The sequence below is a fragment of the Xiphophorus maculatus genome, chromosome 5 (assembly GCF_002775205.1).
Source record: "Xiphophorus maculatus strain JP 163 A chromosome 5, X_maculatus-5.0-male, whole genome shotgun sequence".
Classification (NCBI taxonomy): Eukaryota; Metazoa; Chordata; class Actinopteri; order Cyprinodontiformes; family Poeciliidae; genus Xiphophorus; species Xiphophorus maculatus.
Window position 1 is genome coordinate 18,249,283 of NC_036447.1, and position 72,089 is coordinate 18,321,371.

The following is a 72,089-nucleotide window of genomic DNA, read 5'->3' on the forward strand; positions in this document are numbered from 1 at the left end:
AGAGCCATTCTCTTAAGAGAGAAAATGATTTAAGGCCCATACATTCTTACAATCTCTGGTATTTCACTCAGAATGAGTGCTTTATTGTCACCATGGATCAAAATGTAAGAGGAACATTTCAATTCTCTTGTAAGATTTATGTCACTAATAACTCAGGCTATTTTTAAGGCAAAATGGCAAACAACCTGGCATTAGCAAGGTGTACTTGATGAAAGGGTTGGGAAGTTTGTGTGATTTAATTTGATTTCCAGATATATTTTTAAGCCTCGCCCTTTAATGTTTCCATCTGCTCAAAATGATATTTTAAGTGGATAGTGCATAGAGAGAACTATCTATTTAAAGTATTGAAACCCATACTATTGGCTACCTCATTGACAATGCTGAAATTAAAGAATGTAACAGTTAATAATCCCAGTAATTATGAACATTCAAGGATGGTCATTGACTGCTGCTTAAAGTGTGAACTGATTCTGCTCAATTACATAGTTTAGTTATCTGTGTTTTTGTGTTTACGTCTGTCGGGGTGTGTGTGTTGGTGAACATGTTTGTGTGTCTCTCCCGAGGGAAGTCTTGTTGGTTTGCCTGGTTCATATTTTTTTAAAGCAGGCACTGGGTGTCAGGGCAGAAACACCAATTAAGAATGAACACCTTCTGGTGTCTTTTTATCAGCTATGTCTCAACTGTATGTTGATGTCAAAGTTGAATATCAATAAATTATTATTGCCAGGTGAAGGAAATGGACAGTAACAAACAGAAGTCTTGTTTTCCTTTCTAAAAACTTTGTGTGCTTCATGTTGTTTCATGCCCCCTAATGTTCCAATATTATCTCTCACTAAGGGGTATGTTGTAAAATATTGATCAGGGGAGAGATTGAGGAGCTTTTGGAGACACAGACTCGTAGTTTGCAGCCAGCAGAGAAAGGAGCAGCCCTCTATATAGCCGCAGATGTCTGCAATACAACACCATGGCTAATACAGACAGCACTCTCCAAGTCACACAACCACACGGCGTGCTCATGTGCAGCAACACCCTATAAACTGCCTGAGCAATGCTAGTGAATTGGTCTCTTTCACATTAGGCTATAATTGGCAGGAGGCTGGACGAGGCTATCACTTATCTTGTCACAGAGCAATTGTTATGGATAATGGAAGCTCTGTGCATATGTGCTTGTGGGGGTGTGCCTGCGTGTGTGTCAGCATTTCTGCACCACTGTGTGGGTGAGATTATTTGTGTTTTTGTGTTTACGTCTGTCCGTGTGTGTGTTTGTGAACACATGTTTGTGTGTCTCTCCAGGCAGCAGATGGAAGTCCTTGCTAATTGGGTGAAGATCAGTGGGGGAGTTTGGAGCAGACTGACCCGGGGCCAGGCTGCCGCTCCTGGGCTTGGCTTGCTCCCACCCCTGGCACCGTGGCTGGCTTTCTGGCTACTGGCAATAGTCTTTCTTCTATCACTTCATCTTCTGCAGACAACCAGCATGGAAAATGTTGCATCGTCCAATTTCTTTTCCTAAGTGTCTTCTCTTGTCACATACTTTTCCGGGTCCTTCATATTTCCTTTCAATTTGTCCTTTTTCTCACTTTATTAGTGGTAGAGTGAGGCTGAGTGCTATCAACTTGACATAAACAAAAATGGAAAGCTATTTGTCACAAGAAAGAAAATTATAAAGTTAAAAATACTTTCCAACTATCTTTAAACTGCTGTGAATGTGTGACGTGCCAAAATTATTCTGTAGCTAATGTATGTATTTAGCTTGTTTTACTTGCACGTGTCTTTATGTAATCTGGTACTGGAATCTACTATATTAAGTTCCTAGATGTGTGAAGACAAGGACCATCTGTTCAACCACTTATTCTTCTTGCCTTCAATGAAAGTTTATCTATGCTTCTATATTTACTGTTAGCATTGTGCTGTTAGACAATTTGAGCTTCTTCAAGATGTGAAGACACATTTAAAAACAAAGATTAATTGGAATGTGTCTGTGATTAAATTGTAATTACTTTTCTTGTATAAAGTGCCTAGCTATGACATTGTTGTTAAGTCCCGTGATATAAGTAAGCTGACTTACAATGAATTTAGCAAACTGACATGGATGAGGAAAAAATGGATTAAAGCTATAACACAGTTTATGTCTTTTATGTGAGATTAGTTATCCCTCCTGTTATCTTTGTTTCTGAGGTACAGCAATAATGTTCCTGTGTCAATTTGACCCGGGGAGTGTTTAATCATGCAATAGTGTCAGAAACCAAAAATCTCCTCCAAAACATTTTTGTGTCTAATTATTTACTCCAATACGAACCATTTCCATCAATATTTGTGCAACGATATATATCTTTTTATGTCTCACAAATAAAGGCTCAATGACGACAACCTACTCATTTACTCATTTGGACATAAAAAATGGAATTTACATTTTTAATGTCCACTGAAAAAAACCTAGACATAAAAAAACTATAACCTTCTTGAAATTGATCGTTGTTAAATTTTTTTATGTTACACTTTATTTTATTTTTTTCAATGGGTGATCTTTATAATTGAATTTGAGACACATATACTGTTCTGGGTCAAATTGACCCGTTGATTTAAATCAAGAGAAATGAGTCAAATGAGGAATAAAAAAACATCATTGCACAAATATTGATTGAAATGGTTAGCATTGGAGTTAATAATCAAATACAAAAATGTTTTGGAGGAATTTTTTGGTTTCTGACACTATAGCATGATTTAACACTCCCTGGGTCAAATTGACCCACGGACATTTTTGCTGTACCCTAGAAACGAACATAACAGGAGGGATAAGACAAATAGAAAAAGTTTCACGCAAAAAAAATACTTCCAACTATTTAAAAAAAACAACAACTTTAAAACGGGTGAATTTGACCCACAGGAGGGTATTACAAATCAAGCTTCTAAATACAATTTTCCCATTTATCTCCTGAGTGTTAATGAAGATGCTAAAGAAAGATATTTATGGATTCCAGGCCTTGAGTTTGATGCATGTGGTTTAGATCAAATTATATTTCTGTTTCAAAATGGCTCAGTCAAAGTCCAGATTGCAATACTAAAAATTGTCAAGAAGATGGTACTAGCCCAGATTATTTTAGCCCTAAGCTTAGTGCCTGATAATTGCCCCATTAATAACCACTCATAATTATCAGAGTGCTAATCCCAAAATAGTTGCCTTACATTTTTTGTAAAGAATGTCTGCTGTTTTTCTCAACAGACAGAGAAACCACACATAGCGCTGCCTTCAAATTGCAACATTCCTCATTTATTTACAGGAATTACAGTGTATATATAGTGGCACAGATATTTGTCCCTCCCTTTCCCATCTCGCGGAATGGTTTACAACTTAGCAGCACATCACAAACAGTTGTTTCTCTGAAGAAACTCTCCACATATCATCATTTGGGAGAGTCACATTCTATTGATATTCTAACATCAAAGAAATTTGGCTGACAACCTGTGGACTGGAAGACAATGGACATCTGCAGCATTACTATTTGGCTGTGGGGGTAAAGCAGGATGAGCTGAGTGAATACAGCAAGACAACATATACCAGAGATCTGAGAGTCTGTGGCAAGACTTCAAAATTGACAGAGGCTCTCCATCTCATCTAACTAGGCCTGAGCTATTTTCCTAAGCAAAATGGACAAAATCTTCACAATCTGGATGTGCATGCCTGGCTGAAAACGCATACCCCAAATGTGGTTCTGCAAAATCTTGATTCAAGAGGGTTGAAAACAAATGTAACCCCACACCATGCAGATTTTTGAGGAAAAAAAGCGGAAAGATTATTTTCCAACCTCAACAGTTTTCCAGTAATTGGGTAGAACCTACACTCTCAGTAAGCAAAATACTTTGGTACAAATGAAAATAACTATCTTATATTACTTTACCAATTCCATTAATATGGAATTTTTCTTTACCAAATAATATATAATGTAAACAACAAGCTCCATAGTTGATATTTTGATAAAAGCTATTGTAGCTGATGTGTATTTTATTAATTGAGTTATGCAGAGTATTTTCTGTTCTGAGTGCATATAAAATTGCAGCACCTGCATCTTTATTTGTAAGTGTGCCCCCTGCCTCCTCTCCATTCTTCAAGACAAAAATGTTGAGAAAAACATTGATAACAATGATATTTTTAAATGTAAAAATTTATGTGATATATCCTCGTTTTTGCAAGTGTTGAAAAGTTTCCCTTAAACTGATAATGGAACTGATTGTTTTAAAAGTCTGGACTAAATGTTGAAAATTTTAGTTACAGTTCTTTTTGTTAAGGAATTTCACATGGATCCCACACCGCACCTCCTGACCATTATTGAGATTAAGTAATCCTTTGGAAGCAGAATTATTCAACTATGGCATTTTGCACTCCTGGTTGCACTCCCACATGGCAGGAGTTCACAGCTGGAGGCTCTTCTGTGTGTGAATGTACGGGGGTGGGTGGGCGGCTGTGTTCTTGGATATGTCTGAGTACTCTGTTATTATTTGATGGCACCCTGTGTGCACTTATCCATTATTCATGCCATGCCGAAGGGGCAACTTTGGGCCAAGGGTTTGGCAAACTCATGCTTGCACTGCTTATTGTGCAATAGCCTGATTGCGGGCGTGTGTGTGTGCGTGTGTGTGTGTGTGTGTGTGTGGGCGTGCACTTGTGGAGAAGAAAACATGCATACATGCTCATATAAATATGTGTATGTCTTACTCTAGAGCAGGTTAGCTTCCTTATTCTGCCAATATTAAGCTGGTCACAGTGATGCTAGTGGTATCCAAGGGAGCAGCTGGGAAGATGGTGTGCCTAGGTGTGTGTATGAGAATTAGCTGGCGTGTTTAGCATATGATTGGAGGGAAGAGCTGTATACTTTCCTTTTTTCAGTCTGGGAAAGGGGATTTAAAAAGGGACTGACTGCCACAGTCTCAGGTCTTTCCCTTTAGCTCTTAGTCATTACAAAATTGGTATAATAGCAGCAGAATACATTTTATCTGTCATTTTCACTGGGATCCAGATGCCATTTGATATTAGGACAGCTTCCTGTTCTTAAAAGATTATTTCTACATGGAGCACTGCAACACTTAAATCAGTGTATTAGGTTTTTATATGATTTTTTTCACAAAACAGCATAAAGATGGCAAAATATTTCCCTTTGAATTTTCAATCTGACCTGACAACTTGTCTTTAACTCATTTGAGTTTGAACATTCTGTAGTGGTTTCTGATATGGGTGATGTGGGCAGCTGCCCAAGGCTGCTTCTTGTTTCGTGCCTTGTCATGAGTTCCCAGATACGACCCCCACACGGATAATATGCACAGTGCATTAGGCGCTACTTCATAATTCCAACTTGTTGGTCTTCCTTTCCCCTGCTTTGAGGGAGTGTCCCCCATCCAGTCATGACTGGATGGGGGCAAGTGCATTTGCAAATGCTTTTTTCTGCCACTGTTTTTAAATACTTTTTGATTTCCAATAAGGAAACTACAACTACAACTTTTGGAAATTAAAAGCCTATAAAAAAGTTACAAAAATCATGACATACATCCTTTAAATTTCTAGTTTTTATTTAGATAATTATGTTTTCATAATTATGTTGAATTGGGTTTTCTCCCACAGTCCATTTTGATTAAAATATGCATTTCATTTGATAAATTTATATCCAGAAATGTGGTTTTGTTATCAAGTTCCATGATGATAGGATACCAAAAATAAACACTCATTTAGTCCCCTTTTGTCTTCAGCTCTCTTTTTATAAAACTGTTCCCACCCAGCAAAAAAGCCAGTGGATGCTTTTATTGGCAGTTGTCTTTTTTTGCTATATCATTAATTGGTCAGTAAAGCAGCAGAGGCAGTCCATTCTGCAGAGTGGATGGTTTACTGCAGAAGGCTATCTAAGACAACATATGCTTTCAATGCAACTGTGAATCAGTACAGAGAACATAAAAAGACTATGTATGTAACTTAGAGCTTATATTAAATTGCTTAAAGTTGCCACAATTTCTGGTTTATCCTTGTTTTCATTGGCTTATCAAAGGCTCTCAACAACACATTTATTAAAACTAATTACAATCTTGCTAATTTTATCTTCATATCAAAGCATTTTGTCTTTTTTTTTTACTTTAACAACACAGTCAAGTATTTTTTTTAGTCACTTGAACTTATAAATTCATTGACATAAGAACCTTGCTTAATGAGATTATTTTTCAGTCAACTGGAAATTAGAAATGTGTGTTTTAACTTGTGATCACAAGCAATACTGGCAGCTTTTTGGTAACTGAAATCTATTAAACTGTTTCACAGGCCAACATGAAGTGTTATTTTTTGGTGATGGGAGGGGTAAGGGAATGTATTTGTGATGGTGTGATAGATTTGCCACCTAACTTCCCTTCTTTTATCTTTTGTTGCCTTACCTTGCCTAGAGTAAAATATTTTCCTAACTGGTATATTCAGATTTTGCTGAGAGACATGTTTCAAATTTGTACGAATATGAGTCTTGTAATATGGTACACAAAAAAAAAAATCCATTGCAACTCATGTTGAAATTTAAATTACATTATAGGTGGCAGAGTGAAGCAATTGTTTTAATTGTTTCATGTAGTTTGCATGCTCTCCCGATGCATACATTTCTTCTCTCAGGGTACTCCAGCTTCCTTCCACAGCCAAGAATGTCGTTTTAGCTTTTTCTGTCTCATAATTGCCCTTGGATTTGGTTCTGTGTGCACTGTTGTTTGTTGTTTGTCTTTTGTAGCATATTTTAGTGAGAACGTGCCCTCTAGAAGTACTTGGAGATTTTCTGTAAAGGGTTGTGTGACAGAATCAGGAAGAAAGTGGGTGTGAAGTAGTTACTTCGGTTTCTTACAGTTTATTATGTTGAATGCTAAGAAAATAGTAGGGTTTGATATCTGCTTAAAGAGAAAAGTTCAAAAAGTTTATTGCTCATCAGCCTGACTGGATTATTCAATTCATATTCATCTGTGGTAAATGAAGAACAGCATAATCTGAAACAGTGTGAGTTAAACATGAAGTTAATGAAAGTGAATTAGAAGAAACTGGTTTCTTTAACCAGTTTACAGCAACCAGCCGATGATCCAGCTTTGTTGGTACCAATCAAACATGAATCCTTGTATTTTTCTCATTGCGTACCTGCTGATATGTCGAATTGAATTTCATCTATCTGTGAAATTTAAGACCACTTCCTATTGTTCCAGAGTGAACTCAGCCTCTGGTTTCAAATTGCACCTTCAACTCTGTGAAGACAGATGTCTCCCCGCATGCTCTCCATGGTTATCCACTGCACCCTCACCTCTGTTCAGCCTTCACCTGTCTGCATACTCTCAAATAATCTGCCCTCTCTATTCCGAATTAGGATTCACATCCCTCCCTAGATCCTCAGACCTACCCACTTGAATGACAAGGATCTCTCCTACTTTAGTCCCACCCACAGAAACAGGAAGAGTGATACAATATCTATCCACCTTCAGTCAATTTTGTTCTGACTTCATCTGGAATGGGAGGAGATCCTCCCATTCCAGATGCTGTTCTTGTCTGGATCCTCCTGAGCTCATTTTATTCTTTGTAAATAAATACCGTCGTTCATTCATGCCTTGTGTCTGAGATTGATTCTGCATGACGATCTGAAAACTCTCTACAAACATGACAGAAACAAACATTTTTGAAGTATTTTTTTTTCACTATATATAACCAATACTTACAGTAGGTAATGTAAAGCAGCTAGCATTGGAAAGTACTGTAAGTGACAATAATAAATAGTGTGTACTGTATTTTCATCTTATCCTCAAGTCAGGTTTTATTCATCCCATATTTAGTATTGTATACTGTAGAAGACTTTTACAGCACAAAAACTTACTCAGTCTTCTTGGATGTTACTATTTGTGCTCCAGCTCCATCTGTTTACATACCTCTGGGATGTTTTAATTTGGTGTGTGTGCACGTGTCATCTTTTTGTGCTATGGATCTTCCAACAAGCTCATCTGGAGGCAATGTGTCAGTGCCATTGACCCCTGTGTTTCCCATCTGGTTGGTACACACACTCAACCAGCAGTGACAGCTGTTCAATCAGGGTACCATCGTACACAGCAGACACACAAACACACCACCCTCCCCCTGAATCTCACACTCAGCATCCTACACACGACAAGTTTGCACTACATGAAAATGGATTTGGCTGCCCTGGGAAGATTTCCATATTTTAATCATGCTCCTGTGTTTCCTGCAGTCTCTTATTACAGCAAAAGTTTATTTTTATTTTTTAAGTCAAAAGAAACAATTGCATTGGGCAGTGATTTTACTTTCTGGGTACTGCACCATGCACAGATAAGGCTTAGGCCACTGAGCTATCTTAATCTCTGTTGTTGTTTTATCTGTTATTGAGAAGATGAAGGATGACGGAAGGGCAGCAGGAGGTGGGCAGCTGAATGGACCTCTCATAGTTGCATTAATTTTCATTGGAAGAGTTAAATCAGTGTGTCATCCCATGCAGTCAATTAACAAAGAGCCAAGGACCAACATCAGGCACAGAACCCATCTGAGAAGTGTAACAAGCTCAGTCTGTAACACACACATATTTTCCACATCTAACCACCCCTACACCCACCTTATAAAATATACAAAAACCCTCAAGGCAGAAAACATTGAAATATTCACTGCTCTGACAGGAATGTGTCATAATCACTTTGAAGGTTTTTTTGTAGTTCTTTTTCTTGTTGCTGTGTTGTTGTTACTTGATAACATCTTAATCTCCAATTCCATAAAACTCAAAATATAACAGCTGAGTTGTTATCTCCATATAAAATACATTTATTAATACTTATTTTGGTTGAAGAAATTTGAGATATTTTATTTTGTATTTTTGTCTCCTGAAATAACATTTACCCTAAACTGACTATAAACTATCTCTGAAACAAAGCAATTGTCCTATATTATACATGGCATGTGGTTATTAAACATAAACAATCGTGGACTGAATTGCAAATGTGGTACAGTTATGAAATAGCAAAAATATTATAATGCTTATGCAAACATTTCCAGTTCCACGACAGTGAACAGCAACAATGTGTTATTGCTTCCGTGAACTTAGACATTAGACTTTTTAACTTGCTCAACCATTCTAAACCACTGTATTTAAGTCTTGACCATAAGACTTAAATACAAACATATGGTTTGAACTTCTATTGGCTTTGTCCCACTGACTAAGTTGTGGCTCACTTTACCTTTAGTTTTGGGCTTGCTTAATTTGTAATATATTTGGATTGCTTAGTAAAAATGATTACTTATTTAATTCTGTATTACAGAGTCTTCATTTATGCATCTCACAGAGGCATATTATAGACAACCCCTAAAGATATACATCCGAGCCTTACATGCGCAACCAATATTAATTGTTTATGGGTCCTGATAATGAGCCATGATCTCATATGGTCACATTGTGAAACTCCTCATACATAGAAGCTGAATGAAAAAGACTTAATCTAGTGCATTCTGGAAATCAATTTTACCAGTATCTTTTGATTATCTGCAAACATTCAGTCCTTCATGGCTGGACCCAACATAAATATATCTTTCCACTTTAGCATACATAGAAAAATATATTTGTTTAAAAAGTTTTTAAACCTGCTCACCAAACCCATTTTATTTCAGATGACTTGGCAAAAGTTGCAAACCAGTTTTGTTTCACGCACATTTGATAACACATAAGTGCTGATTTGCCATCGATGACATACAATTTTCCTAATGCGACCAATTCCAAAATAGATTTGAAATGTCCTTGAGTTGTTCAACTTACTGCAAAAGTTTAAGACAGAATTTACTCTAATGCAAGTAACACTCAGGCATATAATTATCGTTCTTCAGGAAAAAATACTATTAGGCTGCCTCCAATTGGTTCCTTTAGGCAAAAATAAATAAAAAGAAATGTAAAATGGCAAATTTTCTGGCACACTTCACTCATCAGCTTTTGCACAGTGCATCAAAACAAGGTGATCTACTACACCTTATTTTTTATGCACTAATAACCACGCTGGTTCTCATTTTAGTATTACATTGGTTAGATCTGATGAATTGTCACAGTGGGAACAGTCTACCTGACAACAGTCTATCTCTGCTACCTGACAACAATCTATATGTGAGCTCAGAACAAATCACCGATGGAACACAACAGTGTCAGTATATTGTAACAATGTGTCAGACGAATCAAAAACAGGGCCAGGTTTCAAGTGTAAGTTAAGTGACAATGAAGTATATCTTTCAGATGGCGACATGGAGCATCTGCTGGTGCCCTAATTTTGACATGTTGTTGTCATTTTAGCTTGACCAGTCACAAGCAGTCATGACACTACTGTTGTGACTATTTGGTGACCTTAAAAATACAAAGAAAAAATGTGCTGTACTGTATGTGTGAACAGGCAAGAATGAGAGGTACTAGCACTGAACACAAAAGAGGCACTGGTTGTTTGGAAAGGTTTCCTGCTGAGGTTAAAATTGAGCATTAGATTCATTTAAAACTATCTTCTAAGGAATAGCAAAAACAAAACTAAAAATAGAAAAAAGGAAACAGTAGAAGCATTATTCCTTTTTTCGATCTCTACTTTTTCATCTCAAACTAACTCCCATTTATGGGAGACCTGACTTAGAGCAGAGTGCAATATAAGACATTTTCAGTAAAATATGAATTAATACTTCTCCACTGTAAATATTTAACACCACTTAAACTTACAGCTCCCTGCTGTCTGGAGACTGCCGGAATGGGGGAACCCGAAAGAGGAAGAGGCATGAATTAAGCTTGAATTCAATTAACTTAGAATGCTGGCTCTGTGGTGTCCAGGGAAATCAATTTGATTGAATAAACACATCACGGTGGATGTCTTCATGCGCTGTGGTGTAAATAGTGTGCAGTATGCTGTAAGTGTGCAGTGCAAGGGAAGGAAAAAAAACACTCCCAGGTGAGAGCTAAGACACAAACTGGGAGGATGTGATGTGTGACTTCTAGATGAATGGGCTGCATTCAATCTTTACTCCGCATTGCTTGATAATGATAGTTGTGGAGGAAGACTTTGGACTGTTTATTGTTTTAATTACTCAGAAAGTCCATGCTAGTAGTCAAGAATATGAGAATCTGTATTATAAGGGGGAAAAATGTCTCTGCAGCATAAATGGCTTCACATTTAAATATTACAATTCAGTGTTTAAATATTTAAATCTTTTACATTTTTAAACACTGGAATTTCTAACGACAGAAAACACAAGGAAAACTTTCTCTGTGGAAACTACAACACATCAATAAGTTTGTGTGAACTGTCTTGAAAGTCAAAATTCAAAACTGGATGCCTCATACGCCATGAGACTCATCAAAAAAAGAACCAAATGCATATAAATATAACATGCAAATGTGCAGCCAGAACGACATCAGGTCACATAAAATGATTTGGCTAAAGGAAGCCATATGTTGTCCATGCTTTCAGAAATACTTCACTAATTACTGAGGTTACATTCAGTGTCATCAATGCTCATCTAGATAACAGTCAACCTAGTTTTTCAGTCTTTGCACCTTCCTTCACAGCTTTCCAGGATCCACATCAACAAATATTTTTAGAAACAATTCAAAAATATATCTTAGACTTTTGAAGTATTTCAGATCAAATGCACAATACATAATGTAAGTAAAGGGTAATTCCATTCTATTCAGTTCAGTTGTATTCTATTCTCTTGAACACACAATAGTAGCACGTAGTTTGCTCACTAATGTCCTCTGCTAACAGGAGTATTAGCAAAATGCCCCTGAGGCTATCAAGGGACAGAAGAACTTATCCTTAGATTAAATCATACCATGCAGCTAAGCCATCTCTCTAAATAATTTAAACTAATGAACTAATTATATAGCATCTTCAGCCAGTTTATTGAAACTGGTTTACATTTTGAGGTATCACACTAAGTAGGGCTGAATACAATTTTATGTCACACTTTTCAAAAATAAATGTAAAAATATTTTAAAGTCTATGTATCATTTTCTTTCCTTTTGTGTTGGTATATTGCACAAAATTACAGTAATATACTTGAAAGTTTGTTGCTGTAAAATACCAAGATGCAGTACAGTTAGCATGAATACATTTGCAATGTGATGTATAAAACTATAAGGACCAAACAGAGAATTGTTAGTGTCCTCCACTAAGTGAAGCAGGGAATTCTTGAAATATAACTATGTTTCTAACCTGCCTCGAGACAATAGCACTGATATACTTCGCAAATTCATTCTCCACTTGACTTGTGACCTTGTGTTGTTGTGATCTGAGTCTTCAGATGCACTCTGAAGCAGCACAGTGGGGTTTGCTCTGTTTTCTGGGAGTGCTAGGAGATCCTCTTGGAGAGACAAAAGCAGAATGAATTGTGATGGAGCTGTGCAGAAAGCCGCTGGAAGCCATTCTGCTGGAGTGAAAAAAAAGAGCGATTCCATTATCAAACGCCCAATTCAGCCATTTCAAAGATCTCTGCCCACCTCTGCAACAATCAATACTTTGGTTTTATGGACATCCTGCAGTCAAAGCACCACAAAGACTGGGCTGTGTTTCTCTGTGTGGGTGCAAGAACACAGATGTCTGTGCAAAAGCACCCGCCAGTGGATTGTTGTATTGGTATTATGCTGAATTTTTGAGCGTGTACAACCTTACCTTAAATGTATGGCCATGAGAAAGCTCGTGAAATAATGTAAGATTTTAAGGATAAGTGAATAAACCTGTGCAGAAGCCTCGGGTTGTTTCAAAGAACAAAATATTCTGTGGATGTTTTCTGGCTCAAGCCATCTTTTGCGTGAAGAGGCAGTGTGAAGATTAAAGTCAGTCCCTGAGAGATCAGGCAGGCCTCCAACTGTAGCTGTATCATTCACCTTTTGATGTTTTGATGTTTCAAAAAGCTCAGCTCACAAATGGTATTTACAGTGATTCTGACATTAAACGCACAAGGCATCTGTATTGAATTTGAACTGTTTCTTGGAGGCAATTTGCCTTTATTTATTTATTTTCCTCCCTGCTCTCTTTCATTGAGAGAACTGAAAGCTGTTGCATGCTGCTCTTAAATTCACACTAAAATGAAAAGAAGAATACCAGGTGTAATCTCATTTAAAAACAAATCACCTTTAGAGGATTACACATCATTAATAGGCTTTCTTTCAATTCCATTTCATTAATGAAATGTTCGCCACTGGCCCTCTGCTGCTGGGCTACTACGAATTAACATAAACATCCTTGGACGAGTGCCAGGCTATTCATTCTGACCTCCTCTCTCCATACCTACTCCCTTCTATCAGTCTTAAACAGGCCTGTGAGACTGCTAGTTGAGCTGAAAAAAGTTTCTCCATTGATTAGGTGGGGAGATTAACAAAAGTTCTTACATTTTAGCCTTTTCGGTGGCTTAAGCAAGCAAAAAAGAATAACATACTAACATACTTTAGCAGAACCCTTACAGCAGTGTGAGTTCAGGTACTTTGCAGAGTCAACCAATTCAAGTCGTTTAGTACTTTTATTGGTGTCACTCAATCTTTTATTTAACTTTTTTAAGCTTTTAACCAAATAATAAAAATCTAATTTACAGATGTGTGGTTGTGGATGACGGTAAAAGCACTGTGCATAGCCGTGCCAAGCAGTCTTCTTGCCTTTATAGCTTGTAGTATTTTTCTGCTTCCAGTGACAGCGGAGGCTCTGCCAAAGTCCTATTGCAAACTGGCAAAATTTTTGAATGTCATCCAAGAATAAAGAAGGTGAGCATGCATTCCACATATTGAACATCACTCATATATTGTGTAGACAGGGTTTCCCCAAGTGATTTTTTTTTCTCAAAACTGTACATTTTCATCTGGTCACAGAAAGTAAAATAATATTCCTGAATCAAATTAATCTTTTTATAATATTTAGGTCCCGAGGCTTAAAGGTCTATACTGATAGCAATAATAGCAACTAGGGTTTGTGTGTCTGATGAGCTATCATATTTTATAACAAGGTGGCTATGATGGTTAGGCCTGGATTAAGCATACTTAGACAAAAAAAAACAACAACATAAAAGTAGCAGCAATGTATCAGGTCTTTAAGGGACAAACTGACGTCAACTTTCAAATAATTATAGTGCAAGTCAAAGCAATGCTTTAAGTTTTTAATGACTGAAATGAACATCCTCACAAAGGATGCACATCATCATCCTTAGGCCTAAGTTAGCAATTAAACATTGAACAACTCTTTTCTTAGAGTATTTCATTTAACATCTAAAAAGACTTGAATTATTTTGAAAATTACCAAGACACATAAATGTTTGTAGTTTACCTAACTACAAACATTAATAACTAATAGGTGATCAAAAGGAATCTTACAGAAGCACATGCAAACTTAAGTTTATCCCACTTTTTGAACCAAAGAAAGTCATCCTTACCAAGATTTACAAAAACTCTGCTAATTCTCCTTACACTTTTTTACATAAGATTTAAATATCAAAAATAATTTTCAAAATTTTATCCACACCTTAACTTCATAACAATACCTTTGTCTGACCTTAATCTCTTCATTTGGACAGTTTATAGCCATGGATAGATAAAATAAACTGAAACTCTATCAGTTTTTTACTCACCATTAATCTCTTAAAATACAGTAGAATACTTTTTACCCCATTACAGGTTTTGTCTGCTGGCAACTGACACTCTGAACTAATCTAAATTTAAAGTCAAATTCCTGATTTAATCACATATGAGAATGATTTCATAATTAGGTTGTTATGAACTATTAATAATATCTCAGTCTGCAAATGTTCCTGATTAATAGATCAAACGGACATTTAGCAGGAAATCAGGCACATCTCTGCCTGGGCTTTGTCATATGAATTAGTTACTGTAAATGCTACCTTGACGGTCGCGTTAAAGAGAAAGAGATTAACCTAGACTCTGCCTTGTCTTGTAGCAGATGCATTGAAGCAGACAAAAACAGACTGTAGAAAGTGGTCATTGAAAATTGCCAGGCTCCGACTTTCCGCTTTGGATGACATCTTCAACTCTGGCCTCCTCACCAGAGTGTTGATTTGTGAAGAGCTATTCATGATCAAGACAACATCTACTTGACCTGCTGCTCTCATGGGAAGTGCCACAGGTACATCAGGCCCAGAACTAACAGACTTGACAACAGTTTTATTCCAAGAGTCATAGCCGTGCTGCATGCTAACATTCACTATCCGACATCTGAGGCGATGGTAGCTCAGACAGTAGGAGTTTGTCCTGTAACTTGCGGGTTGTCAGTTCGAACCCCTGCTCTGTTTGTCTTAGTTGTTGTTTCATTGGGCAAGACACTTCATCCTCCTCGCCTGCTAGTGGTGATCAGAGGGCACGACTGTATGGCAGCCTCACTTCTTTCAGTCTGTCACAGGGCAGCTGTGGCTACAATGTGGCATATCAGCATTTGTAAGCATTTGGATGACTGAATATGATTGATTATGTACCTAAAAAATAATAAAATGATTAGATAAAAAGGTTTTAAAAAATCAACAACAACAAAAACAGATGGGTAGTAGGCGAATAAGTTTTACTTGTAGGACTACACCTTACTTTTTACTCTTGAGTAAAAAAAAATCTTACTTGAGTATGTTATTATGAGGAATTGTTGCCCTTCCTTGAGCAAAATGTATGGATACTTGACTGACTGTGGATAATATCACTGAATGAAGAATAAGCATGTTTTGACCAAAAATACACCAAACTCAGACCTGCAGGTAGTGAGTGAGACCTCTTGTTTCCACAACAGTGGATTTGTGTGTGTTATTTGTGAAATTATGTTATGTGTTAGTATGCATTTTTTCCTTTTAGTCTTAGCAATGCCAGAATTTGCACATAATTTCATATTTTTGGTAGTCCAATGACATAATTTTCAAATAATAACTCAGACGTTACTCAAATATGTTTTACTCTTAAATAATTTCTTGGATGGCTGCTTTTTACTTTTACTTCAGTAGAAATATGTAAAGTAGTTCCACATTTACTGGAGTCCAATTTTGGGAACTCTAGCCACCTCTGAAAAAATATAACAAAAGCTATTAGAGTTTGAAATAAAATAATCTATAACATGTTATAGCTATTAGAGTTTGAAATAAAATAATCTATAACATGTTATAGCTATTAGAGTTTGAAATAAAATAATCTATAACATGTTATAGATTATTTTATTTCAAACTCTAATAGCTTTTGTTATATTTTTTTATATATATATAAAAATTTATATATAACAATATATGAATTGAAAAACTGCATCTTTTCTTTGCTTTCAACAGAATCTAAACTCTTAGCTGCCCTCATGTTTCCAGGAAGCTCTAATGGCCTAACAAAAAAGATCTCACTTTGTTTACCATCGTAAAACCTGAGGCACCCAGAATGGCATGCTTACTGTTGGTCATTTTTAGGCTGTAAATGACTGACACTTTTGTTTTGGAGGAGATCAAAAAAATATTTTTCCCACATCATCAGTGTATATACATGCACTACTGGGGAAACAAAATAGGCTCTTGTAACACTGATAACAAAAGCTATTCCTTTTTGTTAGCGTTTGGCTATTAGTTCATAGCTGTGCTTTATGTCATTCACCTCTACATTCTGCCAAAAACAGCATCAACTAAACATCAACACCATCAAGGTGGGCAATCAAGAGCATTTGAATTGAAACTCATCAGTTTAATTCCAGTATGAATTTCATTAAGAACCAGCAACCTTTTTAGAGTAAATACTTTTCTTTTCATTTATCTCTGGGTGTTAAGAATGTCTAAACTCTCAATGCAAAATTGAAAGGCCAGCAGAACCAATCAGACCAGCGTTGATGTTGTCAAGTATTGGACTTCAAATGCCAAGAAGAAAACCAAAGTGCAAGTGTGTTTGATAGTACTGATGTATTTGGAGCCCAAAGCCAGAAGTCTACAGTATTTTATTAGGTTCATTGACAGCATGTCCTAAGAATTTATCTGACGTTAGAATAAATATAGGCTGTCTTGTTAGCATAAAATACGCTCACATGCACACACAAACAGATGGAAATGTTTGGTCAGCCAAGCCTGGTAAACATATTTCCGGTAATACTAATAGCTTAGAGAATAAACACCTAATTTCCGATGAGAAAACCAGGGTGTGAAGGTCTGTAATGATGGGACACAAGAGAGAAAGGACAAGACCAAAAAACACTGATAGTGAAAGCAGGAATGAGCAATAGCAAAATATCAGAAGGGGTGAGGATAACCTAATTGAGGAAATTGAAGTGTAAGTAGGGGATATATGAAAAAGGAAAATAATGAAAAAGGAAGTAGAGTAGGGAAAACTTTCTCAACCAATTTGCAGGTTTGAAAACAAGTCGATGCAACTGCATTTATTTCCCTACTCTACATAACACACATTGTGCAATTTAAAGTTTTACTTTAAACTATCACGAAAGGTGTATAGCTTTGCTGCTAACTATTTTTGTAGCATATGTGGACAGGGTAAACAATACTACTGATATAAAAAAGGAAACTCAATCTCTTGATTATCAATGTTTTCAGACACTGGCCAATCATTATATCCTGTATAGTCTGAGAAGGACAAAGCATGAAAGTATGAATGTGAGATATGTTGATGTTATTGGTGAGTAAAAGAAAAAAGGGGCAGTGCAAGGGAATGAGAGAAAACAAAGCACAGTGAGGAGAGGCATTTGTGTTTTGCAGGTAGCATTGTACACATTGTTCTACCTTGCGGCTTCTGGAGCTAATTAACTGCAAAGCCCTGGCAAAGAAATTCTCCCTGTGATCTTCACATGGCTTGCAGCTCATGTACTGTGTGGCCTAAACATGCATTATGGCGAGGGTTCACTGATGTATATACAACCAGTGATAAACGCACACTGACGGACATAAACAGAAAGTTGCCAAGGCTCCTGCCTGGCAGCTAAAGTTAACTGTGCATCACAGGTGAGAGAGCTCACCTGGCACACAGCCCGGACTAGACACACTGGAGTAAGGCTATTTCTCAGCAGCTTTTTATGTAGGAATGTGCCAACTTGGATCGGCAGTCCACACCACTCTTCTACACCCCCCTGACCACATCAGCCTTTCATAAGACCATGTCAGCTGTGGGTAGATAAGATCATGAACAGTTGTATGTTCCTGTCTGACTGCGTGTTTGCCAGTAACTATCCTTCTAGTTTTATGTAAAGCCAGTAAGAGAAGCTACCCCTCTCAATTCTCAAATCTAGCTACACTTGCTTGGTTTAATTTTAAGAGCAAAAAAAGACTGGTTTCTTAAGCTACAAAATCCTCAGTGTAATTCTCTACAGCTTGCTTATTAATTCACAATACCAATTTATTTCTGAGTTGATGATATAAGGTAGATCACAAAGTGTTTAAGTGCAAGGCACTGAACTCCAAGTTGTCCATTAATACTGCATATAGGTGTACAGATTTGTGAGCATTGTATGTGGAGAAGGCTGGAAGTGACCTAGTATTAGTATAGTGCAAGTAAAGTGCTATATTTGTTGTATAAGCCAATTATCATTTAACTTATTTAACTTCTTTCAGGACGGTGAGGAGCTGATGCCCATCTTCACGAGATTCACCATGGACAGGTGGCCATTTTATCACAGAAATGTGATTTTGGAAAAGTCTTGTATTAAGATTTTCTACCTAGATCCTGGGCAAATAGTCTATCATGGGCTGTTATAAACATCTAAAGCTTTCAATTTTGCCACTTCTCCATTTGGATAATTTTAGGGATTTCCTTGGACTATTGAGTTAGGATAGAGGTCTTCAAATCCAGGCCTTGCAGGCAGGTGTTTTGTAATATTTAGATGTGTCTCTGCTTCAACACAGCTCTGTAAACTAATTAGGTCATGAGCAGTGCTCTGGAGAACTTGATTGCACACGGAGGAGGTAATTCAACCATTTGATTCAAATAAATTGGACTAAGAACAAAGGACTAGAGTTAAAGACCCATGTGGAACAAGGTTTATGACAATATCATAAATCTGGTTTTTGCAGAATACATTTTCTACTTAAGATTTGTTACTTGTCTAGCCAATGGTAATCTATAAATCTTCATAATAATATATATATATAAAAAACGAAACTCAGAAGATTATTTTCTAGTCAGTAACTTCCAGAGTGTTACTAAGTTGGTTTTTACAGTGGAGTTCATGAGTTCATCTCACAAACTCAGCTGTAACATACACCACCTTCTCATAGAGCAACCAATGATGAAAGTACAGTGTGTGGGTGTGTGTGTGTGTGCATGTGTTGTGCTTTTAAAATCACTGTCAGTGTAATCAGATAAATGTAGATGAATACAATTTTTGTCAAATCTGTCACTTCTACCCTTTGTCAGCCTTATTAAACTAAATGCAAACAAACTTCCTTAGCCCTTTTTTACCAATGTGATTGTGTCATATGCTTCAAAGCTAACACTCTGAATGTGCAATTTAATCTTCAATACATCATATAAAAACTGTAGGGATTGAGCAATTTCTTTACCAGTGACAAGGCAGTCTCAGAGAGAGTATGTATCCCTACATCAATCCTGTAATTCATGCTCAGCTGTCACACAGTTGCCTGCATCACTCTGCTTTAGAATGGCCCTGTACATGGCCATTAATAAAGAAATGTCATTGGGATTGTAAATATCTCCCTACAAAAATTACAAGTGGGAAAAAAAAACATTGGAAAGACGTAGCATAACCCCATGTGTGTGCACACATACAATTATTATTTTTTTTATTAAATAGCTTTACAAATCCTCTATTATGCTTTCTTGAACAAGTTAGGATAAGTCTGAGGGGTTTGCCAAACAACCTTACATGTAATACACAAATTCATTCTCAGAAATTCAAATTTCATCCGATCAGTTCTGCCTGTTTTGAGCTAATTTAGGAATGCACTGTTTTAGGGATACGTCACAATTTTACAAACAAACTGCTGCTGGGCACGCCCTCCCAATCCTAAGTTTACATTAACGCCTTAGGCATGTGAAAATGGCTACAAACAGATGCACAGTGGTTCAACCATACATTTTTGACCTTGAAGCAGACCCAGAAGCACAATAATTCAGCACAAAACCCGTTTTTCAACACTTAAAAAAATAATTATTATTTGTGAGGTTAACGAAGAAGCACTTCTCTCAATGTGTAAAAAAATAAAAATGAAAAAATTCAGACAATGTCGGTAATGTCCAAATATCCGATATGTTTTCACAAACACTGCATCTTCTCAATGTAGACTGTTACTTTCGTTTTACTACAATTCCGACAGTAAATGAGGATGTATTGTGGTTAACGTAATGTGTGACGAACAATAGGGACAGAACCTTCCTTCAGTCAAAGTATTTTGCCAAATGCTGCTGTATACTGTTAGTAGTTTTCAAAGGACTTCTTGATTTGCAAAAATTATAACTTTCTTTGGCAATTTTACAGGGACTTTACAGGCAAAAGTAAAAATGAAACCACACAGTTCTGTTCTCTGTGACTCTGTGGAGAAAATATAAATATCTATTTTGCAGCCAACAACAAAACATTTTCCTATTCCAATAGCCATTGTGCAACGGTAAAAGCAGCAGAACAAGCTTAGTGTTGTCTCTGTAATGAAGTGGGTGGAGTTCCTCTTAGGTTGCCAGGGGAGGGGCTGGGCTTGGCTTGGGGTTCGTAGGTAACGAAATTGTGACACAACAATTTAGAGGTTTTTGAAACAGCTTGTTTTTCAGACACCAGCAGAAGACTTATTTATTCCCAAAAAACATTTGGATGTTTTTTTTTTTCTATTGTCCTTGGACTGTTTCAAGAAGCAGGAGAAACCCCAAAGAAAGTACAGAAACATTCAAAAAGTAAATTTTGCAAAACAGTAGACCTTTAATTTATCCAATTGTTGGACTCTGTCAGTGTTTATGGTTTACAATTGCAAGATCACTATACCTTGTAGGGTGGAACTTGTCTTTTTGTGTGCATTTACTTGAGTTTCATGCATGCGGGCGTGCGGTGTATGTGGGCAGGGGTGTGTTTGTGCGTGTGTGGAGACATGCCCGTAAATGCTAAGGCAATTAATCACAATTATCAAGTTGACTAATGCAGGTGCAATATCACATAGAGGAACCATTTAGAAGCTCTGTGGCTCAACATAAAAACTGGGGACAAAGAGGCAAATAACCGAGTTTTAGAGCATGTGTACATAATTTTTGTGCAGCACTTGTACAAGATATAAAATAGAGCATGTTTATTTTATATTTAATATTATGTTTTGATAAAATCTTACAAAAAAAAAATAAAAACATATTTTAATCTCCAAAGTACTCTCACAAAGAGTGGTTTGGAGATGGTTGAACTTTTTTGTTATGATTTTTATGTCCAGTGTCTTCCAGAGTTAGAAGGAATTGTTAGAGGTACCAGTAATTTAATTGCTGGTAATGTAATTCATTTGGGATATCTAATCTAGAATTAATGTACTTGTTGGGCTCAGTTATGTGAGAACAAAATGGATTAAAATACACAGAGAACAAAGGAGACTGGTAAAAACCTTGAAGCCTAAAATGCGCTGCATTAACCCATTTGCATCTATAGTTTCCACAAAGGATTTTCATCTGTGGTGTTACATAATAACAAAACTTTGAATAGCAGTATATTCCCACTGGTCCACAGACTGCATTGGGACACACACACACACAAGCGTGATTGTCTTGGTCCTCACTGGCCGAGTGATAGATTGTATCTTCAAAGAAACTATGGATCCAAAATTTAAATTGGGTGTTTTTAACTTTATCTTCCCCCAATAAAGGCTTGAGCTTGACTTATCTGAGCTTTTGCAGAGAAGAATCTTAAAACATTATAGATTCCCCAAGAAGAGACTTGCTCTTTGAAAACGCCAGTTCGTGACCTCATTCCTTCACGTATTGTTTGATAACACCACATCTCACCAGGTGGTGAGATTACATAAAAATTACATAAATTTGTAAATTACATAAATTAGAAATTTATGCAATTTGTTTCATGAATTACAATTTATGAAAGAATAACAGACTAAAACCTATATGGCAATTATTTCCTGTCAAAAAGATGATGACCAAACTTGACAATTTTTATAAAAATAGCTAACTTTGTTCATAATTGCTTTTGCCACCCATTGTATTCATATCGAAACCGAACGTCTTGTTACACAACATAGCTAGAAAAAGTTTACATTTTAAATTTTTTTAGAGTAAGAGTATGTCACTGCAATAAAATTTTGACTCATCACAAAGTGTTGCACCAAATGTGGTCAGAACTTTACATCTGAAACAATGTACAGAGAGATTATTAACAGGTTTCCTGCTGCCTTGGAATGGCAGATTTTTACATTTTCCTCCTACAAAATGCTGTTAAAGAGCATGCATAAATTTCATTACAAGCAAGCTCAGGTCTTAAGTGCCAAACGGGACCATTTTATTTTTAAGCATAAACAAAATGTATTTAAAATTTTATTCATGACTCCTTGCTATGAATAAAACCAATACAGGGACTACTTCACAAGAGTTGCTTTTTTCCTTGTTCTCTCTTTTGTATTTTTTTAATGGCTGATTCTGGCAGTTTTTCAAGCACAAGCACACACTGGGAGATGTCCCTCCTTCCTCTGTGAGGGAAACAAAGAGCAAATTCATATCAAAGGCAAAAAATAGGATAACTTTGAGGTTAACTTTGAGTTTATCCAATGAACAGATAGCTCTTTCTGCCTTTACTGAGTTGGGAAACAGATGTAGAAGATGGGGGATAGAGGTGTGTAAAAGTAGAAATGGAGGCGTGAGTTTGAGGGCGAAAAAAAAAAAACATAAGCATCTTTTGCTCTTGCTCAGATTCTACTCAGAGGCCAAAATCACTACTGGCTAATTAACTGTGGTACCCTATGACATGAAGGGTAGGAAGAAGGGAGGGAATTGTGAAAGGTGAATGTGAGTACAGGAGGAGGGAGTGATTAGAAACAAGTAAAGGAAAACATGTTTGGGAAAGAGGAGAAGCCTATTACAGTGAGTAGGCGGAAAATAATGGTGAAAAAAAGAGGACAGCAACTGTGAAAGAATGACAGAATAAACAAAACAGATTGAGAAGAAATGGGTCTAAAGATTTTACTGGGTGTTGCTGATGGCAATAGCTTTTTACACAGAAAAAAATGGGGAGTTAATACATACATATATTAACTGAGCAAAATGGTTGCAGATTTGATCTAAAGGGAACATATTTATCTCTTCTGTCTTCTGCATGTCTTAGTAGCTACCTTTTTACATATGAAAATTATTGTTAGACAAAAAACAAACATGGCAAAAAAAAGAGATTTTTTCAGCGTGCCTTTCATTTATATTAAAGCACACATTAAACTTTCAAAACAAGCGCTGTTGCTGTTCATGCAGGCGTACACGTCTGCCTGATGCTAGAGGAGTGTCTTTGGTATTCTGCAGAGCTGCTAGTTCTGTGAGCTTGCTTGTTTTGCTGACAGCTTGACCTTTTGTTATATATTCCCCCAATCATGCCACCCTAAATACTGTATTCATCACACACAACCTGTACTGTATGAAAACACACAATCCACCAACCCACCCTACCCCACCCCCACTCAATGTACAAATATATCCTTGATTGAGCACAGAATGTTCAGTCTTTATCTGTGTGTGTGTTCTCCTGGCAGTTTGAATGGTTAAATATAACCAGGTGGTCAGAAAAATGCCGGCATGTTGACTGCAGAAGAATGTTTTCGTTGATAAAGATATCTGAGGTTCTAGTGGGTCTATTTGTCCGCTTGCCATATATTCTATGTATCTTCCAACCTGTCTTCATTTGTTTGCTTCCCTTTCATTTGGTTTGTCCTTCTTCTTTCTGGTTGTTTCAATTTTGTTTCCTTTTCGCCTTTTTTTTTTTTTTTTTAACAATTTCAGGTTCTTGACCACACTTCTGCACGAGACTGTACAGATAAATGTTTCAGATTATGTCTTTGCAGCAATGTTTCAATAACTTTTTTCTTCTTTTTACTACAACTCAGCGATCTGTTTACCATGGATTATCATATCTAACTGAACATGAGTAAGATCATCCATTACTGTGCCCGAATGGTTCACATCTCACTTGATAGATTGGGTCCCTTTGTAGCATTTGTTAATTATGAATCAAAATGTCTTGTGCGGCACACCAAAGCTCCATCCTCAGGTTACTATTATTTGAAAACAGTGGGAAGTAGTTGCTGTTGGCGTTCTGCTAATGGCAGAAAAAACATTGGATTGGATTGGGGCAGCCATTCTCGTCTCTCAGATAACGGGAGCAACACCAGTTAGGGGAAATGGCACACAAAGGCATTTCTACTCTCAGGATGGTGGAGGTAGTGTCAGTTCTTCTGCAGGATCTCTTTTGGAGTATCTATAGTTGTTTAGATCCTTTTGCAGGATTTGAAATAAACCTGAGCAATTACAGTCAGTCAATGATTACCTAGATACATGGATCCAGGATTACTTTGAAGACACAGTACTTCCCTTCCATCAGCGAAGTGGAGAATCTCATGCGCGTGTGTCTCACCATTGCAGGTCTCTGTGGCAAAGAGGATGACATCCTTCAGGACAGAGTTTTTGTTAAATCATGTCACATGTTCACTCAGTGAAACTCTTCCTTTTCCTCTAGAAACTGAAAGTGGGTTAATGTAAGGCATTCTGGGAGTAATAGTTTTATGCCAGTCTTTTTGTGTATGTAGTTCAGTTTTTCATGACTGGATCCCAACATTAGCTTTTGAATTAATATAAACAAGGAGCTCAGATGAGCTGAAACTGAACTGGAAACATTGCCGTTTACTGCAGCTTTCCATAAAAAATGTTTAACAAGTTTATTATTTATGATGTCCTAATTTTTTATTTGGAATTAAATGCTTCTTCCTGTTTAATTGGTGCTTTTGCTATTGTTGTTTTATTGTAGTTATTGACTTCAATTTAAGTTTCTTTACTTCTGTTCCAGGGCTTCACAGTGGCGTAGTTGGTAGCACTGTTGCCTTGCAGCAAGAAGGTCCTGGGTTCAATTCCTGGCCTGGGGTCTTTCTGCATAGAGTTTGCATGTGGGTTTTCTCCGGTTTCCTCCAACAGTCCTAAAACATGACTGTCAGGTTAATTGGTCTTTCTAAATTCTCCCTAGTGTGTGTGTGCATGGTTGTTTCTGGTTTGCCCTGTGACAGACTGGCGACCTGTTCAGGGTGACCCTGCCTCTTGCCCGGAACGTTAGCTGGAAATAGGCACCAGCAACTCCCGACCCCACTAGGGACAAGGGTGTAAGGAAATTGACGGGTGGACTTCTGTTTCTTTAATTTTGGAAATCACTTTGTATTACCTTCTGTCTCCTCTTGTCCTTTTAGCTGCCAAATTAGCGTTTTTCCATGCTGACATTCTCACTTTGCCTTGATTTTCAAAACCAAAATTAGAGGTAAGTGTAACTGTTGCTGTTTTTACAATTATGTAGTTAGTAAGGCTCTCTGACATAAACTTCACTTTGCATCCTTCTTTTAATGTCTCATTAAGAATGGATGTTATAGGTATTATGAAGAAAAGATACAATAAATATTGTGTAATACGTTTTGTTTATTAAATTTCATAGTACATGTAATTATGACTGTGAGTTTTTTAGCAACTCAATGGACACTAATAACTGCTGAAACCACTGATTGTGGAGTGGCTCTAGATTCTGCCGTTTCATCCCTGCAGTTCTGGAAAGAGTCAAAGGAGGGCGCTGTAATCCAAGAGAAATGTAAAGGCGGCGGGTTGGCTGGCAGTAGAACAAACTGCGGATCTCTCAGAGTGACCCCAGTAATGTTGCAGCTCATACTGTGTTTTTGCTGGATTATGCTGGAGATTGAAATTAACTTCCAAAGAATGGATTTCCTTTTTCCCTTGTAGAACTTCTCCCTCCGTTTCTCCCCGTGTCCATTCATCTATCAGCTCTCTGTTCTGTTATTTAGAGCATGTTAGCACTGACAGAAGTTTGCAACCCATAAGTCAATGCAGGCTCCAGTAAATTGTTGTGATGGAGATGCCAGGCTGCTCCAAGAGAATTATGATCAACAATCAATAGCCACTGACACATACTCTTCTCTCTCTCACACACACACACCCCATGAGACCTACATTCACACAAGGCTTCCATCAATTTGATGTGATTGTCACTGCACCTGTTTTTAATCAACTTTCAAGGCCACACGCACACTTTTCTTCATTCTGTCTTCAACCTCCCTTACTGCACACTTTAAAGAACAGGCTGGGAAAAAAATTGTATAAAGAAGAAAGTTACCAATAAATTATTATTGATCTTCACTGTTGGCTGTTGGGCTTGGGATTTATCTCACTGGTAATTTTCTGAACCTCATCGTTTATCACCCAAACGGTTTGTGTGTGTTTTTCCTGAGGACAGTTTACTGTACTGTACGAGTTCTGTGCATGAGCAATGGTATCTTTTATATCACTACTCAGGGCAGCTTTAGTTTATTTATTTTTTCCAAGTCTGTCCTTGGCTTTTTAAAATTTTACTTGTTTGGTTTTGTTTCTGGAATGTTTAATTAGAATTTGAAAGAAAGGGTTTTGTGAGATTAAAATAAATCAAACCCTACTGATTATCAGGAAAAAAAACACTGTGGTACTAAAACACTAATTAAACATGTTTAAAAGCTATCTTTGCAAAAAAACAAAAAACAAAAAAAAAAAAAACACTCACCCATAAAATAAGCCTGTACACAGTTTCCAGTTTAAATGTACAGCAAATTAAACTCAGAATAGTAGTTTTACTCTGAAATATTTGCATATCTCTCATTTGCACTTTGACTGCAGAGTTTGCAATAAAACATTTTAAAGCTTTTTCAGATAACACAAATATTGAATGCAGATATAAATGAAAATAATGTGAAGAAATCACAAAACAACTGCTGATTTTTTTTTTTCAGCTTCCCAAGGCTAAATATTGATTGCTTCATTTTCAGAAGGTTGGTGCTTAACAGTAGGGATCGTCTTTCATTTTTTCAGCTTGATTTTCATATTCTGTTTCTATGAGAGACAGAACTTTACAAAAATTAATGTCAAAAATTACATGTTTATGGATCCGAAAGAACTACAGACAAAATAAGCTTTGTTAGGTCAGTAAAATATACATGCTTTCCAATTAAGGTTGACTGAAATGTAGGGAAATATAGAAAAAATGTAATTCTATTCATAATGTGAAATAATGTGAAATTATGAATCATCAAAAATACTACATGAAATTTTGAAGAAATGTTTGTGAGTCACAGAATGAAACAGTCAAAGTGACAAGCAAGTCAATCACATTCACAGGTGGTGTGAAGCAGAGCTGCAAATTAAATACAAGGGGTCTCCCAACCGCCAAATATTGAAACCTGGACTCTGGTGCAAAACTAGCAATTGAGGAAGAATTAAAGAAGTTTGTCAGACAGTAGAGGAAATGCTGCCCTTAAACACAGCTGACCCGTCATTTTCATATGAGGTGGTGGGGGCTGTTGTCGGCAGCTGCTGAATGTAACTAATAAGGTAACTTTTAATCTAATTTAGTTACTTTCAAAATAATCAGTAAAGTAACTACGCTACTTTTTCAAGGAGCAATCAGTAATCTGAAATCAAGTTACTGAGTGGATGTAAGTGTTGTACTGCAACTATTTTTGCATATTTTTAATGTCTTGGATTTGAAGTAGACTTAATTCTAAATGAATAATCTTATGTAACAATAGGATAATACATGCAAGTATATTGAGTCATGCTTAACATAAACCCAGTAATGAAGAATTTGACCTTTTTTCCAACAACACCATTTCCAGTAATTTTAAAGTCCCTATTCTGCTTTGTGCTAAGGGCTTCAGTTAACACCATTTTCAATAAGCAGAGTTGGATTATTTTCCAACAATACATTAAAAATTAATAAGAATATCTTATAGACACACAAAGACATGTGTTAATAATTAATTTGTCTCAGCTGTCTTTGAATTAAAAACAGAAGAAATTTGCTTTTTCAGGTTCTTTGGTCTTTCTGAAGCTTTTAGTGAACATGTGCAGCCTGTGAGTCAAAATTTAATGTCTTTAATGCCTTGCTGATGTCACTGACATCTTAACTTTTTTTATAAAAGACAGTATCACAGCATTGTGATATCGAGTGTCACACCACTGAATGCTCACACATTCTACATAAGAAAAAACTCTGGCACTGATGATGGCTGTACATCCATGTTTGTATTTGAAAATGCCACACAATGTGGCTTGCATGAGAGCATGCTTCGATGCTTCTTCTGTTTTTTAATATTTGTTTCAGGGCACCAGAGAGTAAACCTTTCAGTCAGCAGCTCAGGCATAAAACTGGCACCGAAATGAGCCACACAAATGCACTCCCTGTTGGCTTGGTGTGCAAGTGCTGTGTGTACCCACTGTTTTTGCTTAACTCTTTCCAAAGAAGTGTTAAGTAGATTGCTAACTTTTGATTAAAACATTTAGCCTCCGATAATGGTACTAATATGCTGCAATAAAATAATTTCTACACAAATGAAATGACTAAAATAAGGGATTTTATTCTTGATCCATAATTTAAAGGATGCATATACTTGGTAAGGCTAAATCTCTTTAAGATTATCTGACTTCCAGGGTTTCTCCCTGTCTGACTGGGTTGCAGTAAGACTGCAGGAGGTTAAACCCGAACCTGGGTTAATTGACATTTTTGCACTTGCCTTTTTAACAAGGTCTTGATAGCTTTCTGCTTGCTCTAAGTTTTGATGCCAGCTGATTTTGCTCTCAACAAGCATTACCACGCAGTTAAGTAAACCAATATAATACAGATTTTTATTGTTTTTACCATGTACTGTATATTTAGTGTATTCCTACGTGGTGACCATGACACAAATCCAGTATTGCTGCAGTCCAGTGAAAGCCTCTGTGGTCATTCAAAGTGTGATCATAGTCTACCGATGCCTTCCTGGTGATGCTTGGGTAAGGCAAAGGCACTTACCAATACTTGAATTTATAATTTTACTTACTCTTGGGCACTGGTTTGTGCAGTTGGTAGAGTTTGCGCACCATTTAAGGAGCCTCTAGGAGCCTCTATGCGGTTGTCCTGGGTTTGATTCATAGACTTGGGCCATGTGCTGCATGTCTTGCCTTTCTCTTTCCTCCCTGCTTCCTACTTGTCTACTGTTCAAAAAATTCCATCTGTGCAAAAAAGAAGAAAAAAACAATTTACTCTTAAAGCAAGCCTTCTCTATTTAAAAATTATTTACTTTTTATATGGTAGTGTACTGTAAGTAAGTACATCTGCCTCGTTTGTCATTCCCATTAAAATACATAGTTCTCCAAAATGAAAACGTGTCATAAATTAGTTTAAAGAAGCTCACTAAATTTAAATGCCTTGTAATTGTATCACACTTTTATGATGTCAGAAGACTGCAAAGTGCTTTACAATCAGACACTGAATGTGAACGCTGATGCTGATAGTTACATTGTACACAGTGACTACCAGCAGGCGAAGTGGGTAAAATATCTTGCTAAAAGTGACTGAGATGCAGGGCGAATGCCTGCGTTGTGAGCCATTGCCACCCTTATACTGACATATGTGTTAAGCGTTTTACAGGTCGTGGAGGAGGACCTAAAATTAGGAAGGAGGCAGTCTGAATCACAAGTGAAACTATGGTTAGTACAAATTTACACAAGGAATTGAAATTGAAAACACTGGGCAAACTTATGAAGGACAAAATAAGATTCAGAACAACAGCAAGACAGTTAATATTAGGAAAAATGGTCAGGGGTTAAAAAAAAAGTCATTCATAATGGGAGGGGCGGAAACAAATGGTACCGTTCAACTACTTGTGACAGAACCTCTCAAAAAGCATCCAATCAGTCCAATCAGCGATCTCTCAGGTCTCCAACTGGGACATACCCTTTCCGTTTGTTAATGCTGTAGTGTTTTCCTTAATGTTGTAGTGCTTTCATTAATGTTGTAGTGGTTTTGTAATTTGTAATTGTGCTTCGTTAATGTTGTAGTGCTTTCGTTCGTTAATGTTGTAGTGCTTTTGTAATTTGTAATTGTGCTTCGTTAATGTTGTAGTGGTTTGCACCTCAGGGCCACCGTGGGAAATGGACAAAGGGGGAAGACATCAAACCCAGGACAGCCATTTTAGCTTTGCTCCACTGTCAGTCTAACTTTTTGGCTTTTAAGCTTCATTTAAGCTTTCAGTGACATCCATGTGAAGATATAATTGCTTTCTTTTACACACTACCCTTCTTCTTTGGCTTGTTTTTGAACAAACAGTTAAGATATCTTCAGTAAATCCATGCTTTTCCCTAGTCTTTTCACCTAATCATGTTTCCAGCTTGACTCTTCACTTTACTTCAAGTTAAACTGCACCTTTAAGACAATAAAGTCATGCCTTCTATTGTGTTTCCTCATATAGAAAATGCTGCTGGCGAACTTCCTTCCTTTAATATCTGTCAGAGAACCCCAGCAGCCCTCAGGTAACTCGGAGCCAATATGAATGGAGACAGATACAGGGGCATGGTCTGAAATAGTCCACCATGTATTACAGCCCGGAGAGAGGTATGAACCACCCCATCACCAATCTTTCTTACACGGACACACACACACACACACACACACACGTTTGTACTTCTACCTATATTAGGACTTTGTATTGACTTCAGTTCATTTTAATAGCCAAATTTATGCCTGACCCTTAACATTTTCCTTAACTGCAACCATTACTAGTTTATGCGTAACCGTAATCAAAACTTAATTCACACCTGATCGCTAAACCTAACCCGTATCACTAAACAAGAGGTTCAGCTTTTTTCAGAGCGGTCCCCATAAGGAGCAGTGGGTCCTCACAATGTGGTATTTGTTGGAAAAATGGACCTTGTAAGGCAAGAAGTGCTAGGACACACACAGTCATACTCAATGGAATACAAGATTAAAGTTAACACATGCACATACCTGCAAAGACAGGCAGAGGTATTAGAGCCTTAGGAAAGGCCTGCGCTCTCGCTAACCTCATTACTTCTACAGGCCACAGGTGGAGGAAGTGTCTCATATCTACAGGTAGAGAAGGGACTGAAAATAAGTCAGTGTGTGTCTGTTTTGAGGAATGAAAGCTCTATATGCAAGAGGCCATTTAACATATAAATAAATGCCTGAAAATTAAGTGACATAAATCTTATTTACAGCTTGCCAACAGAGACTTTGTAAAAGGATACCATCCTGTGTGATCTTGAAAGCCATTTCTAAAAAGAATACTTGTTTAAAAGGTGTAGTTTAAGATAAACTAACATAACATTACATGCTATTTTTTTAAACTTAAATCCAACTTAATAATCCAGCTGTAGTAGCTATCAGAAAATAATGGTCAGACTTTGGTCATAAAACGATGGAAGAAACAATACCTGGGAAGGATGTACCATGTGAATAATTTTTGTGAATCCCATGAATTCTACAGACACTGATGGTAAATGCCTAATGCTTTATGGATATGTCCAGTATATGTCTTTAGAGACAGTAAGAATGTTAACATCTATGATCATATAAAAAGATTTTTTTTAAATATGACAAATCTTTATTAGCCTAATCTCTCAGTTTTTGTTTTAAATTTATCATACAAATATTTTGGAATGTAAACTGATTCATTGAATTTGGAGAATGTGTATGAATGTGTGTACATTAAATATTAGCTTATTATGACAATTAGTTTAATACCTACATGTAGTTTTGGTTGTGAAGTTAACTGTTTTTCCATTAATCTTTGCTTTTTGTGGTGTACGAAAAGCAATGTTCTGAAATATTTGTTGACGTTAAGAATTTGGCCTCTGTCTCGGTCTTGGTCTCAGAAGAATCAGTCTTGACTCTACCCCTGCTATATGTTTTATGCTACTTACTTTTTGTTTTGACAAAATTTAACTAATGTTTTTGTGATTTGTTGAGTGTTAATTAGCACCAGTTTCATTTTTAAGGGTGCTCATTGGGACCACTCTGCTATTTTGCAGATGATGATCAAAACTCCAATATTTCAATCAAAAGTCACCAACTCTACTCCCGATCCACAGAATCCCGGTGCATATGTGTGGAAAGTCGAATCTCAATGAAACTCAGCATCTTGGCACTTACTTATTTACCCTTTTTGCTTTAACTTCTAAAAGTGGACACTTGTGAGAATCAATTAGTTTGAGCAACTATTCAACTGTAAAGTGGTTGGTCACCAGCTGTTTTTTTAAGGGCAGTTGGTGTTACTAAGTGATTGGGAGACGGACCATTAAATGGCTTGCGACATGCAGTTCAGTGTTCATTGTGTTGCTCGCCTGGCAACAAACTGTTGAGATAAGCAAAGTGCTAATGCTACTGCTACTGAAAAGGCAGAATTCATGCAAATACATTGGCTTAAAAGGGATATGCCCTCATTCCTGTGTGTTGGTTTGGCCGCCTGTCTGTTACCATTTTCTCAGACGTGTGGATCTCGACTAAATATATTGCAGCTGAAATCCATTAAGAGGTTGGACATCAACAAACCAGCAGACACAAGCCGATTCTCCCTTAGTAGGATGAAACTAAGTGACAAAGTCAAAACAGATTTTTAGCAGCCATAGAGGAAGAGTTTGCTGTGCATGTATCCATCTGGATCAAAATATTTTTTGCTTGTTTACTCTCTTTTGGACTTGACTAAAGTGAAGTCTTTGTTACAAACAAGTCCATCAATGCCTCCCTCTCTTTCTTTCCCCCTTTATCACCGATATGGTTCTCTGCTTCCCAATCAGATGCTTACTTCATTAGCCCCTCTTTTTCTTCTCTCCCCACTGGCCCTCAGAAAGAAGGGCAATAACACACAAAGACAATCTGACAGGCACTTACACACTCACACCCTTTCGCTCATTCAAACCCCTGGACACACACAGACAGAGGCAAATACACAAAGTGACTCTGACTTTAAATAATGAGAGAGCTGTCACATCCGATCAGTGCCAGTGCCGCAGCATGGCCTGGTGGTCAGCGGCATGGATGGGAGTAACCACTGCCGGCTGACACCCTCTGGACACACAAGGGAGGAAGAAGAAATGGAAAGGGAGAAAGAAGGGAGGCAGCGGGAATAAGGAGCGGTGATGTCTGCAAAGAAATGGAGATAGACAGAGCTGTGTTCAGCCATCTGCCTTAGCATCCAAAGCCTGGATGGCTAATTAAATGGGAAAAAGACATGTTTGAGAGTAGGAGGCAGTGCAGGGAGGGAAAAATCAAGGATAAAGTGAGAAACAGTGAGCTAAGAAATAAGGAAACTAAACAACAGGAATGAAAAGGAAATGAGAAACACAAGAAATATTTTACAATGAAATAAATGGAAAGGAGGGAAATATGAACTTAAAGAACAAAGCAGAAGTCTGAGAGAGGAAGAAAATAAAGCAAAAAAAGGAAAATTACATGCACAAAACAAAGGCATAAGAACAGGGAAGTTGGGGTTAAAGACCACAAAAGGAGATTTTAAAAAAGACCAAAAGAAAGCAACTGATAAGGAACACAAACAGAAGGAAAGGAGAACCAATGAAGAGGGTTTGAAGAAGAACAAAACAAAGAAAGCAAGGAAACAAGACTTGAGGGGAGGCAAATAGCGGGAAAAAGGGGGTAAAAGCTAATTCCAGCCAAATAATGGTGTGAAGCAATGCCCCCGAGACAATGGAGGGAGAAAGATAAAGGAGAGGGACACAGAGGATTGAAAATCTGGCTGTTTGTCTGGTTGAGGTCAGATATCATTAGTGTCAGTGCAGCCCACGGAGCCCCCGAGTCTCCCTGTCTCTGTCTCCCATCTCACCCTGCTTCCACTTTGGCTTTATTTTTTTTCTTGTGATAAAAAATGAATGAAGTAATAAGTAGGTGAATTAAAAGCTGATTCCAGCAAGAGACAATTATAGATTGCAGATGATCTACTTATGAAATGGTTTATCTCCTCAGTCGAAACAAAGTTTTAAAGAGTCTTTTGAGTTCTAATAACCAAGTTAATTAATTATACTTCTTAACAGACTTTACTACTGCCTGCAGCTCAGAGGTTTGTATACAACCCACTTTTATAATTGTCCCAAGTCAAACCAGTTTCCCACACACCCTGCAATTCAGCACGGCCCATCCTCATCCCACAGCCACCTAGCTAAACCCATCATCTTTATTCAGTATGGCCCCCGGTAAGTATTTTAAGTCGGCTTAGCTTGTCAGAAAGAGTTCAATTTTTTTGGCAGCTATCTCACCCTCTAAGTCTTTTTATCTCTTCATTCAGCAGACACCTTAAAGAGAACATAAAGCTAATGAGTATAAAGTTACTCTTTTGTTATTATTTGCATGATGTCCCTATTTTTAGTGTCAAGTTTAAAATGTCAGCAAAACTAAGGAATTAAACACAATTTTCGCCACACCATCACCTATGGGGCTCTGAGACAGTGTCAATAATGAAAATGGACGATACCGTTTTCTCCAATAAAATCACAAATAAATATATATTCCCAAGACAGTCTGCATGGGCTCAGAGAGAGTTGATCTGTAAAAACTCTGAGTCTTCACAAGAGTGGTGTGCATGTGCATGTAGGGGTGTGTATGTGTGTGTGAATATGACCATAAATACATTTCAGCTTATAGATGGATGGGGGATCTCCATGGTGATTTGTTGGCTTAGATTAAATGTCAGTTTTGGAAATGTGTTGTTATATCTGAACTCCTCTGAGAGCAAGCCAATGGACAGCCTCGCTGGGAGTGTGGGTGTGTAGGGGTGTGTGTGTGTTCTCCGGGATAACAAGCAATCCAAATTCCTATAGTGATATAGCGAGAGATGATAAGGTGCAGACTGTATGAGTTAGTTCCACAATCAGAGGTTTTAGTGCAAATTTATTCATTACTTGCATATTTTGGAAAGGGTTGAGCAAGATTATGGACATATTCTATCAATAACTATACAGTTTAGCATTTATTCAAAATCCAAAATTTAGAATATTATTTGAATCTATTAATCAACATGGAAAATACAATTTACATTAGCAATTAAGGTTTATATTGGTCAAATGAAACGGATATCTTGATCCAATTCCAAGTATTATCTAAGTACTCTTTACAGCAAACGAGACAGTAGCTGTCTTATCTCAACTCCTGCTCTTTGTTGTGGCATTCACATCCAATGCAGTAGTTGAAGACCAGTGGGGTACTAGTCCCGGTGCTGATTGGACCAGGTGATTGGGGGCGATATCTCATGGCGTCCCTCACAAGATTCTGTCCAGGGCGGTTCCCCATGTCGCCCATATCAGAAACCATCATTGCTTATCATACAATTACCACTCAGTTCAGTGCTCCTACAAGCAGTTGTGTTCAGATTGAACACAGCCTGAGATGGTCTCTGTTTTACCTCTTTGATGGTCATCAAGAATTTTCTTGAGTCCAACCAAATGTGCTTCTCCATGGCTTCAGCAAATTCTTCCCTATGTTTGTCCCTTCAACCACAGAAGCCACAGTTCTTTGACTTATTAATACCTATCAGTTGCTTCAGAAGTTGCAGTCAACCAGGACCTGGAGACAGCAAAAGAAGCAAAGAAGCCAGGTAATTACAAAACCCTCTGTGTCCAGGGTGCCAGAAGTGGACAAGAATTCCCCCAATATGCTTAACTCTCTGGACATTTTGGGGCTGTTGTAGTTGCCGCACTCTGTAAATGTGACATGAAAGACTCAAACGACTACATGTGAATGGCAGAACAGGATGGTAGTCCTATTCAGTAAGAAAGCAGACTGAAAAGTGTGCAAAAGAGGCTGCAATTGATTGTCTAACCTCAGAGCCAGGAAGATCAGTCTGGATTCCATCCCACTGATGGAACAGTGAACAGATCTTGAACCTTGCAGAACTGCTGAGGTGATCATGAAGGTTATTCACCCATTCCGTATATGTTTTTTAAAATCTGTAGAAGGCTTATGGCTAGCTCTAGCAAAATAACACAGAAAAGGAAAAAAAAATCAGATATATTTGCCCAGAAAAGTTGTGTTTATAGATTCTATAGAAAAACAGCTGTGAGTACAGCTCTAAGTGGTGCATTGACTTACTGTGAGATGGGTAATTTCACAAACTGTAGCAACATATGGAACAGTTAACTTGTGTAATTTTGACAGTGATCAGAGATTTCAATATTACTCAATCAGTCTTAACAGTTTTTTTATATTTTAAATTTGGAAAGTCTAAAATAAAACTAAACTAATGAGTTTTAATCATGGTGCTCATAATGTTTTGATTGTTTGCTGTTCTTCAAAATCTCACCTCCCAGTGCCTAACAAAAGTGATTCTTTGCGCTGGTCTAGTTCCAAAAGATAGTTTCTTTTTGGAGCCAGTTCTAGAGTTTGCATTGGTGAAAACACAAAGAACTGTTGCTTAGTAAGCACCTAAACCCATAAAGCGCTGAAAACAGTTTGGTTCAAAAAGCCCCTACCAAGTGATCTGGGGGCCTCTTCTTAGGACCTTAACAAGAGGGAATAGGAAGCACACTGAAAAGACAGTGTTTTATAATCCTGGTGGGCCACCAGACTTAACTGGCTCCCCCACCAGACTAAGCATTGTTTGTTTATTTATAGATGATTCATTGAACTATACATAAAGGTTTGTGCACCAATTGAACCATCCTGAACCTGCCTGTTGGCTTCATGTGCTACTATTTCCAAATTATGATGCCTGCTTGTGCACCTCCAAATTTTTGTAACTTATCATTTTCTAATACAAGCACATGTGGAGCGGCCCACTCCACACTGAGTGGACCGCTCAGCTTGGTATACTCCAGAATGAACTGGAGGTCCCTTCTGTACCAATTACTCCAGTGACTTAATCTTGGATAAGCAGAAGACAATGAATTGATTTAATAGCTAGATGTCCTTATCCCTTTGTTAGTATTCTTATCCCTTCTAGTATTGAAGCTACATGTATGATCATCAGGCAAGCTTTGTTATTTCAGAGGCATGAAGCTGAGCTTGTTCTTATACCTTCACATATTGTCCAGTTCTGTGGAGAAATGACCAGAGAGCTGCCTAAGGCTTTTCAGATACAACATATTAACAATTTATCTTCTGACTGTGTTTTATTCTTTTCTTTTTTTAACACCTTCTGCCTGAAATCTTTATAATTGTGTTCTGATTATTGTCCAAGTAGTGATGATCCCTGTTCTCGTATAAATAAATCATTAGATCTGGTTCCCCAGTCAGGTGTGTTAATGAAACAAATATGATTCAACACTGATGTAAAAGGTATGTCAAAGTATGCAAAGGCAGGGTAAAATATAAAAATGAGGATGGATAGAATTTTCAAATCTTATGGTTTCTGGTCTTTAAAATAGTTTTATGTCTAAATATTTATTTATTTTGCAAAATGAATACTAGAAACGGCATGTAGAATGATCACCTAATAATCTGGAATGTTAGACAGGAGAGCTGCTTAAACTGAAGACTGTGGACCAGGGGTGCCCAAAGTCGGTCCTCGAGAGCCAGCATCCTGCTTGTTTTAGTTCTCTCTCTGGTGGTACCAACAACCTTTTCAACATGTCAGTGTTCTTCTTAGGCCTTCTAAGCCATCATTTGATCCAGGTGCGTTAAACCAGGGAGAGAACTAAAACATGCAGGATTCCGGCCCTCGAGGACCGACTTCGGGCACCCCTGCTGTAGACCAAAGAAAAAAGAAAACTAACAGTATGAATGACAGTGTTCTTACATAGTAAAGCAGTTGCATCAGTGATCCTTTACTAGGAAACTTGCACAGCATACCTAGGAACAAGAAAATATGGCAAAATACATCCTATTTCACTTGTCTGCAGAAAGAATCACATTGCACTTCAATTTAAACAAAGCTTTGTTTTTTAGGTTGTCAGTGAGACGTGATGAGACTGCTGCAAATAGAGTTCTAGCTCTAGCTTTCTAGCGAACATTATATCAGATCACAGTGAAACCATTACTCCGCAAACTATTGCTAAGTTCTACATGCCCTGCAGCAAATTTTTCTGTTGAGAAAACCTTTCACAGGTCGCCTTCAAGATGGCTGCTTTAAATTCGAAAGCTTACAGCATTGCAATGCAAAGACAGATCAAATGTCCCATGGTGCAGCCTGCAGGGTGTTGCTTTAAGTAGTCAACCAATGCTAGAATTTGTTTTTATTCAGTAGGATTGCAACCCCCCTTTAGGAGGTTTGTATGGTATATTTTCAGTAAAAGCTGATTTTTTTTTGCGCCCAAGAAGTTAAAACTATGTAGACTTGGAACCAAAGGTAAAGGGCAGTTCAATGCATTTATCAAATGATCTTTTGTTGTTTACCCACAACAGGGGGACAATAAGCTTTACTTGGTACATTAATGATTCAAACTATCTGCATGTACACAAAAAATGTATTCCATAACTTTTGTACTATAGTTCAAGTAGTACATTTTTGAAAGAGTGTTAAGAGTTTAAATGCATTCGACAAAGAAAATAAAGTATAAGGCCTCATCAAAATAAAAAGTTTGGATGCTCGTTTCATATACTAATCGTCCATTTTTAAGGGGTTAAAAAGGCACTAAAGGTTTTAAAATACCAATTAGTATGCACAATTATTTCATTCCATAAAATATTTCTGTTGAAATTCCCATGTCATGAGTTTAGTTAAATGTGATTTAAAACTTATTTCAGTCAAATTATTTCATTTATTTATTGTTAGTCTGTAGTCTGTTGGATGTAATTAAAAATATTTGAGATTTAAGCGTTAAGTACGTGCTGCCCTTTCCAACACTCCCCTTCATCTTGCTCTTGGCCTTTGTCTTGGTCTCGTTTGAGATTCCATCATTTTTGTTAAAATTACAAAAACTTGTCTTACTTTTATCTTCCCCCACAGATGCACAACAAACTGATTGTGATTTATAGCAACATAGGTAATCAGATCACAAATCTTGTTGCATGTAAATGTTTACAACCCAAGATGGCACTTGGTCCTTAGGAGTATTGCTGCATGTTCACATGTGGTCTAGCTTTTGCTGAGCAAACACCTGCAATCTGAGCGCAGAAAATTATTCAGTTTGATTTTTAAAACCACTAAGAATTTTAAGAAAGGGAAAAGAAAAAACAGAGCAACCTGTAAATTTTGTTCACCACCAAGATTAATGATATACAAAGTAAACAGGGTGACATCTAGTTTTAAGAGACCTCTACAGCAGACCCAAGGACAAGTTGGAAACAATGTCAAAACCACGCAAAACCCCAGGTTTCAGCAATTAGCAAACACCTGGTGGAACTGGAGTCTATGGAGCTCATCATACAAACTACTTCTCAGTGCTGATAAAAATCTTTAAGGAACGTTTGATAGAGAAATGTTGTGACAACATGTTGGAAAGAGCAGGAGGTTCTTAAAGAGACAGGACAGAGGCCCACTTTCATCTTTATAACATCTGAAGGTGACACACTTACTTGATTGGGCTGTAAAATGTCACTATGTGCCTGGTATATACATAATGCTGCCCCTTTAAGTTGCTGTAGAACAATGATGTACACACACCTACCCACCAGACCCAGAGGCATTGTAAACATGGCTGTTCTTTTCGTTTATTTTTCACTGTCTAGTTAATTGACAATGTTATGAAAAAGAGTCATGGGACTGATATTACACACCAATAGATAAGTTTGTTAATTATGATTACCTTGATATTATTTTTTAAATTTTGAGGGGAAATAGTCTTTAAAATAAACTTAAATGACTTAAACTTTAACTTCTGTTAAGAAATAGAATTGCTGTCAAGTGCATTTCTATTTTTATTTCACTAACAGGGATATAAACCAGAAATGCTGTAATCTTTTTTCTAACTATCCCAATTATGCCTGCATAGCTTTGACTCTCTTAAGCTGAACCGGGTGGTCACAGTATGCTGCTTCAGTGCACTTGGTAATTGACACAGTATTGCTTGACTGACCGGCCATATTCAGGCAGTACAAGCATTATTGCCAAAAAATACTGAAAAGAGCAGAGTGTAGCATGCCAATTTTGCACCGTAGCTAAAGTCAAAATATGCTTAGACTTTGTGGGGTTGCTTCAATAAAATAAACAATGACATGTCATACATGGATATTAATACATTTACTTTTAATTAGATTACATTAGATTATACACAATTGATAATGATATTTTTTTTTCTTTTATGATGAATAGTTATGGTGGTACCTAATTAAAGGAGAGAACCAGTGAGGCTTATCCTCAGCTAGAGCAGACCACAGCTAGGTGTAACTTAAAATCAACTTTCTCTTTTTCAAATAATGTCCATTCATTTAAGAGATTATTTAAAGATGTGTACAAGAAAAAACAAAAATCAATATTAAGGCATACAGACCCTGAATAATAAGTTTATGATTAAGTCATCTTTCCATGTGACATAATTCACACTAAGTAATAAATCATTATATAAGAGATGATTCAGTTCCCATTAAAAAGGAACATGCTCCAGATCAATTAAAGATTTTTGAGTAAATTAGGTCTAATCAGTATAATCTTTATTTATTTTAATACCAATACAAATGTTCACTAAACAAACCCCAGGGCTTCTCTGGACATTAAAATTTCCAATGAGAATTATTTTGATTTTGATGGATGTTCACCAAAATATGCTCAAAATACAAGTGACTTACAATGCTATAAAACCCAATAAACATATAAAATATATTTTTCAAGATTTCCTGGCATAAATTATAACTTAACATTTACTAGAAAGAAAACAGGCACAGAGAAAGACAGAGAAGCGAGAGATATGCAAAAAAGAGGTTTGGATTCAAACCCTAGATGGATGTGTTATGGACTGATAGCCTCTGTATATTGGGGGGCTGCTCAACCTCCAGACCATGAGCCATTGGGCTTTGAATGTTTTGTGTCTGTTAATTTTTTAATTTATAACCAATACTTCTGGTTATAAATTAGAATAGTGCTAAAACAAGCACTCAGTATTAGAGATTGTCAAGTGACCAAAAACACCAAGATACCAGTAAACTGAGAGAATACTGGTGTGGTTCTAACAAGATCTCCTATCATAAGATCTCATTACAGTAAAATCTCAGTGATGCCATATAAGAGTTATTTATTTCCCTTGTTAAAGCATTGTGATGAGTAAGAAAATCGTGACCCAGATTACAAACTTCATTTTGAAAACCCAAAGTAAACCAAAGTTTAAAAACCTGACATTAAATTATTATTTGTTGTCTCACAGAGAACATGCAGGCATCTTCTTGTTTAGATTTTTCACAGATTACTAAGTAATAAGTAAATGTGAGTTTAAAATTGTCAAAGATGTTACTCTCATCAGCTTGAAGAGCAGATTGTGTTTGAAACGATCTCATGGTAGCAAGCTAGCACATTTAATTTGTGAAAATATCCCTATGGAAAACAGCAACACATATGACAAAGACCTCAGAAAATCTACTTGAACTAAAACCAGTATTGTCTCTCTCCACAAAGGAGAATGGTATCGAGCCTGGCACTGATATTTCGGAAACACTGGTCTCAGGTGCTCCAGCCTCTGCATGATGGATAAAACACAGAGAATCTATTAGAAAAACAGACAAATAATACCCAGACCAGAACAGGCAGCACCCGAGAAACATTACAATGATCCATCCAGAGAAAGCAGGAAAAGACTTCTGTTCCTCACATGACATGTAATATAGGCAAAGCAATTGGGGGAAATGAATGAATAAATAAACAGGTTTGGAGATGAAATGCCTCACACGACATTGCTTTTACTTTTTCAAGAAATGCATTGTTTTGAGCCTAAAAGCAGAGGATAGAGAAACTACATCAAGAGGACAATGATGCTCTATAATGGCTCCCTCCTCAAGTCTGGCTGGTTTTGACACACCATTCATTTGCTTCCTCGTTCCCTCGCTCTGTTGTTCTTTTGCCCACCTTTCCGATTGTCACAGGCGCACAGCTCTAACAATCTATTGTCCATCAAAGCCATCTTTAAATATTTATTTTCAAATAATCATCCCTCTGTGCATGACTGTTATTTTGTTTTTCTGTGTATTTTTCACCCACTTCAATCTTTCTATCAAAACTACTTTTTACTAGGCTCTACAAATCAATTTGACCATCAAAAAAGAAAAGACAAAGACAAAAAACAATAGAATCTGGTGTAGCTCATGTAATTTTCCTGGAGAAATTAGGTCCCAATTGTAGATACATCACTTTTCAGGTGTAGTACCATATTGCTTCGACATTGATGGAATAAAAGGATGCGTGTTTGCTATGGATGTAGCGAAATCTTGTTGCACAAGATCACATAACATAAAAAATGTCACAAAATATATTAAAGTTAAATTTGGTTTGCAAAGCGTTATCCATTTCTCTGTTAACACTTTGTGAGGTAAAGTAGTAAGCTTTTTTTTATAGACCGTAAATAAAATTTTGTGCTTTATACTTTGCCCATTGCTATCTGTTTGAGACTCTTATTTTAAAGAACAGACTAAAATAGCTCTTTATTTACTCTGTTGTTCTAACAGTTACCTAATGATTTATTGGTGGAATGACTTTTCCTTCATTGCTGTTCAAGACTCCTCTTGCTCTTATAAATCAGTAGCAAAATGGCATCTGCTGAAAAAACTAAATGGGCTTTTTGTACAGTTTGTTAACAAGTATGGGCTGCATTTGACTGTGTCTGGGAAAAACCTAAAACACAACTAATCAAAACTTGAACGTGATAAGTATACACTAGAAAAGTCTATGAAATGAAGTGTTTTCTGTACCTTTATCTCGATATAATGCTTTAAAGTTCTCAACATGTTCTCATGAGCCCAAACCTGTGTATTGTCTTTGTCTTGTGAACTACAAGGTGTTTTGCCTTTAACAGGTATCTTTAAGTTGGACAGAATGAGTTTAAATAAGGGTACAGTTACAATATTTATTTTAATGATTAGCTTCTAAAACTGTCAGTGTGAAACAGTAAGATATTAAAATTAACACTGGTCAGTAATAAGTCTGCTAAAATTAGTGATGGTTGTCCTTATCATGTCTTATATTTTTACCATACCTACATCGACAGCTACATGTATTTAATTTGACATTTATCTCTGTAGGTGTTTTTCTGTCTTCATCATGCTAAATGTTAACTTCTGTTGACATGCAGTAGATTTCAAGAGACACCGCTTTTCTTAGGGCTGATTCTGTTTCCTAACCTCCTCCATGTTTTTTTATACATAACCATTATCAAGAAATAAGAATGTGTTTACATAGATATAGCAAAAACGTTTAAACTTCCTAACTTGCAGAATACTTTGCTCGGTTCCACAGATTACCACAAGACTGACACTATAAAGTTAGTGCTTTGTTGTGTGAAACATGAGATACTTACAAAAATCTAAAGATGGTGAAGAGATGAGTTTTGATCCTGTATTGCTTTTCCTCCTTTATTAATATTCAACATCTGTTTGCCAGCTTTCACGTGCAGTATCTGAATTTTGCAAAGTCAGCTTAAGGATTTATGCATACACCAACACAGGTACTGCTAAGACTGCAGGTTGCTGGTTTATTTTGTTTTTGTTTCCAGAATATCTATGGACATCTTAAGATCTTGACGTAGATTTGCTTTATCTTTTGAATCCTCTCATATTAATCAACATAAATACATGATAATTAGCCAAAGTATCATAAACATTGCTCTCAAAAATCCCTTTTTCTGCTTCATTAAGTATAACACCTGACATCTGCTTATATGATAAATGGATCATCTAAGGATGCTGGTGTGCTACTTTATGTCTACTGTCCTTTTTCCTACAAGCATATCCAGTCAGAATATAAACTATCCTATTTGCGCTGACACAATATGCATCTGCTTTCATGCAGGTGTTCAAAGAAAGAGAAAAAACCCAGCAGTCTCTGTCTTCCCTGCCTCAATCTCTTGGCTATTTGTTCCCAATCTCTTTCCCAATGTCTGGTCTGCCCATCCATCACACAGGAAGCCAGATGATTGGCTGCATTGGACTGCTCCTCATAACAACATTCTCTGCATGGTAACTGTTACTGAGGAGAGAAAAAATTACCAAACTCACCGAGATACAATTCTCTAAAAATAGCCGTCATCAAAAATCCCTGCTGCTTGTTACTACCCATCTTTGTGTGTTAGAGGTGCGCAGCGTGCACAAGTGTGTGTGAATATGTTTATGGGGGTATTGAGACAGAATTGTGGAGAAAGACAGAGCGTAAGACTGTGAGAGTGTGGGGGACGATACATGGTGAGAGAGAAAGACTGACTGACAGAACAGCAGCAACTCTAAATGACTGATTGATTGTATGATTGATTTACTTCCCGCCTGCTGCCTTCAATAAGTAAGGAGCAAAAATCGGTTCTGCAGAAAGGTGCATCTCTTTGAAAGGTTCTACCAGGCCTTTGGCTATTTCAGGAGAGATAAAGTTACTAACACCTTAGGAAAGTCCAAATGTGTGATGACAACTCAACTTTAAAAATACATGGATTAAATGCAAAGTGTGTCCAAATGTGTGTATGTGAATGTGTGTGAGGGAATAAGAGAACCCAGGAAGCCAGTGGCCATGGGATCCTTTGAAGTGCTCATATATACAGATTTGACCTATGGGGCTGAAATTGTGTTTTGGTACCTGCATCCATGTCGACCTGGAGGGAATGCTGAAATGTAATATTTCTGTGTGTGTGTGTGTGTGTGTGTGTGTGTGTGTGTGTGTGGATGCTGGTGTGTCTGGCTCCAAATTCAACAGCTAGGCTTTAAGCTTTTTTGCTACAGTAGCTTTCTGCAGCACATACTGTGAGGAATTAATCTCTGAAAACTGGTTTGCTGTTGTAGAAAATAACTGGCAAGCTATGAAGGCCAAAATAAGGAAACATGAGGCATTCACTTTTTGATAAAAACCTTATTTTATAGCGCAATCATACACTGGTTATCATCATTATTGATCGCTATTTGTCACATCTTGCAGAGTGGCCTTGTGAAGGTAAACCAAAAGTTGGCGAAACAAAAGAAAATGAACTAATGTGTGAGTGCAATGTAAGAACAACAAATTATTGCATCAGGTGAAAGATACAATTTTGATTGTTCTCCACTTTTCCACTCTTTTAGACATGTAGGGGACAAATAAATAGGAGAATCATACTACACACCCACAAAACAGATCAAAATAAATGAGAGTTTTACAAGGCAGTGGTTTTTTCTCTTTCTGCTTACTTTTAAGTCCTTGGTGTCCAGTTGTGCTCTTTCACAGATCAAAGAAGCCTTGAAAACTTCATCAACACACACAACAGTGAAATGGGTCTGCTCAAATCAAGTATGTCATTCTAACATTTTCTCACTCCACTTTAGGGAATCATCAGTGCACAAACAAACACACATGAACTCTTTCTGTAAACACAATATCAATACATATTGGCATGCGGCTGCTGTGTCCTGCTATATTCTCCCCCCTCAAAAAAATTAAATAAATAAACAAATAATCTCCGGAAAATTCTGCCAGCTGGAAGCCTCGGTGATTATTTAACTGCTCTGGGCTTAGCTTGGCATCCCTCGTTGGGAGGATGAGGGAGGAGAGGAGACGAAAGGGGGAGGAGAAGAGAGGAATTAACGAGGGATGAGTGTGTGTGTGTTGTGCATTTCTGTGTCTGTAGATGGATGCCTATGCGAGAGTTTGTGCATGTGTGTGCGCACACGTTTGTAGATGCTCTAAAAGCATTAATGTGCAAAGATTCTCTAAGCGCATCCATGAGCCGATTTTAGAGTGTCAGATCTGCTTCCCAACCGTGAGCAAGAGCTCCTTCAATTGAGAAAGTGAATAGTGAATTTGACTCTATAGATCAGGCCCTGACATGCTGGATTTTACTCCACTGCAAACTGCTACACAATATGCAGAGTGCCGAGTTACCAGAGGATAAATATGATACGTAATTGTCATAAAGACAAAGACTTGATGAGTTTGCATACTGTAGAATTACTCCAAAATTAAAATGACACATTTAATCTAACTAATGATTGGTTTCTCTTGCTAATATTTGTTTATTTAATTAGTTACTAGTCAACCATTTATACATAATTTAGGACCAGGGAATTTTGTACCTATTTGGGATTTGTCATGTTTTTTTTTTCCACTGGAAAAACTTTCTAAGAGTTATGGAAGAACAAACTACAAGTAAGAATTAATGCATTTAAAAATAACTACATACAATTAAATGCCTACATAGTTGTAGTTAAGCAACAAGTGTATTCTGATTCAATTTAAATGTTTGATATGCCAGCACACAATTAAGCAAACATAATACTAATTTACATATTTATTATGTATTTTCCAAACCTGCCACAGGGTTCCATTCTTGGTTCCTTCCTTTTTCCTTTATCTGCTGCCACTTGGCACGATCATAATTCAGCATAACCTTCCCTTTAAGTGATATGTAGATGATCTTCAGATCTTTCTTTAAAACTGAGCAATAGTGACATTCAACATTTCCTCCCTGATAATATCTCTGCATTGAAACAGTGGACAAACTAAAATGCGCTTGTTTCTAAATTGACAAAAGACTGAGTACATCTTGCACAATACGAATGGCACCATTGACATCAGTGCTCTGAATTTTCAGTCGAGTGACACGTTAACATATTTTGGGATGATCTTTGATAAAAATATTACATTTAACCAACAAGGTGATACAGTAGTCCAATCAAGCTTTTATTACCTTCATCTTTCAGCTAAGAAAGAGCCTTAAATCGTGTTGTTCGTGAGAAGGCTACACAAGCTTATATTAGCTCCAGAATCAATGGACTACAATTCTGCTTCTCTGAGGATGTATTCTTTTTAGTATTTTTTTTTTTAAGACTGCCCTAACCTTTTAAAAGGGGCACAAACCAATGTGTATATTTTATTATTTTTTGTATGCACAGATGTTTTTCCTGAGTCTCCATGGGATTGAAAGGCAGAAAATAGAACATTTTACCCACTGTGTGAATAGCGTCTTGCTGATTCAGAACCACCGAGTAAAGATGTTGCTGCTTTTGTCTAAGCAGTGCATGTGTATTGGGACCTGCACCATGTGTAAGTATTTGTTCACAACAAACATGGGGTATCTTTGACTGTTAACTCTGCTTACCAAAGCTGTTTCTTTTGTTTTTTGTTTTTTTTAAACATGCAATACATTTTGCACATGTGTGTCCACATGATAGAGCACTAAACACACTGAGCATCCCTTGGTCAAAGATACCCAAGTGTGCTTATGTTTTCAGAATTAATTTTTGCTTCACTGAAGCATTTAATAGACAATACAGAAAAAAATCATTTTGCTAAATCAACAGTTTTAAAAAACAAAAAAAGGTTATTTGAGTCTATTCTTCTTTTTGTACAAACACATGTATTCATAAGTAAACTGACACAGTTACTATTTAGGTTCACTATTTCACAATGTAACAACAGTAGGTCAGTAGTTACATTATGTAACCATGAGAGCCTTGTACATACACATCACATCCTGATGACATTGTAATTTATAGCTATAATGTAATAATGCAATCCATTACTCGACTTTATGGCCCCAGAACACTATTAAAAATGAAATTGGTCTTGGTCGTAAAAGGGGGGAAAAAAGGAGACCAAGCAGCTAATTCTATAATGCAGTCAGTATCTACGGATAGGCAAGCAAGACGGAAGATGAAAAGGTACACAGACACTCCGGAAACAGCAGATGAAAGAGATGAATACAGCAACACCGCTTTTTAAATCTGGCTTTTGATTTGATTCCTCTCTGGTTGGTCCAATATTTTTCCTTCCCTACTTCCAGCTTTTTAATGAGTGTCTTTATTCTTCGTGTTGCTGTCTGAAACTGTGCTTCAAGCGACAGTTATCTTTACACTCCAGCACACATTATAGAGTCAACGCCCTAAGTCCTCCACTTCACTTTCTTCCATGGTTTCTCAGACTGTTTCGAAGCCTGTGTCCATCCAATTTGCGAAGTACTTAAAGTAATATGTTGCCACCTCCTGCCAATGTTCAACAATTCCCTCTCAGTCAGGCAGTCTGCTCCTCTCTTCTGACACCCACTCCACCTTCTCTCACGTCTCCTTCATACTTTTTATTTTAATTTTGACTGTCCTTTATACCAGCATATATTTTCATAAACCTTTTGGTTTTTCTTAAGCTTTAAACGGCTTTATACTGCAAAAAGAATACCAAAAAAGTACTCCAGGGAGAAAAGAGCAGAGTGTTCACATTCAGTCCACCAACAATGTGGTGGAGATGTAGTTTCCAAATTCAACAAACTGTTTCATTTCTAAACAAAATAGAGGAAACTTTTACATTTCTGATGAGTGTAGCCCAAAAAAAATAGCAAACGCCTTTTTTGGCTTAAAAAAAAAAGACAGGTTGTGGTTAATTTCTTGAAATTATTCATTTGTAATATATTCAATCAAAATATTTGTGTTCATGTGACTCCAGTGGGTCATGTGATCAACAATTGTTTGTGTTTTCATTCTCACTTGTATTTGTGAGTTGGAATATACATTCTAATAAGTGCCTACTTTAAAGTATCGTCATAAGGCTTTTAAGGAAGATCCAAAGTTCAACAGGACAACAGCCTTAGAATGGATAAGTTAAATTTAGTGATGAATGAATAAACTTAGAGGACACAGGGAAACACAGAGGAACAAGATTCATAGAAAATGATAATGAAAGAATCCATCAATGAGTGGATAAACCAAGGGGCTTAAAATACTGTTTGGGATGTGATTGTGGCATGGAAACCAGGTGAATGTCGACACCTAATGTCGAGCAGTTGAGGAGACTGAGCAGAAAGCTGAGGGAAGGTAGACACAGGAAATAGAGAAGAATCTCATATTCAAATGAACAATAGGGAAATAGATAAGCTAAAGGGAGCAGAAATAATACTTAAAAGTGAACTATGAGACTAACAATCTCTGTTGTGTTTTTATTTTATCATCACACAAAGCATGGAAAAAATTACATCTTATATGCAACGTAAATAAGACTATAAACCTTGTAACTAGATCAAGTATTTCCAGCAACATGTACAGACTCTTTAGTCAGCTGCCACTGTGTACAAGTGAGTCTTCTTAAAATGTACACAAACTCTTTGGTGGCTGAAATACGCTGATTAGCAATATAAAAGTAAGTAAAACTAATAAAGTAGTTTTATTCATTTAACTTGTCCATGATATAGAAACAACTATGTTTTGTTCTGTAATCTTGACCTACTGTATATTTGCCCTTATTTTATCTGCCCTTATCATTTCCTCCTCCTGCCCTTCTTCCTCTTATTCATCTTTGTTTATTAGTCAGAGTCAGGGACCCTGGGGTCAGTTTAGTCTGCCTGTGTTCTCATTCCTTATTTCCTGATCTTTCTCCTACCCCCGCCTATAAGTCACATTTTAAATCTTTTTCTAGTAGGTCATTTCCGTCTTTACTTACTTTATATCATCAGACAGTCTTCTCTTCCTGTCTCAGGCACATTTTGTCTTTACGTCTTTCTGTCTTCCTAAACTGCTGAACTCTTTCACCTATACCCTCAGTGGCACCACAATCCTAATTTGTTTCTTCCCTCAATTTGTGCCTCATCTCCCCACACTCTGCACACACATATCCTAACACACATACACACATTGTGTTGATTAGTCATACTTGAAGGCCTGGAGTCTGTTGTTGACGGACATATTTGTCTGTTCAGCAATCTGCTTCTTCGCCAAAAGGAGCATACACATACCAGAATCCATGGGTGCACACACCAGGATAGGCATTTATACAAATGCATAATCTGTCAATATGTACTTTTTATGAGAAGCAATCTCCATCACCAGTGCATGGGGTATCTTTAGCTAGCTACCTTCTAGTTTGGATTTTTGTGTGCCTGCAAACACAATTATTGATCACTGACTGGGACTGTTACAATGTAGCATTCTAATAAATACACATTAAGTTGTATTGCATTGTATTCACATATAAAGCTTGGTGTCAGTAGCTTCTTGCACCTCTTTTGGTGGCTTTATTATAGAAATCCACCACAAATTCAACCAAGTATGATTACAAACCACTTAATCGTCCTTTGAATTTTAAAGAGTGACTAAAATGTAATTTATATTTGTAGGATAGATAATGAGATCTTCTGGCATGGGATGCTGTTAAAATATGAAATTTTTCTTCAAAATTAAGTCCATCTCCAACACTTTCCAGCTACAACCAGTCTGGTGAAGTAAGTTTATGCTGGTAATATAAGCCCCTACACATAAAGACGAGGACCTTAAACTTAAGAAAGAAAGGAAGTGCTGGCTGAAAACAGAGCTAGATATAAGAAGCCTACAACACTTTTCTGTTGCAACCATTTGGGCAATCGGTAGAACAAAATTGTGTCAAACTGATTAAATACACAAACATTTGCTTGTGTGTTAGTCATTTACCAGTTTTACACTGAAATACGTTGAAATGCCACTCAGTGAGAAAGAAGCCATCACTTCAAAAACAGTACATAAACTTTATTTATGTAGCACCTGTCACAGGAGTGCAAGAAAAACAAGCTAAAAATCGTACAAAAACAAAACGAGGTGCATTTAATTATAAGCTTGTTTAAATAAGTGTCTCATGCTGTTTTTTCTGCCACACAGAAGGACAGGTGGAAGGCATTCCACAGTCTACGGGCTACTGCTTGAAAGGACAGGTCCCTTTGAGTTTTAAATCGGCTCTTAGGGACGGTCAGAAGGACCGGATAGTACGGCTATAATAAAGAATTTTAAAAATCTGTGATGTATTGGAGGGTCTGTCCATTGCAATATAAAAAGCCACAACATTTTTAAAATGCACATGGAGTCATGTTCTATGGACTGGTAAAACTAAAACAGATTTTTTTAGTTATCATGAACAAAAGTAAAACAAATGTGTGTTGACTTACAGTTCAATTATTCTCTCTTATTGCCAGAGAGAAGAGTGGAAAATTGTCAGTGAGACTGGAACAAGTACTTGAGATGCTTATGAAAGTCCTGAAACAACAGGCCAGGAAACACCCACACATGCAAAGAGTGACATAAAGATAGAAAGACCCCAGCTAAAGTTTGATCCATTGACCTTGTTATGGAACGACAATATATTATGTGGAGTGAGGGATGTACAAACAGATTATATTATTTTATATTACTTACAGTATATAGCATTCGTCCATGAGTAACACATTGTACATTTCCACTGAGTTATACATTTAGACTGCAGTTGATAGAAATAAATGTATTTGTACTTGTAAATTAAAAGAAAAAGTAAATATTTATTTTATTATCAACGTAATGAAAAAAAATTATATAGTGCATATATGTTCTATGATGTTTATAGATGTTTGTACTACACACAAGGTAACTTTCCTGTTTAATTCTAATTGTATGAATGTGGTATGGTATTTTTGTTAGGTTTTTTTTCCTGAATGTATCTAAACTTACACATTACTTGTGTGTTATTTTGAGTATGTTTGGCTCAGTTTAAAATGATAAGTATCAATAATTTTATATTTCTCTAATTTAGTTTCACTAAAATTAAAACTCTCGCCTCCAACTTTGTATCATAAAAAGAAACTTCCCTAGTCTGGCCAGAAAACTCCAGCTGACTACAGATGAGAACTTGATTGGCTCAGAGTGCCCTCCCTCCTATTATTCAGGCAGAAGGTATTCACACAAGGAAGCTGAATGCCCCACAGGAATAAAGTATTGCAGACTATGACGGATTTCTGATTTGCCATATTTTTGGTATTACATAATGACTGTAAAGCAGCATTCAGAGAGGAAATTTAAGCTCATTTGACACCATGTTATGGAAAATCTTTTTTTTTAAATATTTAATTTAAAAATTGTGCTAAAGAATTATGGTATTTTTTTATTTCTGAGTCCACTTTTGGTGTCTTGTGAATACTTTATCTACATATTGCACAAACAGCTGTAGATGATAATTTGTGCTGCTGAATGTGTAAAACAAGTCATACTTACTAAGACAGACATGTCAAGCCCCATAGGCTAAATTCAGCCTGCAATAAGACTGTATCTGGGCTACAAGACAAGTTCATATATCTATTTTTAATAGCCCACCAGTTGACTGAGTAGCACTTGTGCAATTCACATTACAAGTCCCACAGAGCAAAGCAACAGCTGCTTCCAGCTCTAAGGGGTCTGTAACTACCTGACTCTTATTTGAAATATATCACAGTGTGCTCATAATTAATGACTAATGAATTGAAAGTTAACATATTATAAAATTAATGTTAAAAATTGTGGAGCTGATGCATAAAGAAAATGCATAAATGAATATGTATATGTAAGTTCATAAGTTACGTGATTTACCATTAAGCACTGTTCACGTGAATTACATTACGGGTTTTGACCCAATGGACTCAGAGAAAAATGACTGCACAGTAAAAGAAATTATTCTGCATGTGTTCCAAGAGGCGCACATGTTTATTTGTTTGGTTCTACTGTTTTATACATCTGCAAGAGAGAACTGCAGCTTTTTGTTGATTTTTATTTTGTTTAATTGAATAATCCTCCTTTAAAGATATTTGAGATGATTTGGGGGTAGATGTTAGCAGATTTTAAAGAGATCTGTAATGTCATACTTGAGCAAATTGTCTGTTGTTCTGTAGTTTTCACAGTACTGACAGAAGAAGAGAGCGAGAAGAAAGAAAACAAAAACTTCAAGAGACACCGGAACGATCCATGGCCAACATGTTGTTGGACCTGTGCAGCTACAGATTTTACATAAGGTGTAAATAAACATTTATCCTGTGGCCCATGATGAATCCGAGTTTCGCACCTATAACCTACACCAACATCCTCAGATTTAAATTCCAATTCAGCAAAAATAAAAGGTTTATTTTTCTCAAGAAATATAAGTGGATTGAGAATGATGATGTGCTAACAGTACACTCTTTTTGCTGAGTAATGAAATAAGAGACTGTTGGTTCATATGGAGATCCAATAATGGTTTTTGTTGTACGTGTTTTTACAATAATAAGAAGACAAATTATAACTCCACCCTACTTTAAAAAGTAAAAATGAGAATTCAATGTAGAATCAATTGCTGCCCTAATGACTGAAAAAGGCAAGATCAGAAACTTCTCGACAGATATTACCATGTCATTATACAGCCCAAATATGTCTCCTAAGGCTACATTTACAGTGCATTTTTACTAGATGAAACACCACAGAAGAAGCATTCTCTTGCTTTTCTATTGGCTAATCTTCTTGTGGTATCTAAGCAGACAATTGGGAGAGAGATGGTTTAGAACTGTACAATGAGAGGGGAAAACTGAAGAAAAGTGGAAAATCAAACACTATAGCTATGGGTGATGAACGTCTGCTGTGGTTGTGCATTTCCTTCAGTCCATCCCAAGAGAATAGGAGGGACTGGAGAAGCTGAAGAGGAAGAGGAGGTTTGTATGAATCAACATGTTTTTCAGGATGGATGAGAGAAACTGGGACAGTGGTGGCATCACTAATGTCCCTGGGCTCAGTGTGCTACAAACACAGGACACATACACACACAAGTGCAAACAAACATACATTAACAAACCAAGAGATTCTCACGCCCTGGGGGAGCCCTACTTTCAAAGTGCTTTCAAATGGTGGTGTGCAAAATCTTCATGTGTTACATTGAGATTTGGTAAAAATGACAGCATTTGCATAAACGTACTCACTCAGGGACCAATACAGTGGTGAGAATATGCAACTGCCTTGATATGCTGCCTGACTCACAAATACACACCTGCTCCTCTACTTACCATGAACAGATAAAGGAACAATCTCTGCACGTGAAATTTGCAGCAGAGCATCTATTCCTTTGATATAAGTTTTGACTCGCTTTAACACTTTTCTCCAGGTACCTTCACGCAGTCTCAGAGGGCTATGATAGACCTGTTGTTATTGGGTTACTTTGTTCAAGAGCCTGTCAATAGATTTCACATATATGCATTGATTATTTTAGCTCACTTAGAATCCAGAAAGCTTTCAAATGATTCATGTATAGTTTGGTTCTAGTTGTGTCGAAGGTTAAGACAAAAATCTAAATTCATTCACGTAGGTAGTTTAATTGGAAAGTTCATTCCTCAGATAAATTTTTGAGCTGTAATGAGACTGACTTACACTGGATATTCCCCCAATACCGTCAGTTTTTACATAATAAAGCTGTCATATCATGTGATTCTATCACTCACAAATACAGTAAAGTACAGGTACCAAAAAAAGAGAAAGAAATGTATATTGGTGTTTGAGTGTCATAATCAGTTAAAATCAGGTCTATTGGGTACCTGATTGCATTAAATATGCAAATGCAGCACAGCTGGAGCAAATCCTGTTGCACCTGTCTGTCTTTTAAACACAAATCAGAAAACCATCATTTTAATGTAATTAACTATGGAATGTCATCTGATTGAGAGTTACTAACATACTGGTTGTAAGTAGTTTTTAACACATGCTTTTTGAGGAGTTTTTTAATAGAAAAAAGAACATGTATAAACACACATGTAAGGAGCCATCAGTAAGTTTAGGATGGCTTTAAAGCCATAAATAATGTTTCGATGTGATTTGAAATGTTCCTAATGTCTCTAAGGCTTTTGGTTTCTATGTCCAATTAAGGATGCATCCCAAAGTGCATGAATTCCAGAAATAGAACCAAATTAATAAGTTACCAATATGGGCATCATAAAAAAACATATTTTACTAAGAGTATTGCATAGCAAAATAACAGTTAACTTATTGCCACATAATATTATAACTGACATTTTCTCTTGTGATATTTGCGCTTGTCCCATTTGGCGTCAGCCTACCCTACATCACAACAACGTTTGCCTGCAGTATAGGTGTTAAACTCCAGTCATGATGTCCCACAACCTTTAGATGTGTCTCTCTGTCAACACACCCAATTAACATAATTAGGTCATTACCTGGACTCTGTAAACCTTGAGAGCACAAGGATTTAATCCAGTACCTCCTATGGTTGAGTTGACTTCGGAACATATCGAAAAGATGCATGACACCGGCCAGAAGCACAGAAAGAGATCCATATTGACATATCACAAACTCAGTTGGCTAAGTAATATCCATGTTAGCAATTATAAACAACAGTTGAAAACTAGAACATCATGAAAATAAATGCTTTATTCAGTCTTTCATTCGCCTCTGCTGCTTTCGGGTTCTGGTGTTGCGAGTGGGAAAGTTGTGTTCGGCAACGCTCCAAAAATTTTAGGAAACCTTTGCAGGTGTTTTGAGTTAATTAGCTGATTAGGTTGTGGCACAAGGAGTTTCCATTATTTAACTTTTTTTCAATGTTTAGATTTTGGGTTTTCATTACCTGTGAGTGAAATTTGTAATAAATACAAGCTTACATGTAATGTAGATTCATTACACATAGGGTAAATTATTTTAAGCTTCACTTGCTGAAATGAGACAAAAATAGAGGCTTGAAATAATTTACTCTTTAAACACATAACAGTTTCATTTTCTGAAATAGGACAAAAAAATAACAATATTCAAATTTTTGATATGCACCTGCAGTATGTTATTATCAGCTCTTTTTCCTCCCTTAATCTAAACTTCAAGTTTTGATTTTGAATAAAATCCAAATTTTGAGAAAATCACAGGTATCTTCACGTGCTGTTTTTTAGCATTAAGCATAACTACCCAAAACTCTAGTAAATTTTATGGAACACTGGGGAATTTGATGATCGTATAAAATGAAAGTTAGGTTTTACTGAGTTTAAACTAGTTGTATGGGAACATTCATACAAAGGCTTTTTCAGAGCTTAACAAGAAAATAAATAAAAACTAATCATTTGCTCGGAAGGTGACAAAAGCAAATATATTAACTCTTCTCACGTCAGATCTGGTAAAAATGAAAAAAATCAAATCCATCAAACCTATCCTGCAGGGCTCACTATATTTTCATAGTACAGCACAAATGGAAGCTGAAAAAGAAAATTAACCACTGCAACTCAACACATTCAGATGGGTATAATTACAGAGTATTTTCCATCAAAGAATCTCTTACTATTGCTCAGAGCAGGGTCATGTACTTTCAAAGGTCAAATTGATCAATGGAAAGAATCTGAAGAGGGTGGCACTAAATGAAAATAAACATTCAGTCTGCACAAAAAGCAACTTTGATTCTATAGAGGAGTATTTAGCACATTACATGCACTGAATTGACCTTGCATGTGTGTAAATTGATATATAAAGATGCTGTTTGTCAGAGAGAAAGATTTGTGTTTAACAAAGCCCATACTTATGTAAGCTCAGAGGGGAGACTGCATGTCACTGCTAGAGCAGTGAAAATAAGACAGAAAATGAAGTGAACTAGATCATCCCAGATTATTCTGTGTGCAACTTGTTTGATCTAAGCCTGATTAAAAAGTCATATTTACATTTCTTACAAAATGGAGGTGAAAGAGACTACTACCACAATGTGCAGTTTTACATAACTTTTGATAGAGACAAGGGTACAGTTGTCACAACCACTAGTTGTCATACCGAGTGTAACTGAATTAATGTTACACAGGCGTTCATTGGATTCATGTGATGTCCAGATATCCGACAAGCTTTCCACATTCTCACAAAATACTAACAGAGCTACGGGCTGTAGGGTAGAAACAAGATCTTCCAAACTATGGTAAAATCTTATAGAGGCATTTTTTGTCAACTTGAATGTTATGGCAGGATATCAACTCATAATAGAGACCAGTTTAAACCTTAAGAAAGTCAACAACATCTCCTTCTGTCCGCTGACTGGGCCGGTTAAATGAGAGGAAGCCCAGACGAAGCAACGAAGAGACGGCAGAATCGAGTGGAAGGAAACAGCCAAGCTAGACGAGCTGCTCGTCGTAGGTCATCTATTGCAGCGGTATCAAGAGTTGGAGCAAGCAGTTCCGTGTAGATCTTGGAAGTGGGTCAGAAGTTGAAAACAAGAATTTTCCTTTGAAAGTTCCTATACCACATTGTCTTTCTTCAGATGGTAGCTGCACAGGGAGGAGCTGGATCTTTTCATTGATTAACCTGCACTGTCAAGACGTGACAGTTTTAACAAATATTTAAAAAGCCATATGTTTTATAAAAGCTACATACTATAAAATAATTATTTAGCTTTAAATATTCAGCACAGACATGAAATATTGCATTCAAAACTGACATATGAACATAATGATCAAAACATAAAGATCAAAATTTGTTGTTTAATATCAACACACAAATACACTATCCTTTCCTCCATTGATGGAAGAAGAATAATGACCATAGATATTTTGGAACAGAATGCTTCATCTACATTTTATCTTACTTGGCAAATGTGTTTTTGTTTGACTTGGCTGCACTACATAAAGCTGAAAAGATTCAATGTTTTGTGAAGCTGTACAAAAATGATTTGACTAACAAGCGCCTCAAAAAAAAAATCCAACTTTTAAAACTTTTAACATTAGTTGTCTTAGTTCCCAAAAAATAATGTTCAAAGAGATGATGAAACACAGTGTTGCAATTTTGCAACTTAGATCTTTACATTATTTATTTTTTCTGCTTTGTCTTGTATTTTGTTTTTGTCAGATGAATAAACTTTGAAATCATTACTTATTCAGGGAGAAGAGACACTAGCACAGAAAAACAACACCACATACAGAAAACATGCCCAGAAACCTTTGAGTTCTTGGATTAATTTACAACTTCAACAAATTCTTTCATTTTTGCCTGGACAGTTAAAATAAATCCAAAATAATTTATTTTCAGATAAAATAAATTTGAAAATAAGTTATTGGGACGTTCCCAAGTTATTGGGAAGACACAACAACTTGTGTCTTCCCAAGTTACTTTGATTCAGTTCAGTTTGTTCTTGAATTAAATTGACACAGGCATCTCTCTAATAACATTATTTACATTGTATGCAAAATGGCAATTAAAAAAAAAAATTAAGTAAAATCAATGTAAAAACTTAAAACGTATTCATAATTGCTGACGTTTAAAGATCTAAAAAACAAACAGATTCCTTAAAATGCAGTTGTTATCTTTACTTTGTTAAAATGCTGAACGCAATTTAACAAACTTGTTAAATTAATGCCAAACCAATTATTGTTAGACCCCTACTGAGAATTTGAGTATGGATTTGAACTTTGTTAATATGCTGAAATTGCCATCTGTGCTGATTCTCTGCTCATATGTCTTTGTGTATGTGTGTTGGTGTCACCATATGTACAGTGTATGGCCAGTGAGGTGATGTAGGGGTCTGTTCTGCAGGTCTAAAGGGGATGCAGGTGGGACGCTTGGCCATCTGCCCTGTGGACATATTAGGGTGATATCTCACCACCTGCTCAGCTGAGTTCAAAATGCGCACACATCCATCCACCCACATGCACACCCGGCCACACATGGATTTACACAGACACACAGAACCCTGAAGGGCAGAAATGAAATATCCTTCTCATCAGCCTTACACTAATACCTGGAGGTCCAGATCCAGGGACCATAACCGTACATCTGACCACATGACCCTCAGATACACAGGCAAGCCCACCCACACACACAAACGCACACGCTGCTTCTTGTCATCTGTCTTTTGTTCTTTTTAATTCCCATATCTAAGCCTGGCTTTGGCTCATACGTTTAAATATGCATATTTGAATGTTGCAGCTTTGAAGAAAATAAAGCAATTTTCCTCTCTATCTCTAGCCACCCCAGTCTTGGCCTCCATACCACAGTGGTAATAAAAAACATTAAATCTTCACATGTGGGTGCATAGTTGTGGGTGTATGGTTGTGTGCCACCACAATGTCACCGTATTAACCAGATCAGAAGAACAATGAGTAAATAGGTCAACTAGAAACCCCTTAGTGCCAATTTAGAGACTGATGAAAGGGTGTAGGAAGGCATATATCATTATAAACCTTATTAAACGGGCAACTGTCTGTCCCAGAGGCTGCAGCAGAGATGCTGTAAAAATATTATAGATGCGGTCGTAATGTGGGCTATGGTGCTCATTATGTGCTTGATGATAAGTAGCCGAGATCCTGACACATTTAGGTGTATTCGATGTTTGTTTCTATTCATACAGTGTCGTTTTACACTTAATAGTCCCCCACTGCCCCATGTATTTAAACCGTTATTGTCAGAATGCGGGTAAACATGCTTATTATGGAGCGGAAAGAAGCCTCCTTTAGTTTGTTCATTAAGTTTAACTGTTTTCATGGGGTTAAAAGTGGGGATATAACAACTTGCTTGCCTGGTATGGCTGCAAAATTTTAGCAAGACATGTTGTTAAGCTGGCTGCACAGTGGCACAGTTGGTAACACTGTTGCCTTGCAGCAAGAAAGTCCTGGGTACGAATCCCAGCCCAGTGTCTTTCTACAGGACGTTTGCACGTTCTCCATATGCGAGCATGGGTTCTTTTCAGCTACTCCAACGTTCTCCCACAGTCCAAAAACATGACAATAAGGTTAATTGATCCATCTAAATTCTCCTTAGGTGTAAGTGTGCGAGTCTCTGCATTGCCCTGCGATGGACTGGCTATCTGTCCAAGGTGTATCCCACTTCTCGCCCGTTGACTGCTGGAGGTAGGCACCAGCAACCCTCGTGCCCCACTAGGGATAAGTGTGTAAGAGTGTTGGATAATGTAGGTATGATTGGATGGATGTTGAGCTAGTGTCATTGTATTGCGTGCAATAGTTTAACATATGATTTCTTTGTGTGCCATTTAAAATGTAAAAATGTATTACAGTAATAAAAGAACAAAATACTGGTTTAACACATGTGTTAAATGCTACCAGCATATATTGGTAGTATTTTTCATTTTATTAATAAGCAGGACTTTAATATCTGATTTTAGAAAGGACACCACAGGATTGATGTAGTCTTTTTAAAGGTAACAGTTACCAACCCATTATTTCAAACAGTGGACATGTCAATTTTACTTCAAGAGCTTCAAAGTTTTGCATTCTAAAACAAACAATGGCAAATGGATAGAGTTCAACAACATTTTTAACTCACAACTTGTTTTATTTGTGAAATGGATAATGTAAGAAATATAGTAAAACATAGTATACATTTTCATTGTAGAAAAGAAAATCTGTAAAGCTTTTCCATGAAGCTGGACATGAAGTTTTAAAAGGTTGATTTCTGACTAAATCCAAATTATACAAAGTCCAAATAAAATTTAAAGTCAGTTCAATTCAATGCAGTAGAATAGAGTCAGACATTGTCAGAATTTCCTGAAGGAATCTGAAAAAGCTCTGGTTTACAGTGTAGTGTTTAGATGAATAGTTGCAGAGAAATGTTGTTTGTTCATTAAATTATTTAACCAAGGGTTTTTTCTAGTCTTATTACAGGGTCCTGTCCCTGCTTTTACTGGGCAACATTTGAAGTACAATTTAAACATTTCATGAGGATTAGCACACACAGACACACGCCTACAAGCAAACGCACTTACGTTACCTTTACTTATTAACCGAACTTGCACAGTTTTGTGAATAAAACAGTGCATACGTAAGGAGAACATGCAAACTTTGTTCAGCAGGGCATGCAAAGTCAAGACTTGCCCTGGAGAACTTGTTGCTATGAGACAAACAAGAGTTAAACAACTACAGTGCCATCCATCCACAGTAAACAGTATATTTTTTCACCTTTTGTCTTTCTCCATGAGCTCTTTGCAAAATGAAGAGATAAAAATAGTTTTGTTTTCATATGAAATCTGCAATGAACATGCTTCTCTCATGACTCAATTTGTAAAGGGTATGGCTGCAGAGCTCTTCAGTGAGGTGAGTACTTAATAAAATGAAAACAAATGATACATTAACTTAGAAAGTTTTCACAAGAAAGCCAAAACAGGCAGAACTGAGGTAAATGACAAAAAGGATATAACAGGAACACTGCTGTAATCCAGTAGAATGCAGTCTGCAGTAATATTCTCTTCATATAAGAGACATGAAGAGATTGTTTCATAGCTTTTATATGAAGAGATTTTCATTCTTGTCATATATGAATATCTTATATACTAAGGAACAAAAGCAAAGCGACTGAGGAGAGACCGGGAAGGTAAGGTGAGTGAGAGTTCGAGATGGCATAAGAAGTGCAAGGGAGGAGTGAATAAACTGGGAAACATAATTTTAAAAGAAACAAACATATTGAATACATATAATGTACTAAAACAGAAAAATGTAAACATAAGTAAATAAACAGGAACAACACTTATCTAAATAAAGACAAGATTGACAGAAATAGAAAACGAAGAATGCTGAGCATAACTAAACGGTAAAGTGATAAAAAAAATGCAAACACCATAAAAACTATTAACTATCACCCCAGGATCCTAACATTTTCATTGTATCCTAAGGTTCATATCTTCCCAGACAACATATACTAATGATATTCAATTTTATAAGTATGTGTGAGAGGTTGTTTTCTTGATGCAACCTTCTTATGGTCTTGCATCTAAATAGTTAAATTTAGGCTTTTATTTGTTAACTATCTAATGCATAAATGATGGCTGTTAAAATATTTATAAAATAGGATTTGCATGAGGAGCTATTTTAATTTCGAGTCTGGAATTTTTTTTAAATAACAAAAGAGGACTTCTACTTTTTCATTATGTTCCTTCTCTTACTAGCTGTTGGCTGAGCAATGTAATCTGTTTCATTTCCTCTGTTGATGTTATTATTTTATTTAGACTGCGAGTAACTTCATTCAGTTTTGATATTTGTATATGTTGCTTGTTTCATTGTTACCTGACAGCATCTAAACAACTTAATATATTAATATAAACTAGCTGGAAAATCAAAATGAAATAAACTAAAAAGCACAAATTTATTTAGACCAATTTCACTGTCTTCATTTAGAATGATTTTGTGACATTGGTTATAAGTGTTTTGTGGCGGATGAGCCGTCACGAGGGGACGTAGTTCTACAGTAAAGTTTGTGCCGACATGCAAGCACAGGTATACACAGGCACACAAACATGCGTGCACCTGACATACCTTACTCTTTGGTTTCAGAACAAACTGGTGCGGTTCGTCGTGGGTGCACACACGGTGTTCTCGTGTAAGTTGTCATATCCTTCATAGCTTGTAATTTTCAGTGTCAAACATTTTCCCGGTTCAGATATTCAAACGAGGCCATTTCTGGAATAATGCGCGCCTGTATGGAGTGACGTGACGATGTGATGACGTCATAAGAACGTTGTATTAATTGAGTGTTTTCTATCAAATTTAGTTTCGTTTTATCCGTGCATTGTTTTATTTATTTATTTATTTATTTATTTATTTATTTATTTATTTATGCAAACTTTGATAAGAGTTTATTTGAGTTACAAATAATTGTTTAATCTTTTTTTCTTCTTGTGGGCGGAGCCTGTGACTATAAAATAGCGCTCTTCATCGTAGGAATGCAGTCTGAGTTTAGACTCCCAACAGGTTACGCTGAATGTGATAGACTTTTGAGCTGCTAAGAAGGTACTGTTTTTTTTATATCTGTTTTCTAACCTGCCTGGATGTCTTTTGTAAAATTGTTGCACAGCTTCCCCAACATTTTTCACCTGACGATGAGCACAATAATGACCATCTAAAGTGAACTAATTATCATTTTTGTCCAAGTCATAACAGAGCCCTGCCACACATTTGCACAGTAATTACCCGTCTTAATGTGCTTTACCGTCTATCTAATTAAATATAGAGGTTAACCCGGGATTCTTTTGAATACTACTTAATACATCAGACAAATCCATGCCCTAGCTCAGCATTTTATAGTTAAAAAAATTTATTTTTTTAGATCCAGGTCAAAGATATGCTTCTTTTTTTTATTACATGTGATACAGTCAATGAGAGCTATTTATCTCAAGTATAATTGATCTGATTAAGTCAATTAGTACCCACACTGGTTTTGTAGAATTTTCTTGTTTTTGACCATGTGGTTATAAACAATCATGTGAGCTGAATCAGAGGATAGATTATTGCTTCTTTTGAAAGAAAAAAAAACAGACAAATCTATTGATTATCTCAGCTTCCTGTTTGTGAAAATTAGATTTTATCTAATAATCAAAGACCTAACTTGTTCGCCATCTGTTAATCCCACTGTGCAGTTGTCACAAACTGGCTTCTCCCTTGGAAGTTGATGAATAACTGAAAATTATGGTGAGGGACAGTTTAATACAGGCATGGTAGAAAACAAAAAGGATACAGAATAATTGACACCTTGCAGTGAAATGTTTCATTCTGTACACTTTAAAAAGTGAACTGGATGTTTCAGAAGTTTAAAGCACCGCAAATACTGATATTGTAATACAGATCTGCTTGAGTAGCAGCTGTTTGCAGAATGAGAGTTTTAAAGAAAATTGCATGATCTAAATTAAAAGGGAATACAAAAATACTAAATGTGATGTTTCAGTTTAATAACAATAAAAGTGTGGAATATCTTGCAAAAGTATCCAGTAAAAGAAATATGAGGTGTTCTTCACCCAAGCTTGGTCCTACCATTCAGAAGTTGGTTTAGACTTTTTCGTTGCCTGTCATTTTGACAGACATGGTTAAATAAAAATTTAAAATAAAAATTTAAAAATCTGTCATCTATTTTTACTTGCTATTTTTTTAAATGATAACAACGACAAACTCAAATGTGTTTAATTTTAATTTGGTTTAACATACAAGAAGCTGAACAGAGCAGATGGGTGCATTTACCACTTTTTACAAAAACCTCTGTATCTAGACATAGTAACTACATATGAACACTTAAATTAAACAATCAAACATAATTTATGTACATGGACATGAACTGTGCGCCTGCTTGTGTGTAATCAAATGTCTGAAGGTTTTGATGTTGATCTGGAGGCTAAATCCATGCTCTGCTGTTGCAAAGTAGACTGGAATTACAAGTGCCACTTAATCTAAAGTTTTTAAATTAGGGAATATTTCTCCAGTTGAAGTGGTTGCAGAATACACTCCCAGACCAGATGTGCTCCAAAGAATCTATCTGCACATTGTGCTCTGGAGAAAGTTTGTCTGTATGACAGTGTAGACAATTCTCTCTTCCTCCCTCGTAGCATTTACTCTGACATCAAAAGTGATCTGTGCTGGTTCTGGGACAAAAAAGGTGATTATTTGCCCATGATACATAAACTGACTTAAGAGCTAGGTTGATGTCTTGGAAATGCAAATTACAAAAGAAAAACACAAAAGTAGTAATGCACAGTGACTTGGATTAGTAACATTAATCTGAAAACTGGTTTTGGAATAGTACCGTGTTAGATTACTCAATTCTGAAAAAGACTTATGGTTATGGTTATTAATTGTAAATGCACTGAAAATTCTCAGATCTCAATGTCTGTATCAGGCAACCCACTCCCTGGTCCCTCTTGGCTGGGTGCAGAAGTAAATGAATGCTTGTGAATTTTTAAATCATAATTGCACACATGATTTGATTGTCAGCACAATAAAAATTAGAAAACTATTATTACTTTTTATCTATTATCCTTTTGGGCGAGCTTGAGTGAACTTTTGTCTGAAATTATAGTTGCTGTTTTTTTTATTTTACAGGAGTGATACCCATAGTCATCTGCTGTTGCTATGGCCCATCTGTGCCAAGTTTTGAAATGAATGCTAAGAGATTGTTCTGTGTACTTTCATTGACATGAGTGGCTGTTTGGGCTGTTGCCCTTCTATCGTCTCAAACCAGTCTGCTTATTCCCCATTGACTTGTGACAAGTAGATTGGCGGTTTTCAGAAATAACCAGATCAGTTATAAGCACCACCAATATGTGTTCAATGTCACATAAATCTATTTGCTTCCAAATTTTAACTAAACTTCATGAAGTTTATGAAGTTGCCTAGCCCATATTTTGATGTATAAATGGAGTGAGTTGCTGTCATGTGATTGTTTGATTTGTTATTTGTGTTAACAATAAAAGAAACAGATGTACCTAAAAAAATGGCCAGTGTGTACACACACTCTTTTGTAACTTGTGTGAAATACATGTGTTTATTTGCCCCTAAAAGAGTTATGGGGGATGCTGAGGTCAAAGCAACATCTCAACTATGTTTAACAGTTTGAATCCTTTGTTTAACACTTACTCTTAATCACAGCTAAGAAGTTACCCCCCACACACATACACATGGACACCCCCACAAACACGATGAGTTGCAATGTGCCAAAGCATTGCCTTCCTACCAGCTTTTTCAGAATTGATGTCAGAGAGGAGCTCTCTCACCGACCCCTGCCTTAATTGAAGAAAGCCAGTGAACGGCTGGACCGGAAAATTAGTCTTTCATACCAGCCAGGCACAGAAACACATAGCAGTACAGTGGTGAGCCGCTAAAACACAAATGCATTTTACACACATACACACTTAAACAGTTCAGGATTTCCCTTGTGTGGATAGAATGAGTGCTCTATGAACTTTGCTTTACGGAAATAAAGGGATTTGATGTTCTCCTTGTTTGATTCTGTACTTAATATTAATATTGCCAGACTCCTTTGTTTGTAATTAGAGACCAGCCTATTAAAATATGCAGCTTACAACTCTGTGTCTCTTCAATATAGATAGTAATGTTAAAATAGGCAAATTAGTCTAAAGCAATGAGCCCCATAATACCTTTACAGAGTTTTTATTTTTCTTCAGACATGCATAATTTTAAGTTATCTATAAAGCAGCAGCATGTTGGTGTTATTACGCTGTGGAGGTTGTTTTTATGTTCCCTATTCATTTTGTGTGCTCCTCCCTTTCTGACAACTACAATGCACAAACAAGTTACTCATGCTTAGTGCTTGAAATTTTGTCAATTTTCAGTTTGATCAATCCTTACCAACATAGCCAATCAAAAACTGAAATCTTTTCCTGATAAGTTAACACGCCACACTAAGTGCAGCCCGGCTGCGCTGACAGCACTCTTAGTTGCCGCTGAAGGTAAAAAAATCCTCAAGGTAAGCTATTTTCAGTGTCATCAAGATGCCTTAAAATGAAGTCAGAGGAACCAAAGAAACGTAAGAAGCTTCTGTGAGCAAATTCTTGTTGGCTAGATATAGAAACATTTTTTTCCTTTTCTCTAAAAAATGGGAAATGGTGGTTGGAAAAAGCAAAGGTAAAAAGACTTCATGCATAAATGTCAACAAGTATTGTTGTGGAATTTTTTCTTTAGCAAAGAGAGAAAAAACTGTTTCAAAACCCAAAGTCTTAGAGAAAGAATATATTCTTAATCGGTATATATTCGAAGGCTCTACAGCGTTCGAAGTCTCTGCGCACTGATCGCAGTCAGGAGAAAGAGTCTCGATCAGAACGCGGCTTACAGTTTTATAGGGAGAGTTTCATTTCATTCACATAGTTTGACTTTCTACTTGGTTACAGAACAGATAGCAAGCACAAGTAGCTTCTTTCACCAGGGAAGTCAAGCACATCATGAGGGTGCATTGAAGAAACAATTTAATAACTTTATTATAATACCAAGGCCCGAGAAGTAGCTTCAGAATACATCTCATCAGCATGTGCATTACACAAGAATCATTATGCTTTTATGCATTGTTTTACTCATAATCATGTTGTAATCTTAAAATTTTCCACTACATGGGTTATTCAAATTGGCTGACTAGCTTGGCTTTAAATATCATTCTTGAGGCTAAATTTGGATGTGAGCTTAAAGACAAAACAAAGATTCTGAGCACTTTTTTTAGCTAAATTAAGACAAGGACTGACCAACCTCAATTAGAAAATAACAAATGTCCAGGTATGTCAAGTGTTTGGAGATTATTTAAAACAGAAACTATAAATTCTGCAATCTTTCTGGATATGTCTGTAAGTCATTCGGGCTAAGAGAGAAAGCTAGACTTTCATAGTTTCCTGTATCTTACTTGTAACCTAGTTACTGTAATCCTTCTACTGTCATTTGTCTCTGCAAGACAATGTCCCATTATATTGTACATTAAACATCGTATTCTAATTTACCGGTTCTTATCTTTCTGGGATTGGGTCGAAAAAAGTTGACAAAACATGACTGTCAGGTTGTTGCTCATTTTTAAAATTTTATTCTTGAACTTTTCTAAAAATAATTGTTCCAAATTAAAAATTCTGTGTGAAACTTTCAAAGGGTCAAGAAAGGCGCTTGTTTTAACTTGTCTCTCCTTTTCAATATTTTTTTACTCAGACCAACACAATTACAATTCAACAGTTATTACAGTTTCTTTTTGCCATTTGACTGAATATTTCACAGTTGCTCATGAAATGTTTTCAAAGTCCTGTGTAATGCTTAGAAGAACTGAGATTCTCCATGACTCTGGCGATGGACAGACAGGTGGATAGAGTACTTCTGAGTGTGCTTCAGTCTCTGTCTAAAACACTCTGTTTAGGGTTATTTCTCTTTTCTCTGAGAATAAGAAAATCCTTAACTTAAAGAGAGTTGAGTCAGTGTAAAAGTTACATCCTCTCCCTTTGACCTCACTTACAGCACTTTATTTGCAAAAAGCTCTTAATTTCTAAATTGTCATCTAATTGGCCAGTAATCTCTAGTCTTTGCACATCAACTTGGATTTGTTACAAACAGCAAGACTGAATAGAGTTACTTGAGTGTAGAAAGCCTTCCTTTGTCAACAGTAGTTATGTGAGTCATTACATCAATTGCGATGTTTTTTCTTGCAATATAATTTGACACATTGATTTGTTTGTTTTGTATTATATGATTCTTAAGCAATATTTATCTGTGAATGTTTGTGTTTGCAGTACAAATCCAGCTCTTAATTCTATTTAAAATCTATATATAAAATTATAACTGTTGAGCATATCATTTGTTTCAGATTCAGTTTCCTTTTTCAAATGAATAGTAATGTTGCCCTAATAATTGTGGAGCTGCAGACCTAATATTACTAATGTGCCTTTGATTTTTTTTAATTTATTTATTTAATGTTAGGAATATTCATGCAACCAGTCTGTCTAATCTTAAAAAATAGATCAACAAAGAAATTTTAAGAATCAGATGTAACACACAATAAACATATTACCTGAATTCTTGTGCTGCTAGTGACTGAATGAAGCAAACAAGATAAAGTTCTTCGTTCAGATACATGGCTTAGCCAAATCACAGTTCCCCAGCCTTCTCTCCATGCCTCTTCATTCAATTGATTAAAATATAAAAAGTAATTTTTATGGACTGTCATATTTTTCATTACTTGATGATTGTTCATCATTTCTTTGTGGCTTTTAGTAGTTCCTGGGGGAACTCCAAACCTCCTAAGCACTCCACTACCTAGTCAGAAAGAAAGTCTGCTTTAAGAGACTTACTTCTGGGAAAGAAATGTGTGATGGATTTTTTTTTAATTTCTGAAAATGGTTTGTGCAAAACAGTGATTGTGCAAAGTATGTAATAATGGATATCTTTGGCTTGCTTTCTGGAATGTGATGTTAATGGTGACATTAACTGAATAGATCATATAATTGTCTTGTATCTTAAATTGGACAGCTAAAGAACGGGGCAGATTTTACAGTTTATTTTAATGACTTTGCTGCAATCAGTTGTTGTTGCGGGGCCTTCAGCCATCAAAGACTGCACTAGTCACACTCACAAGTGTCAAACTCCAGGCCGGTGTCCTGCAACTTTTAGATGTGTTCCTGCAGCAACACACCCGAATCCCATAATTAGGTTATTAGCAGGATTCTGTGGAACTTGAGTGCATGAGAAGGTGATTCAGTCAATTGATTCATTGCTTTGGACTTGAGACACATTCAAAAGTTGCAGTACACTGGCCCTTGAGGAACGAAGTTTGATACCCTTGCTGTAAATGCTCACACTTTCCTGCTGATACACAATTCATCAAGAAACCTGGTATTAAGAGCCTTGGACAAGTGTACATTTGGTGAGAAGCTAGAAGCACAAAAACATATAAATAGAAAGCCAATTATGGTTGGATGTTGCACATCTCTCTCAACATACTATATCTAAAATGAAACATGGTGGTGACAAGATTATGCTGTGGGAAGTTAGAGTTGGGGTCAAGATGGATGGTGCTAATTACAGCGTAATCCTGGAAGAACACTTGAAAATGTTTCAGAGGTTTAGCTTTCAGCAACACAGCACCACTGAAAATACAGCCAGACCCAGGCCAAGTAAATATTCAGACCTAAAACCAATTGAGAAATTCTGGCAAGACCATGCATCATAGCCTTTCCACTTCACAATTGTGAACTGCTTTCTGTCCGTCTGTCACAAACAAACAAAACAAATTATACTTTAGTGTGTGATAACTGCATAAGAAATGTTAAAAGATTCAAAAGGTGTCAAACCTTTTGCAAGAAACGGTGTAATTTGAAAACTTGATAAACCACAACAAGGTGTGCCCTCCTGAAGCCGAATTGGGATAAGTGTCATTCAGCCCCACAAAGCCATCAGTAAGCACGGAAGACTGATATAAAAGCCAATTGTCAAATTACATTTTACCATAACCCTCTTTGCGGGACGTAAAAAGACCTAACATCTCCTTTTAAGATTCATACAAAAGTTTTCTTTGTTTGTTCCACCGAAAGGTCACAGATGTTTCGATACTTGCTATAATGCTCAACACATTTAATGGGCCCTGTATTTTCTCCCACAATGGCACCTCTGCTTTCGGAAGCCGTAACAAGCCTTGCAATGATGTCAAACTGACTGAAAGCACGATGTGGAGACACACTTGCACATGTTGTGCCTCACACACACTTTTGCACACATTTTCCTCATCAAACTATTACACCTCCACATTGCCGGCTGGCTCCCCGCTGAGCTGCCTTCTGCTCAGCAGACAGATTCTACATGTTTACCACTAATGGATCTCAACTGCCATGTATTCACGTCCCCTGGATGAAATAAACTCAGTATTTCTGTGAGTCTTGGTGTAAGAGTTATGTGTACATGTTCAGTAATTCATTTCTCCCAGATGAGATATACAAAGCTAATGTGCCAATTCCAGTGCAGTCATTCAGACACCAGCAAAGCTCTGATGGCCTCCCAGGGCGGAAAGTTATTATCAGCATGCTAAATGCTCCCAGAGAATATGCTAACATTAGCTTGATCTCTCATGCAGTTATCTCAATGAACAGCAACCATTATTTACCTTGTGATGTTATCCAGTGTTATTACACTAAATATTTATTTATGCGTGGGACAAATGTGCATGGACACTGAGTACAAAGGGACGCATATGTAGAAAATGTTAGTTTTCTACATATTTTCTACTGGAGCTTTGAAAACCAAAACAGTCAACCACAGTTAACATGTCCTTTTACAGAAACAAGCATATTACTCAAGCTTCCTTTGTCACAGCTCATTCCTCACTCTCCTGCCTCAGTGCTCCCAAGCTGATACAGGTCAGCCATTATTTATCTTCTCTGTTAGGTTCCCAAAGGACTATGTAAAAAAAAAATTGAAAAAAATCAAGGTGCCCGCATGGCATCAAGTCAGTTTTTATGAAAGTAGATATATTTAAGTGTAGTAAATAATACATCGGGCATCTAATTCAACAAAAAAATATATATATTTGTTGAAGTTGATACAAAATAAGTTGGTAAAAGAATGCTACTTCTCTATAGACATGCCACTTCGCAAACAGCAACTCTGATTCACAAACTCCACACTTTAACACTTGGACATTGTGATCAGGTTGTCGTTTTTTATTTTACCAGATTGTAACAACACCTGAAAGCATTGCTAATGTATTTGTATTATTCTAGAGATGCTATGAGTAAAAAAAAAATGTATTTGCTAAAAATTAACAATTGGTGAGACTAAACTAATCAAGTGAGAATCATAACAGTGTTTTAGACTGCCGCTGTTGTGGCTCAAGTACTTTTGAAATCTGTTTTCTCTTTTGTGTTTTGACATTTCAATGATTCAGGACGATATGCTGCTTTGAATAAAAAAAGAAGCTCTATTATCTATTCTACTGATAATGTATACACAAAATTTCATCACCAAAATGAAATCCTGACTGCCATGGATTTTTTTTTTGGATGTACCACAAAGTTATGGTGTATCCATAACCTTGGTTTTTCCCTTTTTGCCAGGGAAAAAAAAAGTTACCACCTAGATTTAATTCAGAAAACAGCTACTAGCCTAGGATAATTACTCCAGGTCTGATTATCATTCAGAGAGCAAGAATTCATTTAATCCCAACTGATGTAATGTGTAGTTTCCTTTTTCTTAAACACCCATGTTGAAAGATACATCCCATGGTCGTGGAAATTATGTTTTTCTAGTGCAGAAGAGTCAAATCATTGGTATCATTGGTAAATCAATAAAATATCAAAGGAGATTGCGGGAAAAACATCGACAAAAATGAAAAGTTGGAAAGAAGCAATAAGTATTTTTACAGCCACAATGCAGAGGAAACTCAAGGGATTTGAATTAAACATTTGTGTAGCCATAAGAGCACCATTAATCAGAAAGGCTTACCGGTGAAAAACAAAACAAAACATGCTTTAATTTGCAAGGGAGCATGAAAATTGGACTGTGGAGCAATAGAAGAAGGTCATCTGGTTTGATGAGTCCACATTTACCTTGTCATAGATTAATAACAAGGTAATTGTTATGAATCATCATGTCTAGTACCTATTGTAAAAGTCTGTGGCTATAATATTATGATCAAGAGTTGCCGCAGGTGGTCTAGTCTAAGATTAGAAACATTATGTGTCCTAAGAATGAGGTCATCTGACTACCTGAATGACCAGGTTCTTCCTTCAATGGATTTATTTCTTCCCTGGCGACTTGAGCATTTTCCTAGATGATAATTCCAGAATTCATTGGCCTCAAATTGTGAAAGAGTGGTCCATGAAGTATAAAACATAATTAGGGTGGCCACCACAGAGTCAGGACTTTAACTCTTTTGAGAATCTTTGGGACTTGCTGGAGAAAGCTTTGCACAGTGGCCAGATTCCCCCATCTTCAATATAAGATCTTGGTGAAAAATGAATGCAACACCAGATTGAAGTAAATCCTATACCATAATCAAAGCTAAAGGTGGTCCACAAATATCAAAGGGTGAACTTTTTTTGATGATGACTTTTTATTTTGTTTGAATATGTATGGCTTATTGTAAAATGTTAACACTAAAGGAAATATTAACAG